General features: G+C 41.9%; 1 protein-coding gene and 1 long non-coding RNA gene across 2 annotated transcripts; one reads left to right on the forward strand and one right to left on the reverse strand.

Moving 5' to 3' along the window:
- Window positions 1–2,340: 2,340 nt before the first annotated feature.
- LOC121011825 (uncharacterized) lies at window positions 2,341–8,119 on the reverse strand. Its single transcript, XR_005781785.1, has 2 exons — window positions 7,898–8,119; window positions 2,341–2,627 (listed from the first exon to the last, which is right to left on the reverse strand). It is a non-coding gene; the product is annotated as an uncharacterized LOC121011825 (long non-coding RNA).
- A 2,201-nt stretch (window positions 8,120–10,320) lies between these two features.
- Window positions 10,321–57,193, forward strand: LAMC1 (laminin subunit gamma 1). Its single transcript, XM_040446546.1, has 27 exons — window positions 10,321–10,671; window positions 15,233–15,363; window positions 17,452–17,618; window positions 20,637–20,825; window positions 21,594–21,711; window positions 23,359–23,457; window positions 23,548–23,684; window positions 24,297–24,419; window positions 24,511–24,700; window positions 25,011–25,123; window positions 27,283–27,504; window positions 27,624–27,812; window positions 33,227–33,472; window positions 33,950–34,103; window positions 34,708–34,850; window positions 35,806–35,984; window positions 37,033–37,189; window positions 41,465–41,670; window positions 42,100–42,179; window positions 43,747–43,884; window positions 44,855–44,999; window positions 46,755–46,904; window positions 47,162–47,276; window positions 48,505–48,704; window positions 50,063–50,221; window positions 52,453–52,552; window positions 54,144–57,193. Exons 1-27 carry the CDS (start codon window positions 10,336–10,338, stop codon window positions 54,398–54,400), a joined length of 4,443 nt encoding a protein of 1,480 aa, XP_040302480.1. The 5' UTR covers window positions 10,321–10,335; the 3' UTR covers window positions 54,401–57,193.
- Window positions 57,194–71,797: the final 14,604 nt, after the last annotated feature.

A 71,797-nucleotide genomic window follows, 5' to 3' on the forward strand; every position in this document is an offset into this window, starting at 1 on the left:
ACTTTCATTTATCTACACCGGGAAAGAGCCTCACTGCTCAGTGTAAATTCAGCTGCTGCAATGAATCGTTTTTATTGACATAACACATACTGTCTCCCCACCTTCAAAAGCAATTTCCTCTTGAACCCTTCCTTCTCTCCTCCACCTACCACCTTATTTCTTTATAGCAATATTACTCAGAAAATTGTTTTTATTAGCTGTCTCCAATCCCTGCAGCCCCTCCCCACCGGAGACACACACAGATACACACACTCACACATGCGTGTGCACGCACACACACATTCTCTGGCTTTCATCCTGTCATTCTACCACACCAGTTGTTGTCAAGGGCAGCAGTAAATCTCGAGGTTGTCGAATCCAGTGACCAATGGCTCAGTCTTCATCTTTCTCATTCTTTTAGGAGTATTTGACTCTGTTGGCCATTCTCTTCTTAAAATGTGTTTTAAGAGTTGGCCTCTGACAAGGATGCAGGGAAAGAGGAACCCTTTTGCACTGCTGGTGGGAATGCAAACTGGTATAGCCACTCTAGAAAACAGTATGGAGGTTCTTCAGAAAATTAAAAATAGAATTACCCTACAACCCAGCAATTACACTACTAGGTATTTATCCAAAGGATGCAAAAGTGCTGATTCGAAAGGACACATGTGGAACTTAAGGGGAGAAAAAACATGAAATAGAGGAAGGTAAGCAAAAATAAGATAAAAACAGAGACAGAGACAAACCATAAGAGCCTCTTAAATATAGAGAACAAACTGAGGGTTGCTGGTGGAGTGTTCAGGGGGATGGGCTAAATGGGTGATGGGTATTAAGGAGGGCACTTGTTGGGATGAGCACTGGGTGTTATATGTAAGTGAGGAATCACTAAATGCTATTCCTGAAATTATTATTACACTATATGTGAATAAACTTGGATTGAAATTTTTTAAAAAGCTGAAAAAAAACCTTGGTCACTGAAATTCTTTTGATTTTTTTTTTTTCTGCTTCAGTGGCTGTTCCTTTTTGAGTCTCCTTTGTTGGGTCCTTTTTTTCTTCCCCCACTTCTAAATGTTGGTATGTCCCAAGACCCTGTTCTGTACCTCTCGTTTATCTATATCCATTCTCTAGGTGTTTTTTTTTTTATCTAACCCCATGGCTTTTAACATTATCTGTATGGTGGTGACTTCCAGATTTCTCTCTCTTGCTTGGAGCTCTTCTGAACCCCAGACTTGTATACATTAATTGTCAACTTGATACCTCCACTTAGAAGTTTTATAAGTATCTCAAAATATCCAGAGCTTAACTCCTAATTTTCTTGCTCTCCATCCCTCACCTGTTCCTGTCATATTCTTCACTAAATAAATGGCACCTTCATCTTTCTAGTTGCTCCCACCACAGCTTACACCTCACATGCACTCAGTATAACTGGCTCCCTCTAGCCTCAAAATGTGGCCAGAATGTGATCACCGCTCACTGATCCCAGCCTGGACCAACCTACCATTATCTTGTGCCTTGTGCAGAAAGCCCCTCATTAGCCTGCTTGTCTCTCTGTGGTCCCCTTTATAGTTTTTTTTGTCAGTAAAGCAACCAGAATGATCCTTCTAAAATACCAGTCAGGTCATGTAACTCCCTTGGACAAGATCCTCCAGAGGGTTTTCGTATCATTCAAAGTAGAAGCCCAAGTCTTACAGTGGCCTACAAGGCGTACATGATTGGCAATCCCTCCTTCCCGTCAGTTTCTCTGACCTCATCCCCCACACTTTCCTTCTTTTCCACTCTTACTTCAGTCCCACTGGCCTCCTCACCATTCCCCAGAACTTGCCAGGATTCTCCTGCCTCAGGGGTATTCGCATTTGGTTTTCCTAGAATGCTGTCTCCCAGAGGTCTGTTTCACTTCTTCGTTCTCCTCAAATGTCACCTTATCCAGGTCAGTGAGGCCATCTCTGGTGACAGTGTATTAAATGGCACTTCTCCTCCATGATTTCCACCTTGTTCTTCACTGTGTCATTTATCATGTAATGCATTACGTTTTTGTTTTGATTTGTGATTGTTATCTATCCCTTACCTACTTCACTCCCTACTGTGCTGTCAGCCCTACAAGTTTGGGACCTTGTCTGTCTTACTTTCTGCTCTAGTCCTATACTTAGAACAGTGCCACAATATGTGCCTAGTAAATATTTGTTGAATGAATGGAAGAATTTGGACTTGGAATTATCAAGAGCAGTTTGGCTCTGATCCTTGACCTAATGGGTGGCTGTGGCAAGAAATTAAGCAATTGTGAAAACTGAGAAAGATATTTTGGAATTTAACATATTTTGCAGTATTTGTAGTTGTTTCTTCTTTTGAGGACAGATACAAATAGTATGTAGGGAAAGACAGGGCCAGGTTTATTATGAATTAAACTAGAAAGTAAAAGGCATTGTAGCAAAATGAAGGATTGAGTATTCTAAATAGCTTGATGGACTTTCACTTAAACTCACCTAGCAAATAGTTGTTAAATAAATAAAAGTACACGGTCAACTTTCTGTGACTTTGGGGAGTGGAGGGTTTATCAGAGTCGATCTTAGTCTGTTATTGCATCATCGTAATTGTATATGAGAATCTTTTCCCCCTTAGATTTTCTCACTATTCTTTTACCATTCTTTATTCTTCTGTTGATAAAAGACAAAAATTAGTCAATTCTTAATAGTGCATGGATGTCAAAGAACAAGAAATAGCCTCCCATAAAACTATGGTGTCCTTTTTCTTTTTCATATCTTAATAATTAGACTTTTTTAACTTCAGGCTGCTTATATTTCATTGCCTCTTTATTTCTGTTTCCTTAGTGTTATAATTAACTTCTTTATTTTCTTTATGTAACTACATTAAATTCCACATGTCAGTCATTTCCTAATAGTTAGAACTCTATTGTTCAGCTGAGTGGATTTTTTGCCTCAGCTTGGCTGAGTGGGAGTAAATGCTGGCTTCATTCCTTTAGCTTGGCTCAAGGATTTCAGGCATGCTTGTGACCCACTAGCCTGAATTAGAGTCGGTACTGAGTCTTATAAACATGAGGTTTGGGTTAATAAAGCATATGCCCAGTTCTTGGAGTGCAATTTTACTTGGCAGTTTTGTTTCTTTTGGTGAAGGTTTAAACTAAAATGATAAGGATATATAAGTGAGGATAAATTTGTTGTACGTCTAGATGATAGAAAATATCTGTGACCTCCAATAATAATTTGCACCTATTTGAAAGTACCGTCCAAGACTATTTGATATTCTAGTGTTAAGAGTCCTCTCTGTTCACACATTGGCTGTCTGATGATCTCATATTTAATTAGTGTGTTAAGCCAAATCACTTTTGACCCTTTAATTTGCTAAAACGTATATGGCATTTTTCGGGTATTGCAGTTGGGTAATACAAGCAGCAAGATTTTACTTTTTGAGGACTGCTGTACTAGGTTGGTGCCTCGGTCTTATTCAGCAATAGCACCAAGTTACCAGTAGTTTGTGGGGGGAGTGGTAGGGAGAGAGTGGAACTGTCTTCTTTGGCTTAAACTTTAAATTGGTACTTTATGGAAACATCTAGTTTCCCTAAGAGATTATGGGTTTGTCTTCCCCAGATCATGCCAATCAGCTTCAAAACTTCTGTTTTCCCCTTAGCTCCATTGTTATAGCCACAGCATTACTTTTAGAAATAGCCTTTGGTACAGAGTTTTAGCTTTTAAAAGAATTCTAAAATGATTATCTTCTCTGCTCCTTTATCTGCCTGCTTTGTATATTTGGGATTGAAACTCTTCATGGCCCAGCACCACTAATCTGAGCATGCCTCTGTCGGGACAGTGGCACATGTGTGATAGGAAGTGCTCATTGCGTGTATTCAGGAAGTTTGCACTGTTGAAGCCTTTTGTTTATTCATTTAATAGGGATGCTTTCCTCAAATTGTAAATTCCATTGCATTCGCTTCAATAAATTCAATTTAAAATGACTGTTTGTCAAAGCTATGAAGGTTACTCTTCCTCGACTGTAAGTTGTGCTGATTTAGATATGCCTCGCACAGAGTTGTCCCTTGCACTGTTGGCATTTAGCTGATTTACAAGAGAGGGGGATGAAAAAGGAGCACCAAAATTTAAGGGAAAGAAGTGGGCTAATAAGTTTTTAAAAATCACCTATTTTGAGGATGAGTTTCAGGCCATAGAAACTAGCCTTTCAACGGGTGGTTCAGCCTGAGTTTTCTAGTGGTTGGCATGAACTCCGTGCACCATCTCACCTCCACACATTCTGTGTGTGATTGTTCCCCTTTATGCTTTCTGATCACCCATCTGTGTCCACTTGAGGATCCCACATTCAGCATTCACTTGGCCCTGGGTCATCTTGACGGGCCAGGCCGTATTTGCACAATCTGTCTGCCGAGGTGGAACAATAACAGCTGGTCCGCAGCTGTACACGTTGTCCTGGGAACTCTTATTTCAGCCAGCAGTTATACTAACAGAAATGAAAACGTTTTCAAATAGTTGCCTTCTGTGACCTCCTGTTTGTGTTAACTGTTTGGAGAATCCCATTTAGTAGCCTGAGCGTCTGCCATCTCTAATTGCCTTTATGCACCACAACCTTACTGAAGTTGTGTACTCCAAACGTCCAGTTTGACTTCAAGGAGAACAGTCACTTTCTGACTCTAAGCGGTTAGCACGTAAGAACAATAGTGAATCAGTGACTCCTGATTTGATACTTTAGAATGAACCGGTTCTCTTCGTTGAATTCAGGCCGTGGAAGGGCATTTTCAAGTTCTGGAAAATTCTGTATAGCCATTGTCGTTCATTACCTCACTGTAAAGGGGGCTGTTTCACAAGATCCTCATGGAATTCTTCTGAGCTGCACATAACAGAGAGGCATTTATGTTCCCCAGCAGTCAGTACTTGAATCCAATTCTAAGACAGGAAGGGTTTCTCCCCTACTCAGAAAGATTAGAAATACTTAACCACGTAGGAGGCCTAAGCAGAATTCCTTGGCTTGGCCCTGCGTGAACAAAGGCTGAATTCTCATTGTTCAGACACTGCCCCCCCCCCCCCCCCGCCTCCCCTTCTCTCGTTCCCTCAGCCAGCGTGAACTGTAGGAATCAGAGCAGGAAGTAATAGTTAATTTTGTGTGCCTCATTCTAAACATCTGTACTTGAGTCTTTTTGTTTATGGAAGGAATGTGTAAGGGGGAGGGGGGAACGCAGTAGAACATTCAGAAGCTAAATATTTTCTTGAGGGTGTGTATATCTATGGTTAGTCTTCATGTGCATGAACGTGAGGTGAGTTGAGGGGAGGAGGGGGGATGTTCTAGTTGTATAGTTGCTGGAATACTTTCCAGACGTCTACTTACTGATTTTCTTAATTGTTTGGCTTGGCCTCTTTACCTTAAAGTCATACTGCCTACTTTTATATGCTCCCACAGTGTAAAAATAGTAGAGAAGCTATCATTGGACTAGAAATCAGGAGACCTGGTCCTGTGTCCTATTTATCTACCATTTAACTAGATCTTTTCATTTTGTCCACTGTGAAACGAGTAGGATGGATAGATAAAGAGTAGGGAGGTATGATGAGGAAGAAAGAGAGAAGGAGAGCGACTGTCCATGACAGGTCTTGACTGCAGCTGTTTAATGGAATAAAAGCCAGCTCCTTAGTTTCCCAGTTTTTGATTATCCATGACTACAGGTAATTGTGGATAGATAACTCAGGCCTTGACTCTTCTCCCTTTTCTGTATTTGCTTCCCTATTTATTCAGATTAGATTCCAAATCCTTGATGTAATTTCAGTCCCCTTTTCTTATCCATAAAAGGGGTATGAAGTGGCTGTAGAAAACTGCACCCACACAGAGATATCTGTGCAAAGTCTGTACCCTGTTCTTGGCAGCCCTGTTTCTGCCCAGCAAGGATTCTTTTCCTCTAGTCCACTTTCTCTGTGGTCTCTACAGTGGCTCTTATGAAGTCTCTACCCTCTCTTCAGATATTCCCACTGGCTTTGCTCTCAACCCCTTAAGAAGTACCTGTGATTTTCACTGCACAGAAAAAATAAAGTCATCAGAACTCTTTCAACTTGCATTCCTTAAAACCTCCTCAGTCATTTGCATTTGCTCCCACATAGAAAGTAAGGGTACGGGTTTTCTCCTGTATGGAGCCAGTTCTCTCATTAGCACAGAATCCCATTCTTATTTCCCAGCCTTGTTTCCACATTCAGTCTTTCCCTGTCAGCTGACTCGACCACAATAGCATATAATACAACCTCATATCTCCTATCTAAAAAAACAAAAAGGAAAGAAAAATCTTCCTTGACCCTACATTCCATCCCCTTCTCCTCATTCTCTGCCCCCCACCTTGCCAAATGTTATAGCAGGTGACTACACTCGTTGTATCTTCCATCCTACCTTTTATCTGCCATTCATCTTCAATCCCACCCACCCTGCCCACAGGACTGCTCTAAGTACAGCAGTGACCTGTTTGTAGCTTGAAGCCAATGGACATCTCAGTCATTGTCTTACATGACTCTCTTAGCATATTTTAATACCAGTGATTATTCTTCCTCAAACCTTCTTGGCTTCCATGATATTGATGCTCTTACTTGTCTCCCTCTCTGGCCTCACAGCCTCCTCTGTAGTCCTACCATCTGCTTTCTGTGCTTTAAATGTTGATGCTCCTGAGAGTGATCTCAAAAGTCAACTCTCTTCTCACTCAGCACACTTGCTTCATTGGTCTCAACCATACCCAACCTTCACCATCCATCTACATGCTAATCTATATATCTGACTCAGACATCTCTCTTGGGCTTTCAGACCACTCACATCCAACTTCGTACTAGACATTTCCTCTTGTTTAGATGACCCACAGACACCTCAAAACTAGTGCATCCAGAATTGAACTCATGTCCCCATCCTGCCCTCTACCGCTGCCTCCAGTCCTGCTTAACCTCCCCTGTCCTCTATTTCAGTGGGTGGCTCTGTAATCCTTCTACCTTATTTCTGGAAAAGAAGCTTTGACAGTGAAACAACATGTCAACAGAGTAAAAGAAGAGGAGGCTTTCAGAGGTGGCTCCTGCTCCCTCTTACTCTCCATTGGTCACCAAGTTACTACTGCGGTCTGCTTCCTCCATCTCACCCAAATCCACTCATTTCTTTCCATTCCGGCTGCCCCTATTTTTAGTTCAGCCACCGTCATCTCTCCAGGATTATTGCCACATCTTCTTAACTATTCTCCCTACTTTTAATCCTGTCCCTTCCAACCTAATCTCTACCCAGTGGCCAGAGTGATCTTTATAAAAGTCAAATCTGATCATGTATTTCCTGGTGCAAATCCTTCAGCAGCTCACCATTGCCCTTAGGTTGAAGTTGCTCTTTAACATGGCCTCAGGCCTGGCCTGCTGTCCTTCCTGGTGAGTCCATCTCTAGCCACTCTCTCCAGTTCTCGCTGTGTTACACAACTCTGATTCTCAGTGATCACTCCTCTGTGTTCTCTGGGCTTTCTTACATGCTGTTTCATTTGCCTCGACCACTGATCCCTGTTTGCTTGGGTAATTCCTCTACATTCCTCAGGTCCTGGATGTTGATGTTACTTCCTCTAGAAAATGTTTTTTGACCCTGCAAGTCCAGGTTAGGTGACTTTCCTCCATGCTCCCAGAACTTTGTGCACTTGTCCTGTCAAAGCACTCATCACAGGGGAATTGCAGTGGTCTGCCTCCACCACCGGACTGACTCTAATTCGGAGGGCAGTGTACGTGGCCGTCTTGTCATGTGGCATGTGTGAGCCTCCTTTACCGGTTGCCGCAGAGCCCTTTTTCTCTTCCAGCTGTGGCCGTGGGTCAGAAGGAAAAAGGCAGCTCCGAAAACAAGGCTCAGTGAGTGCGGCCGGCACCAGTGAACTAGTTTGCTTCAAAGTTTAATGCTAGTAGCATTGTTGCTTACTCACCTTCTGCCGCCCAGTGCTATGTCTGTGGCAGCAGTGAGAGGGACCACAGAAGCCCATTTCTTTCAGAGTGTGGCTCTGTGATGCAGATTTTAGTCTGGAACACAACATACCCAGCTCCATTTTATCTTCTCTCCTTTGATCCAGTCTCCTGCAGGTTGGGTTGTTAAAGAACAATGAGATGTCAGAAATGGAGACAGAGAGAGTAGAAACAGCAAGGGTAATCTGTAATCCACAGGTTAGTGAGTAAGCCTTTGAGCATCCCAGACCACCTGTCCTGAAGAGAACTCAATTGTTTTACCATTCCAGAATGTCTTAGATCATCTCTGGCATGCCATAGATACTATATTAAAAATCCACGCCCTCATTCAAAGGGAACACACCATAACAGTTTTGATACAGCAGAGATAGAGGTTAAATTTTCATTCTTTTAACAAGACAGTTGCAAACTGAATTTTCATAACCTGTGTCCAGCAAAATGTAGTACTGCATCTTAGGGAGAAGATGCAGATTTGTGTCCTACTCTTTAGCAACTATACGAGGTAGTCCCTGGCCCAGTCAGACCTTTACATGTGAACATATTCAGGATCCTAATTCAGGATTTTTTTTTTTCTAAACTCCATTATAATAATGCCTTATATTTGTATAGAGTTTTACAGTTAACCAAGTATACGTAAGATCTTAGTTTGTCCTTTCAACAACACTTTGAGGTAAATGGCTCAGGAGTCATCACCTTCATTTTTGCACAGGAGAAAATGGTGGAACAGAAATCACACAGCTAGTCATTGAAGGAGCCAGGACCTGAGCTCAGGTCTCATAATGCCCAGTCCTGCGTTCTCTCCATCATGCCACACACCTTTGTGTTCAAAATTGTATGTGCGTTTCGTGTATATGGGGGACAGTTAATTAAACTTCTCTTTTAAGATCTAGACTGCCTAAGAAATAGTTAGATATGGCTCATCATATTAGTTTATTGTAGATAATACTGGACTAAAGAATACAGCCTGGACACATGACTTACATGGGCTTTCTGCTCTCCCCCCCCCCCGTCCCCTCCTCTCCAGCCCACTTGAACTCACCCACTTAGTCCCGCATCTAGTAGTAGGACAACAGCAGGCCTCCCTGGCACAGAGGCAGACACACTGCCTTGCATTGAGGAGTCCAGGAGAGGACCTTAGGCAGGCAGCTGGAGAGTGAGCTGAGGAGATTCCAGGCCACACGTGACCATCACTCGTCCCCTGAGGATGAGCAGGTACATGGAAGTAAGAGGATGGCAGAAGTCTCTCCTCAATACTTCTGAGAGTGTGCAGGAGTTCCTCCTCTGTGAGCTTTGTAGGAGAGGACCGAGCTGGTTCTTCCTGTGGAGTTAATCCACTTGGGGAGGAAAGACTGTAAGGTCTTTGAGTGCAAGGACCTTTTATGTCTAACACATTCTGTGCCCCAAAGTGTATAGTGTAGGACTGAACATGTAGTTGTGCCCAATAAATACTTGTTGGCCAGTCTGTAATCTTCACTATAGCATGGAAGTTGCAGAGGATAAACATTGTCAGAGAAAGACCCAATTTGTGAATGAAAGGCGATTAAAAACAGTTGCACATTGTCTTTTTGAACCACCTGAAGGCACACTGGCTGGCAACCAAGGTGTCCCAGCCATCAGACCACACCCTGGCTGCCACAGGGAGCTGTCTGACCGGTGGCTCTTCCTCCAGAGAGACAGCAGCCCAGTTCCTCCCTTTTGCCGACTTTCCCTGCTCAGATCTTGCATATTCTCCTTTGAACATATTCAAACAAGTTCTTTAAACTCCCATTCTCCTTTTCTCTCTCTCCCTTTTTTTCTCTTTGTTCAGCTGCTAGAGGAATTTTTTTTTCTTCCTTTTCTACTCCCTGCCCCATCTCTTAATCACTGTCCTTTTCTCTTTCTCAAATCCCTGTCTTAACTTGGTAGATAAGTGGAAGAATAGTGCTGAAGATAGTCCTCCTGCATCAAGAAGTAACATTATAATTAATAGAGTGAGTTTTTAAATACCTTGAAAGTTTCCAGAATACTGATCTAGAAAGTCAGCAAAAATTTTCTTTTCTGTTTTTTTTTAATTAAATTGTTTATGGTGAAGCACCAGCATTAAGAATAAATGTACTTTTTAATTCAATTTTGCTTTTGTTTGATAGAAGTACAGTGCTACCATTTTTCATGGCAAACAAAATTTCAACAATGCATGTCCTAAACAAGCTTTTATGAGCCAACTTATGAACCCAACTATAACTTGTCATTTCTCAGGGAAAACGCCCACTATTTCCAGGTTTCCAATTGCCTAATGGACACAGCCAATGTGTCGTGTGTTCTGGAACCATCTTGGTCCAGGGTGCACAGGGCAGTTTGTGTTCTCTCTTCGTCAAGTTCCAAAGCAAACTGGGAAGAGAGGGAATTTCTTTGCTTCCTATGTATGACTTTTGAACGTCTTGTTTGTCTCACAGGAAAAGCTTTTGACATCACATACGTGCGCCTCAAGTTCCACACCAGCCGCCCGGAGAGCTTCGCCATTTATAAGCGCACACGGGAAGATGGGCCCTGGATTCCTTACCAGTATTACAGCGGCTCCTGCGAGAACACCTACTCGAAGGCAAACCGCGGCTTCATCAGGACAGGAGGAGATGAGCAGCAGGCCTTGTGCACAGATGAATTCAGTGATATTTCCCCTCTGACTGGAGGCAATGTGGCCTTTTCAACCCTAGAAGGAAGGCCGAGTGCCTACAACTTCGACAATAGTCCGGTGCTGCAGGTAATGCATCCAGAAGTTAGCTTTGCCTCCGGTTAGTTGTTCCATGTACCTTCGGGATGCAGGAAGATGGATTGTATGGGGGCCTTTGGTCCCACTAAAGAGGGAGGGGGTGGGTGTGGAATCTACCCCAGCAGGACGGACAGGTGGATTTTATCCTGCTCTCCTGTAGATGCTCAGTATGGGAAGAATCGTTTTGTTCCTGCTTCCCAAATGATGTTCTTCTATCTCTGTGCACGCACCAGTGATTTCTGGGCTACAGCTTCTAGAAATCTTGAAAGCCGAACAGTTTTAACTTGGCTCTTTACTCACAGTGCAAACATTTTGCTTCTGACCTTTTGAAGAGAGTATTTGAATCTACCCATTATTTTTGCATCCTTTCTTATCTCTTCTCTGATTTGACAAAAGGAAAAGTATTTTTTAGTGTTTGCAAGGGGGAACAATTGGAGCAATATCTGAGAACGCCGTCCTTCTTTGTAACCGTGCAGGGAAATTTGGACTGGGTCTGTCTGGCTCTGTTGTCAGTCATAAAAACTTCTAAAGGTACTGGTGTTTGTGACAAGATATAAATTTAGGTACACATGGTATAGTGCCTGAACATCAAGATAGAAACTTTTCCCCATTTAAGCACAGAAAGAATTAAAGCTGTCCTTTTTCTCGGAAATTCTGTGCACATATTCCTCATATGCCATAATTTGGAATCTTTCTGTAACACAGAATTGGAGATGCTTCTGTCATGTGGCCGAAGTTAACATCTAAATGGGGACAGTCTGTATTAATTGACTGAGACAAAGACTGGATGTGGGTTTGCAAATGCTGTGTTCATTTTATGAAAAGCTGTTGGGATTTCTAAGTAGGGAGTCCGCTCATTCTTCTGGGCTTCATGCTTTTGTGTCTTCTCACGCTTTCTCTTTGAAATTTATTATATTCAGAGACTTTCTAAATTGGTTGTATGGTTTTGCATGGTGTCAAAAGATGAGAATCTATTTTTTTCTCTGTGGGTCCAATTCTTCCCTTCCATTATATTTCTGTAGTTTGCTGGGAGATTGTACATCTTGATCATGGTAAAGTCTGAGGTTATGGTGAGCAGTGAGTATGTCTGCAAAGGCCTTTGAGTAATGTGTTTCTTGCAATGGTGATAAGATGTATTCAAAATAAGTAGGAAGAATTAACTGCTTTTGATAGATGAAAACACAGAAGACTGAATGTCTAGGGCAGATGTGATCTACAATTGTCTTAAGCTGATCAACTAGCAAACATTTGCTAGCTTAGTTTCTTACTATCCAGATTATTCTATTTTACTGTCCTGCAGAGACAATGGTATAGTCAGCGGGAAAAAGCAGTGACATAATGTGACTGTGATTTTATGGCACCTTTGCTAACTGTATGCCTTGTCAGCCTATCTTGAAGCGGTTCCCCCAGCTGTAGGGATTCTGTTTGCTTCTCTCTCTCTCTCTCTCTCTCTCTCTCTCTCTCTCTCTCTTTTTTAAAGTACTACTCCCAGTGTGGGGCTCGAACTCATGACCCTGAGATCAAGAGTTACATGCTCTACCAACTGATCCAGTCAGGCACCCCTGATGTTTGCTACTCTTTATGCCATAGGAACTCATGAGACTGAATGTGGTGAAAATGCTATGGGCATCTGTAATCGATTTGGTCAGTTGCTGTCATTATGCAAAAACATTAATTATGTGTCTCTGAATGTAAGAGGTCTGGATTTCATACCCAGTTGCCAAGGAGGGTTAGCTGATTTGACTTTAGCTGATAATGACCCTTTTTCCTCATTGCTTCCTGTGCCTCTCCACAGAAGCTGTGATCTACCAGATGGGAGAGGAGACCCTTCCTGGTTTCATTGTATATGAATATTATTAAGCATATACTGATTTATAATAATAGTCAACTTTTATTACAACACTTGCTGTAATGTGCCAAGCAGTGTCCTGAGCCCTTGAGATATATTAGCTATATGTACTCATTTAACCCTCACAATAACTCTACATGTAGACACTTTTAAAATTCTATTTAATTTTTATTATTTTTTGAAAGAGAGTATGCACGAGCAGGGGAGGGGCAGAGGGAGAAGGGGGAGACACACACACACACACACACACACACACACACACACACACACAGAGAGAGAGAGAGAGACAGACAGACAGACAGACAATATCTCAAAGCAGGCTCCATGCTTAGCACAGAGCCTGACATGGGGCTTGAACTCCTGAAACTGCAAGATCATGACTTGAGCCAGAATCAAGAGTTTGGCACTCAACCAAGTGAGCCATGCAGGTGCCCCTCCCTTCTTGGGGCGGGGGGCAGGTAGACAGTTTTATTATCTTCATTTTACAGATGAGGCATGGGCATTATTTATCAGGAGAGGTAAAGTAACTGATCCCAAATTGCAGTTTTAAGTAGCAGAAATGGGATCCAAAACCTAGAAAGGCTAGCTCCAGAGCCTGGTCTTTTTAAGATGCCCATTGTGAAAAAAATTACTTAAACCTAACTCTTGAGAAGCTTTTATTCAAGGGAAGCTGTTATAAAGATGAAGCTCAAAGGAGAGATAATAAGCATTAAACACAGAGATATGTTTAGCTATTTACATTACAGACGACTAAAAGATTCCTAGCATTGTGGCCATGAGTGGGAGTTGTTATTGGAGCTCCACGTTTGCATGCGGTGGAATCATCATCTCTTCTCCTTTCTAATTATACTTGGAGGCTTCACGGGGATTAGCTTTTATGAGGCCTCGATGTTGCTCTGTATGCCAGGTGTTTGGCATGGTTTAAGCTGTGCTCCTTAATCAGGGGTGTGCCTCCCAGTCTCATGGGGAGCCTCCTGGAAACACAGACGCCTGCTGCTCTGCACTTGCTTGTTGCGTCTCCACTGTTGATGCCCACGTGTGGTCCCACGATAGGACTTTCCGTGGAAGTGGCATCTTTGGGCGGTCATGTATAATATGCTACTCCAAAACTTAACAATTCTAAATGACCATGACTTATTATTTCTCCTGATTCCGTATTGACCTGAGCTCCCTCAATGGCAGGTCACCTGGGAACTGAGTTTGTCTCTCCCTGTGGCCTTAAAGCTTCAAGGTGACTAGACTAGGCTTCCTCGCATGATGGCAGAAGTGTTCCAAGAGAGTAAGTCCCAGTGCACAAGTGCTTATCAGACTTCTGTTTGTCACATTTGCTCATGTCCCCTAGGCAAAAGCAAGTCACATGCCCCAGCCTAGAATCAGGGTGGAAAGGGACTGCGCAGGGTGTGGGCACTGGCAGAATGATTCATTGGAATCATCATTATAACAGTCTACCATAGAGGTAAACATCTGACTAAAATTAGCTCAATGAAAGGGCATTTATTATAAGGGCTTAGAGCTCATAAAACCTAGGGAAAAACTTTAACTTTCATTCTTGTCCTCTGTTATTATGGTACACCTACCAATTTGATCAGTTGTGGTTTCTTCAGATTTGTTCATTTGCTCAGCCTATGTATTTGAGCACCCACTGTATGCTAAGCACCAGGGAGACTGCAGTAAACAAAGCAGTAAGTCCTTCTCTTGTGGGGCTTAGAATCTTGGTGGTGATTAGAATGGTGGGCTTAGAATGATGGTGGCAGTGGCAGTGGCGGGGTGGGGGGAAGGTGATGGAAAGAGACAATATAAATAAAACAGGGGGCACCTGGGTAGCGTCTGACTCTTGATGTTGGCTCAGGTCATGATCTCACGGTTTGTGAGTTCGAGCCCTGCGGGGGGGGGGGGGGGAGGGCTCTGTGCTGGGAGTGCAGAGCCTGCTTGGGATTCTTTCTCTTCCTCTCTCTCTGTGCTTCCTCTGCCTGCTCACTCGCTCTCTCTCTCTCTCTCTCTCTCTCTCTCAAACAACTTAAAAAAAATTAAGACAGGAGAATGAAATAGGGAGTTGGGGTGGGCAGCAATGTTTGGTTGGGTGGCCAGGGAAGGCCTCACAGAGAAGTGACATTATGGGAAGGGTCAGGACAAAACTGCATCTGATTGGCCCCAGCCAGCATAATGATTTATTATTTTGTACTTGGATGTCTCTCCCAGATCTATCAGTAGTGGACTAGGGATGGAGGGAGAGGTAGATGATGGTACAAAATGGGCAGGAGGAGACAGTGACCAGCATATCTAACACCACTGTGGTGCCCCATGAGCTCTGTGCTGGCTTCTCTGCTGGATTTGGGGCGCGGATACAGGGTGGAGAGAAGGGGCGTGAGTACGGAGTCCCTCCTGTATGCTAAGCCTTTAAAAGTATATTTCCTCTAAGCCTCTCAACAGCCTTGTGAAGAAACAATTATTATTCCTGCTTTTTGGGACTCTGAGTGATAACAACAACTTAGATCAAAAGAAGGGAAGATTCCAGAAGGAGAAAAATACTAGGAAATTAAGGGAGTCCTCGAATAATATATCCGATTTAATGCTAGAAGAGGACATAAGTCACATGATATATTAACTGTTGGAAAAGTTTAGAAAATTTTGTTGCGTATATGTCCCTTATCTTCAGTTCCTTTACCTCTTTCCATTTTTTTTATTAATTTTTTTCCCTCACAGGAATGGGTAACTGCCACTGACATCAGAGTCACACTCAATCGCCTGAACACCTTTGGAGATGAAGTGTTTAACGACCCCAAAGTTCTCAAGTCCTACTATTATGCAATCTCTGATTTTGCTGTGGGTGGTAGGTAAGTAAATCATTAAATAACTTTGAAAATGACTGGAGCTTTGGTTTAGAAGTGAGTGTAGCAACTTTCTTACAACCATATTAATTAATAATTTTGTTATTTCTATAACCTTGTCAAATCAGCGCCCTTGCTGAATTCTTGCTGGGCACCTCAGCACAAAGCGATGCAACAGGCACTCTGAAGCCTCCATGGAAGCATAGGACATTCACCTGCTGAAAAGGACTTGACCTTCGAGGATTGTACAAATGAATGGGGCAGGCAGTGTATGAACGTGTGAAAAATTAAACACGTGTTTTAGATAAAAAGAGGCCCTATGTCAGAGAATGAGACAGAACTCTCAGGCTAGAGAAGCAGATGGGAACCAAGCTGGGCCTTGAAGAATGGGTAGAATTTGGATAAGGAAGCAGGATAGGTGGGTGGGATTCAGGAGGGTGGGTGTGTCATGAGCAGAACTATAGGGTTGAGGAGGTACCTGGGTAGCTCAGTCGGTTAAGCGTCTGACCGGCTCAGGTCATTATCTCATGTTCGTGAGTTTGAGCCCCACATTGGGCTCTGTGCTAACAGCCCAGAGCCTGGAGCCTGCTTCGGATTCTGTGTCTCCCTCTCTGCCCATCGCCCATTCGCACTCTGTCTCTGTCTCTCTCTCTCAAAAATGAATAAACATTAACAACAACAACAAAAACAAAAAAAAAGAAGTGTAGGGTTGGGAGATTATAGGCTTACTAGGCTTAAGAAAAACCTCCTTGGTGAGTATTTGGAGTAAATGGAGTGAAAGCTGATGGAGGCTGTAATCAATGAGAAATCGTGTACTTTTTTGAAGACTATGATATCTAAACAGTGGTTAAGATTAGTTGCAGGCGAGGTGAAAGAGTGCCATCAAGAGAATTTATATTCTTGTTATGATGCTGTGATGTAGGTGTTAGATGACAAATATCTGGCATTAGGGTGGTGACAGTAGATTGGAAAGGAACAATTTAGGTGGATTTCATTGTGAAGCAAGAATTATCAGGCCTTTAGGCAAAGATGATTTTAAGGTTTAATGATTAGGAGAGTGATGGCACTATTAATGAAATGAGTGAAGAAGAGGAGTTAATTTAAGGAGATGATGAGTTGCAGACATCTAAAATTTTAGGTTATGGGGGATATCTAAATTTGTGCATTAGTGAAGGATAGGAGTCAGGAGAAAGATGAGAGCTAGGGATATAAGTTTAGGATATATCTGGCACACTGTAGATGTTCAGGAAAGGTCTGAGTGTATTAGGACATAGTAGTGGAAGCTGTGGAACTGATTCTGTCTGTAAAGAAGCCAGTGAGGGAAACATCAGGACACCAGAACGCATGTTAATACTCATGGACATTTCCATGAGTCCTTAATTTATGACTGTGCCTGCATCCGAGGGATCCTTCAGGGATTCTTGCCCCAAACAACCTGAGGGAATATCAAGCTACCAGAGTTCCATATGGTAGTTGAATGTCTCTTACTACCTTCAGATCAGGAAAATCATTATGACAGATCATAGCTGACATAATTATTGACTTATAGTATGCCTGCACAATCCTAGGCACATAAATAAAGCAGCTTCTTGACCCTCTCAGTAACCCTGTGAAATTCACATTCTCATCATCCCTATTTAATAGCTAAGGCACAGAGGTTAAGTTACATTGGTAAGTCACAGGGCAGGGTTTCAAACATGTATCCTGGCTTCAGAGTCCATGCTCTGCTTAACCTCTGCACTTGGCCGCTCCTTGACACATGCAGTTGACTTCCGGAAGTGATCCTCCAGATGGCCTCAGAAATTGTTAGAGACTTTCTTCTTATGTCTGGTCAATGCCCCATCCCTGGTTAAATACAGATGGGGTGGTGGTGTTTTTTTGTTTTTTGGGGGTTTTTGCCTGTTTAATTTTAATTCCTACCTAAAAACTCAATCATTACTTAATTTTGCTTAGTTCCTCAGTTTACAGTTTTGAGTGGTAAAACTAAAAAATGTTCTGAGGTTGCTTTTAGTTCTCTCTGTACATCATTTTTTTGTATCCATTTCTGGGACTTTGTGGCTGTTTCGTATTTCTGAGTGCCTGTTCTCTTCCTAGGTGTAAATGTAACGGACATGCAAGCGAGTGTGTAAAGAACGAATTCAACAAGCTGGTGTGTAATTGTAAACATAACACTTACGGAGTGGACTGTGAAAAGTGTCTGCCTTTCTTCAATGACCGGCCGTGGAGGAGGGCGACCGCCGAGAGTGCCAGCGAATGCCTGCGTGAGTGCCCCTTGGCCTCCAGCTGTTAGATTATCTTGAGGGTTTCCAGAGTGGGGAGCAGGAATGGGTGACTTCCTTCTGTTCCCCCTTGCAAGGAAAACTCTGAAAGGCAGTGCTTCCTCCATCATTTGAGAGCATGGAACGGTAAACTTACACGCACGTCAGAGGAAAATCCTAGATGAAGGCAATTGGCTATGGATATAAAGTATGCTCATTTTGTGTTTCCTTCATGAACACACATACCAGGGTGGGGGCAGCATCTCCAAGGTTTGGAACTTTGCATAGATCCAAATACTGGGCAAGTGTAGCCTCCTGTAAAAATTTGGTTTCTCTAGTCTTTTCTTTGCTGCACATGTAGAATATTTTCCTGCCAATGGTCATTTACTCAAGCAGTCAGGATCATTGATTAATATGTGTCGGATATGTTGATTTCTAGACTAAGACTGCCGTTCGAAAGATGATTTTCCCAAATTATTTTTCCTTTATTTCACAAAAGAGCCCAATAGGGAGAATCTTCCTTCTCCTCCCGTGCAGATGTGGGTGGCTTTGGGAAGGAGAGTAGATTCTAGTATTTCTAGAAAAATGTAAAATGAAAAAGATTATACACTGTTTATCCCTTCGTAATGGCTTGGTTTATTTTGAACAGATAGAGAAAGATGTCTCAGGAGAAAGGAACCATGAAACTATGTGATCGTGATTTGCCAAGGACTTAAAAATAAGAAACTTTTTTTTTTTTAATTTTTTTTTTCAACGTTTATTTATTTTGGGGACAGAGAGAGACAGAGCATGAACGGGGGAGGGGCAGAGAGAGAGGGAGACACAGAATCGGAAACAGGCTCCGGGCTCTGAGCCATCAGCCCAGAGCCCGATGCGGGGCTCGAACTCACGGAGCGCGAGATCGTGACCTGGCTGAAGTCGGACGCTTAACCGACTGCGCCACCCAGGCGCCCCAATAAGAAACTTTTAAAGCAGATATAATTTTTTATGACCTTATAAATATTTATCATCTCCTCTTGATAAAGGAATAAGAAAGAAGACAGTCCACACTCACTGGAATGGTTGGCAGAAACCTTGAGAAACAACCAATATTTTGTCTCATGACTATTTCTATTAGTTGCCTAGAGCAGATTTTCTTTTTATTTATTTTTTAATGTTTATTTCTGAGAGAGAGGGAGAGATGGAGAGAGAGAGAGGGAAGGAGGGAAGGAAAGAGTAGGGGCAGAGAGAGAGAGGGAGACACAGAATCTGAAGCAGGCTCCAGGCTGAACTGTCAGTACAGAGCCTGATGTAGGGCTCAGACTCATAAACCATGAGATCATGACCTGAGCCGAAGTTGGGTGGTTAACTGACTGAGCCACCCAAGGGCCCCTAGAGCAGATTTTCTTATCTTCCCTTTTCCTCAGCAATTCCCAGATTTGAAGATAAATTGTGCAGCTTCCTCTAGAATTCCTACGTACTTGCTTGACCTTCTCTTCTTTTACTCAACTGTAATATCTAGTGTTAGAAGCTACAGGATTAAGGTCTTAACAAAAAGAATGACATGCCCCTAAGATGTGACATTTAAATAAATGTACACATGTGTTTGACAAGTATTCTGATCAATGATAGGGTCACATTCAGAGTCTCTCCAGGACCATTATGAGAAGAATAAACAGCAGATTGCCAATTTACCACTAGCAGACAGGTGGTTTGCCTTCTCACCAGCCGATGATAAAGGAGACACAGCACCTGCTTTACCTGGGGGTTAGGACAGTGTAGACAAGGGAACTGTTATGCTCCACATCCCAGACCACCAGACCTTTTAGCTGGGAACGGACCGAGTTTGGCTGGGGATGGGATGTGCAGAATAATCTAGAGAGAGGCTTGAGAGAAGAGAAATAGCAAACGAAGAAGAGAATGGGAGTTCTGCAAGTTACTTAACACAACTCTGATTTTTGCTACCAGTGATTCAAGTTTCTAAAAAGTATTCAAGTATAATTCTATTTAAAAAACTGATTATAAAGAAGGGGAGGTGAAAAAAAAATCTATATACTCAAACATTTTTTTAAAACAACTTTATCTGAAATCAAATAAAACTTTAGTGCTTAAGATACTGCCTGTACTTTGTGTGGAATCTATAATTCTAAGGAAAAAAAACTTAATAGAAATGTAATGAAGAATTTCTGTGACTACATGTACGTGTTCTTAAAATGTAGTTGCGTTGTGTAGGGAATATAGTTGGCATTGTGGCTCCCCAGTGGATGACTGTGTCTAGTGACACTGAACGTCCCTTCAGTCCTGCCTCCATCTGCAGGGGCACCAATCTTACCTCATGTGTCTCTGGTTCCCCCAGTCTGGCTATGCAAGTAGTCTGGCACTTTGAAAGTTAGTGTCTTAATGTATTTGAATCGTCTAAGGGCTGAAAAGTGAGGTAGATGAAAGCCCGCATATAAATTGGCACCTTGTTTTTGAAGCTGGTATTGAATGAAGGATAAGGATTTAGAAAAATTAGAATTCAACTTGGTACTTGCATTTAAACAATTGCCCAGAGATTCTAAGTACTGGAATTTCTTGTATTTTATGGTGGCCCCGGGGGGTTTTGTTTTAAGAAATTTTATTTTATTTTATTTTATTGAGAGAGAGTGAGAGCATGAGCGGTAGAGGGAGAGAGAGAATCTTAAGCAGGCTCCACACTCAGCGTGGAGCCTGACAGGGAGCTTGATCTCACGACCCTAGGATCATGACCTGAGCCAAAATCAAGAGTCAGGAGCTTAACCAGCAGAGCCACTCAGGCACCCCAATGGCATTGTTTTTGATAAGACCGTTTCTTGGTAAACTGATAATGTGGCCATCTAAACCCTTTACTGACATACTCCTTTTTGTTTTTAAATGAACAATGCATCAATTAGGCGGTCTTATCCTACCACCCTTTGGGCCACAGGGATATGGGAAATTATGGTTTGGTTTTCTTGGAGTCTTGAAAATGCTGTTTGGCTAAGGAACATGGATCTGACTTAACTCGTATGTTTTGGCCAACAGCCTGTGACTGCAATGGCCGATCACAAGAATGCTACTTTGACCCTGAACTATACCGGTCCACCGGCCATGGTGGCCATTGCACCAACTGCCAGGGCAACACAGATGGTGCCAAATGTGAGAGGTGCCGGGAGAATTTCTTCCGCCTTGGGAACAACGAAGCCTGCTCTCCGTGTCACTGTAGTCCTGTGGGTAAGTGACAGGCAGAGTCAGCTTCGGCCTGATGGATTGAAACACAAAATAAGGGCTCCCCGTCTCCCCAGAAAATCTTTGTTTCCTAAGCATCTGCACAGGTTAGGTATGGAAGTGTGTACATTATTGTACCCCCCACCTCCACTCTGTTTAACCAAGTTAAGCTTTCAAATGATTTTCTGGTGTGTATAAAAGTGTGGGGTTGGCCTGAGTAATGGTTTTGTAAATAATTAGTAACACGATCCCAGAAACCAGTTTGAACTTTGACTGTAAAAGGTTAGCTGTTTCGTGAGTTCTTCCTTGTTAATGACTGTTTAGTTTACAGTCCTTATAGGGCTGAACTTTCTCAGTATGTTGGTGTGTCTTCAGAAACATAGAGTGCTCTTAGTCTGTTCTACTCTTTCAAGAGTTTGACCTTTATTTTGTTGTGCCTGTATATACTTAAGTTCTAGACGTGGGCCTTAAGGATCCTGTGCTTGCCCACAGAGAAGGGACTGGTTTTGAGTACAGTTTATCGCTGGGTGCAGAGTGCCTTGTTTTTCAACATTGATGAGCAGGGTGTGTGTCTGGAAAGTTAAAATGTTATGGCTTAAAAGGATATTATTTTGAGACAATGAGGATTTAAAATTTCATCTTTATTCCCTCTGTAACCATCTAGAGATTACGTATTAGGTTTCAGGCAGTGTTTTTAGTTACCATTTTTTTTTTTGATTTGACATATTAATTTTACTTTCTTACATGGTTGTTGATAAGCTCTTTAAATTTTAGGTTCTCTCAGCACACAGTGTGATAGCTATGGCAGGTGTAGCTGTAAGCCAGGAGTGATGGGTGATAAGTGTGACCGCTGCCAGCCTGGATACCATTCTCTCACTGAGGCAGGATGCAGGTAAGACTTTTCAAAACCAGGAAAAGGGGGCAGAATCTAAATGTAGTCGATTCAAAACAAGAGATCTTGTGGTTTGTATAAACATTTTTCCTTATAATAATTGTCAATAGGATTCAAAACTTCTAGCTCTAATGATGATCCAGGATTGGTTTGTAACAGAGATTAGGCAGAGTTTTTATTTTTTTATTTAAAAATTTTTTAAATTTATTTTGAGAGACAGAGGGAGAGCACAGGCGAGCAGGAGAGGGGCAGAGAGAGAGGGAGAGAGAATCCCAAGCAGGCTTCACACTGTCAGCACAGAGCCCAGCTTGGGGCTTGAACTCACAAACCATGAGATCATGCCTTGAGCCGAGATCAAGAGTTGGATGCATAACCAACTGAGCTACCCAGGTGCCCGTAAACAGTTTTTTTTTTTTTTTTAAGATATTTAAAATAAATTGAACATTCCTTCCATGTTCTTCTGGATGGCTTACCACCATAAATTATACCTTTTGCACTATGCCCTTTGTTTCCCCCAACTGTTTCTATATGGTGCAATAATTACATGCTCTGTTGAATTCAGAAGTGTTGTTGAAAGGTTAGGTGAACAGAGGAAATATACGGAAATGGAAAGGAAAGCTGCAATTTGGTCTCTATTGGTACATAAGTAAAGATTTGTAAACAGGAGTTTCTTGGAAAGGAAGAATGACGCCATGATTCTGTTCAGATTACATTTTACACTAAACTCTATGTTAGAAGACATGCATCTAAGCCACCTTAAAAGCAATGTAATTTTTTTTGTATCTCTTTTTCCTTGCCTAAGCAATAGAGAATCACAAAATGATATTGCAGAGTGTGCTTGAATACCATTCTATTAGCATATAAGAACAAATGGATGATTTACACTATAAAAACTAAAGATAAAGAGAACTGGATGGTCTGTCTTTGTAGACCCCCGAGCAATTTTTTTTTTTTAATTTGAACCCAAGTTAGTTAACATATAGTGTAATGATGATTTCAGGAATAGAATTTAGCGATTCATCACTTACATATAACACCCAGTGCTCATCCCAACAAGTGCCCTCCTTGATGTCCCTCACTCATTTAGCCTATCCCTCCCACCCACCACCCTGCCAGCAATTCTCAGTTTACTCTCTGTATTGAAGAGTCTCTTACAGTTTGTCTCCCTCTCTGTTTTTATATTATTTTTTAAGCAGAGTTTTTAGTATAGAAATGTGATAGGTATTCTCAGTTGAAACCAAATTCATATATAAAACTGATTTTAAGACTTCTTTCACTTTTTTATGTATTCCTTTTTTTATTTTATTTTATTTTATTTTATTTTTTTTCAACGTTTATTTATTTTTGGGACAGAGAGAGACAGAGCATGAACGGGGGAGGGGCAGAGAGAGAGGGAGACACAGAATCGGAAACAGGCTCCAGGCTCTGAGCCATCAGCCCAGAGCCTGACGCGGGGCTCGAACTCACGGACCGTGAGATCGTGACCTGGCTGAAGTCGGACGCTTAACCGACTGCGCCACCCAGGCGCCCCTGTATTCCTTTTTTTAAAAAATAAAATGTATTAACATGTAAAACCCAAAGTTGGCTTTGAGTGTGGGATTTCTTTCTCATTTCTCTCCTGGTTTTACTCCTTTTCCCATCCAATAGGCCATGCTCTTGTAATCCTTCTGGCAGCATAGATGAATGTAATGTTGAAACAGGAAGATGTGTTTGCAAAGACAACGTTGAAGGCTTCAACTGTGAGAGGTAGCTCATTCTTTCTCTAGCTGTATTTTTTTTTTCTGATACCATATTTCAAGCACAACAAATTCCTGGTTATATCTTTATGTTTTTCAGGTGCAAACCTGGATTTTTTAATCTGGAATCATCTAATCCCAGAGGTTGCACACCCTGCTTCTGCTTTGGGCATTCTTCTGTCTGTACAAATGCTGTCGGCTACAGTGTTTATTCTATAACCTCTACCTTTCAGATCGGTAATTTGGACCTTCCCTTCTGTCTCCCAGAATTGTGAGACTAGACTTACAGCAGTTTAAAAAAAACTTTTTTTAATGTTTGTTTATTTTTGAGAGAGGGAGAGAGAGCGTGAGCAGGGGAGGGGCAGAGAGCAATGGAGACACAGAATCCGAAGCAGGCTCCAGGCTCCAGGCTCCGAGCTGTCAGCACAGAGCCCAACGCAGGGCTTGAACCCAAGAGCCATGAGATCATGACCTGAGCCAAAGTCAGACGCTTACCACCTGAGCCACCCAAGCGCCCCAAGACTTACAGTAGTTTTAAAAAATTAATAATTTTGAGGATTTTTTGATAGTGGTAACATTTTGTTTTTCACTGTACATAATGTTTTGTTTGGCTCTTTGTTTGGCTTTTTAATTGAATGAAAACATATGGCTTTAGAATGTACTGTAGTATAAATTTACATAAAAATCAAAATATAGCTTGAGGGGTATAGCATATACAGGTACTGCTATAGGAGCCGTGTATTCAAACTGTTTATTGCTGACTTTCTATATATTTTGTGGTCTATAGAGGACCTGAGTTCAGGATGTTTACGAGGTGATGGCACTTGTGTTCTCATCCTGTGCTTGCAGATGAGGATGGGTGGCGTGTAGAACAAAGGGATGGCTCTGAAGCATCACTCGAGTGGTCCTCAGAGAGGCAGGATGTCGCTGTCATCTCAGATAGCTACTTTCCTAGATACTTCATTGCTCCTGGTAAGTAAGACTGGGAAGCAGTCTGGCGCCACGTGTGTCCCTGTTTACTCTCATTGTTACGTTCTCACACACCACTGTGTCTGCTTTCCAGCGAAGTTCCTGGGCAAGCAGTTGTTGAGTTATGGCCAGAACCTCACCTTCTCCTTTCGAGTGGACAGGCGAGACACTCGCCTGTCTGCAGAAGACCTGGTGCTTGAAGGAGCTGGCCTGAGAGTGTCTGTGCCCTTGATCGCTCAGGGCAATTCCTATCCAAGTGAGACCACTGTGAAATACGTCTTCAGGTAAGACCGTCTTCTTTGGAAAATCTGACTTGACCAGAATTCTAAAAGTAGTTTCTTTACCAGTCTTACTGGGCCTTAAGGTGTATGTTGAAGAAAAACGTCTGGGTTATAAGGGTGATTTTGGAAAAGGAAGCCTTCCCTTTATTTACCTGTATCTTTGCAGTTGTATTATCAAACCAACAGATCCATTTCTGACTTGGTTAGATTGTCAGAGCCTTGCATTGTTGGTGGCTTAAATGAATAAGAAATGCTTTCTCAGTACCCAGAATTTTCCTTATAGAGGTTAATATAGATCTTTCTTTCCCTCTAGGCTCCATGAAGCAACAGATTATCCCTGGAGGCCTCCTCTTACACCTTTTGAATTTCAGAAGCTCCTAAACAATTTGACCTCCATCAAGATCCGTGGGACATACAGTGAGAGAAGTAAGTTATGATATGATTTAAGAGAATTAAGAAGACGATTGGGTAAAAAGATCCACAATAATGTAAAAGTTGATCTCTAAAGTCCCAATACTATAAAACTTGATCCTAAAGAAGTGGTATAAACTACCTTGTTGTACATGTAAAAATAATGCATTTGTTTAACCACATTCAAGGACCTGGAGAAAATTTGCTAAAATTAATAAGTGGCATTGTTTCATAATGAATAAGCCTAATGAGGTTACTTTATATCTACATGTATTCCAAGAATCCTTTTTTTTAAATGTTTATTTATTTTTGAGAGACAGAGAGCATGAGCAGGGGAAGGGCAGAGAGAGAGAGGGAGACACAGAATCCAAAGCAGGCTCCAGGCTTTGAGCTGTCCACACAGAGCCTGACACAGGGCTTGAACCCACGAACTGTGAGATCATGACCTGAGCTGAAGTTGGATGCTTAACTGACTGAGCCACCCAGGCCCCCCTATATTCTAAGAATCTTGAGTGTAATTCTACTGACTCACGTTGCTTCCTCTTTATTTCTTAATGTGCCTTTAAAATTTTTTTCCTATAGTTTTTTTTTTGTTTTGTTTTTGTTTTTTGTTTTTTTAATGAGGACCTTTTTCTGTAGAAAGCTAAAGCTGTTTGGGTGGAGTCAGAGTGGTGGTGTGGCATAGTGAGTGACATCAGCAGCTTGGGTATATTGGTTTTTGAGATGCCTACATGAACATCCAGATGAAGATGTCTTATAAATTGTTGGAAATATGGGTCTGGGCTTAGGAATAAGTTAGGGCGAGAGATCTGGAATTGAAAGGTTGACTACATATGGGCAGTAATTTTTAATTGAAAATGAGAGCAAAAATAGAGAAAAAGTGCAACCCAGAAACATAGTTATCTAAGGACTATGCCCTGAGACTCAAGGGAGAAAAAAGAATTTTGAGGAGGAGAAACGATTAATGGGTTTATAAAGATGGCTCTGTTGGATTTTGGATTGGGTGACTAAGGAATCATTGGCAATTTTTTGTTTAAAGAGGGTTGAAACTGAAGTTATATTGCAGTGCTTTGATAAGTAACTAGAAGGTGAAGCAGTAGAATAAAGCCAAAGAAGTTTGGCTGTAAGGGAAGGAAAAGAGGTGGATTATAGTTCAAGGGAAGTGACAAGATTAGAGGAAGAGTACTTTTTAGGATGGGAGACTTCAGAATGGTTACAATTGGAAGCACCTTAACCAGTGGTTGTTTCTCATGATCTAACTGCTAACAAAGCCCCATAAATATATCAAAGCAGTAATAGAAGAGATGTTCTTTAGCCTCAGGTTGTCAGGTTCTAAGAATTCTATAAACAGCAAGTGATATTTCATAACATAGGGAAATAAACTTGAAACGTTCTGGAGCAGAATGGAAATTAAAAGGAAATATGATGAAATAAAGGACTGCCACGTCATAGGATGTTCCTGCTGAGGCCATCCCATGCTCTGTTGAGTTGGATGAACCATTGGTCTAAGCCAGTATAAGGCTTCCTCTCTTTTTTTTTTTCTTCTGGAAATGGGGAAGCATTGTGATATATGGCATATTTGCTTGGGAATAATTGCATATTTGCCAAAGTAGCCCTGAGTATTAAAACTTGTATAGCAAATTTTCCTGTTTTATGCAGGGCACAAAACATATTGAGTGGCACTTGTCAGCACGTGCTCTTTGCTCTTTTATTCCTGAGCTGTGCTGTCAGCGCCTGCTTCTGTGGCAGGAGAACTAAAACACTGCTTAATGGCTATGGACTTAAACTCTTCTTATCCCCTGCATTCTTGCTCCAATCTTTTCTTGCCCCAGAATATTTCCCAGTGCTTTTCCTTTGTCACATTGGTGATTGAGAGAACTGAAGAATCCAACAAATCCAGTTGTTGTTGTTGTTGTGTGTGTGTGTGTGTGTGTGTGTGTGTGTGTGTGTGTTTAAAAATGTTTGCTATACTGCCCTTCCAAATACTTAATGCTAGGTACCCCACAAATGTTGTGAATGCTATTTTCTAGTTATCTCCTCCAAAAGATGACTTAACTAATAGTTGATTTTCTCTGGAATTTTGTATCTGATAACTCTTTAGCTTTATTAACTTTCTGTAAGCTTTTGAAAAACAGAAGCCAGTTCAGTGATTCTCCTGCCCACGTCATACACAGGTGCTGGCTATTTGGATGATGTCACCCTGACAAGCGCTCGTCCCGGGCCTGGGGTGCCTGCAACGTGGGTGGAGTCCTGTACCTGTCCTGTGGGATACGGAGGGCAGTTTTGTGAGATGTGCCTCTCAGGTTACAGAAGAGAAACTCCGAGTCTCGGGCCGTACAGCCCGTGTGTGCTCTGTACCTGCAATGGACACAGTGAGACCTGTGACCCTGAGACAGGTGAGCAGATGGTCTTTGGTGGCTGCTAGACCTCCGTCGTCTAGCAGATGGATGGGAAGTGCTCACGGTCTCATGTGCTTGCACGCTGGCCTGTTCTCTCATCCCCGCTCTCCACATAGGTGTTTGCGACTGCAGAGACAATACAGCTGGACCCCACTGTGAGAAGTGCGGTGACGGGTACTATGGAGATTCGACCGCGGGCACCTCTTCCGATTGCCAGCTCTGTCCGTGTCCTGGGGGCTCGAGTTGTGCCGTTGTCCCTAAGACTCAGGAGGTGGTGTGCACCAACTGTCCCACTGGCACCACTGGTGAGTCCACTCTTCCGTAGGCTCTCAGTGTTCCATCCCAAAAATCACTCGGGAAGAGGAGCTCTGGGGGCTTGCGGACTTTTGTCTGTTGCTTTGATTCAGTGATTATGGTGTTCTGGGTAGGCAAAAGTTTGGTTAGGAAAGAGATGTATTATCCATTTATAGAATGCGTATCAGATACAAATAATAGCCAACATATTTATGGCCACGTACTTCTCGGAGCACTTTACACATTCTGCCTCATTAATCCTCACAACCCCATGAGGTGGCTTTTGCCATGACCCCCCTGTCACAGCCAAGAAAACTGAGGTGCAGAGATATTAAGTTACATGTCCCAGCTGCACAGCTAGTCACTGGAAGAGCTCATGACCACTACAGTGTACTCTCCCCGACATGAGAACCAAAACTGGATTTTTAGTTTGTGGGGCTGTCCTGGGATTCTTGATATAAATTGGCATTTTTTTAATTCTTTAAATTCTTTCTGTCTTTAAATAGTCCTTTTGGTGCATCATTGCCCATCACATTTAGTTGGGAAAAAAAATTTGTATAGCTTTGGATAGACCTCTGTTCCTATTCTCAGAGTTTCTTTCTTTTTGATAAGAACATAAAACTAGATCTTTCTTAGCTACTCAAGGAACTGTCGTGCTAAGGACTCCAAATCTCACTGATGACCATTCATTCCTCTTTTTCCATTGACTTTAGCCGCCATGTGATAGGTTCTGGCTAGGCTTCAGATACGATTAAAAACTTTTTGTTCAAAAGATATTGCTGCAGAGCAGGGAAACAAGTAAAAAATAAAAAACACTGACCTAATAATTTGTATCTCTTGTATGTCATCAAAACATTGTTTATTCGTTGGGAAACATCAAAACACTTCATCTTCCTTTCACTACTCCACCGAGCCCACACTAAGCACAAGCACATTGTAACACAAAGAGATTCAATCATTTGCTTGAGGTAGTTGAGAAAAGGAGTAGAAACTAGTGTTGACTTTCAGGTTTTTTACTCTTTTCTGTGTGTATGTGTGTTCTAAAACAGTGGCCCAGCAGAGGCTCACAGATGGCATTTCTCTGACCTGATCTCGTTTCCCACCACCCACTGTTGCCTTCGCTGCTCCTGCTCCAGCCATCCTGGGCTTCTTGTAATCCATCAGATGAGCCAGACTCTATGGCCTGCCATATATGATGTTCTTTTTTGAGAATACTTTACTCTACTTTCTTCCACTCAAACCTCACTTTTCTTGTCCAGCTCCAATCTTTTCCATGGAGTTGGGTTGAAACATCACTTCCCTAGGAAGGCTTTCCTCAGTGAACCCTCCCCGCACTACCACCTCAGGTTTTTAAGACCCTTTACTCTGCTGCCACAGCATAGCTCAAGATCCCACTTGCTTAGAATCTATACTTAGATGTACCTGATAAAATGTTTTGATGAGAGATCCCTTTGCTCATTCTGTTGTTCCATTGGGTAGTCTGCAAGCATAAAACCAAGCTAAGCATTTGGGGGTATTCATTCATGGCAGTGCTGAATAATACAAATGGTGCACTGAGACGACTTGGGATACGTAATGGAGAGATGGAGCGTAATATAGGAGATCTTGCAAAATGTTGTAAACCCGTTAGTCTATAACTAGATGCCTCTCACACAAGACTTGTGAAATACATTCGTCTTCTTTGTCTTCTTAGTTATCACCTGGCTTGAAGGAGATGAGCAATAGCACTTCTTGAGGATGTTAATTGAGGTAGAGGTCCACCTGAAAAACAGCCTAGACCCTGTGAAAAATAATGCCATCGCTCGTTAGTCCTATTTCCTGCTTTACTTTTTTCATAGTGCTTTTTAACCACTTGATATTTTTCTGTTTATTCATTTGTTTGTTGTCGGTCTTTCCTCTCCTTCACCCCAGTTTAAGCTCCACGAGAGCAGGGACTTCTGTCTGTCTTATTCATTTTTGTATCCCTGACGCCCCGAATAGCACTTGACATGTATACTTGTTGAATGAATGCAAATATTTTTTGGATGATGAATAGAGATTGCAGATGCAGGGTAAGGTGTTCCTCATTTAGAAGGCTACTGAAGAATAGAAATAACTACTGATAGTCCCTGAGATCTTCACAGATGAGATCTTCTTCACAACATCTTTAAAATGATCTTTTGGGGTCAATTAATAATAATATTCTTTTTTCAACACATTTATTTGAGTCCCTGGCTTTGGGAATGAAACTGCAGAGATGAATTAGGGATGGTCCCTGCTCTTCAGGGGCTAAAAGTGTGGAGGCAAACACAGATAATTTTTAGACAGTGTGGTTAGTTCAGACAAAGGAACTCACGTAAGAGGGCCAGAGGTGAAGGAGCAACACCTCCCTGAGGGTGGGGACAGAATGATAAGGAAAAACTAAGGCCCAAAAAAGTACATTACTTGCCCAGAGTTATGTAGGCAATCCATCCAGGACTTGAACCTACATCCTGGACTCTGCGACAAAAGGGGATGAGTTAGCTGTCATGTTGCTGGGAGATATTTTGGAGTGAAAGCTTCCCCTGGGCTACCATGCACCTCTGTTTTAGGTCATTTTTTTAATTGTTGTATTCAAAACCAGTTTCAAGGCATTTTAAATATACATCATATCTAGAATAGCCAAATTACCTGATAAAAAGCAAAACTGAAATGCTGTTCTGATCCTAGTCTGGAGAAGGCTCTTGGGTGAGGGTCTGGTAACTGTGTATATCACAGACCAGAAGCTTCCTTTCCTCTCTTAGTGTTTCATTCCTTCCCCTCCTGCCCCACCCCCAGCTAGAGTTTCTGTTCACCTCATCAGTGGTCTCCATTTGCCAAGTGCAGGGGTCAGTTTTCAGTCCTCATCTGACCCCGTCTCCCAGCAACACTGGACTCAGTTGACTGCTCGCTCTGCCCCAGACATTTCCCCTCTCGCCTTCGGTGACACTGCCCCCTCTTGGGTTCCGTTCTTTCCCTCTCCTCTCGAGTCTCTGTTGATCACTTCTGGTTCTCAGCCTAAGGCTTCCATGTCAACTCATCTATATTCTCCCCTCAGGTGAACGAGTCTTGTCCTTCAGGCTTCAAAAGCCTTTCTGTGCTTACTAAAAAAATCTGCGTCTTCAGCCCCGACTGTGCTCTCCCCTGAGTGGCAGCTACTTACTTGCCGTGTCCACTTGGCGGGTGGGCTGGAAGCCTTCCATTTGCCCCTTCAAATCCGTTCTTTATTCTTCTCCACCCCGACAAGGCCTGTGTGCACCACATCAGATGGACCCTCCATTTGTGTCCAGGCAGCAGGAAGTATATACAGGAGGTCGGGGATGGGGGTGGGGGCAGAGTATTTATTCCAAGGCCTCCTCTCCATAGGGTCCTTGAGGCTGGTGACCTTAATCAAGGTTCTCAGTTATAGCCAGCCTTTTCCAGACAACCCTTTCTAATGTGAGACTCTGGTTAGCTGCTCCCTCCATCCACCCACTGAGGCCCAGGTCATGGAGCCCGACAGTCACTACCACAGGTGCTACACTCTCTTCAGGGATTCCTTACACCCATACTTGTGTAGAGAATATGTTTATTAAACTGTCTTTAGGTCTTGCTAATTTGAATGTCTTTCATTTTCTGCTGTCCTCTTGAGTCACAGGGCTAAAGGCATTTTTAAGCATATCCAAGCTACATCTTTGATTTCTTCTCTTTTTTTCTAACCCAACCCTGTCCTTTCCCACTCTTGTTCAACTGCATGAAAATACTCACATCCACCTAGTTGCCCAAGCTAAAATCCTAGGCTTATCTTTAATTCTTTCTTTCATTTCCCGGAAGCAGTCAGCCAGCACGTGTGATTGAGTCTGTCTCACATCTGACCACTTTTCACTGCCTCCACTGCCACCACCCTGGTCTACACCACTGCCCTCTCTCACCTGGAATGGACTAATTGGTCTCCTAATGAGCCTCTCTCACTCTGCAGCCCTGTAGTCCACTCTCACATGGCAGCTGGGATAATCCTTTTTAAATGTATTTCAGGTCACATCACTTCAAAAACCCTCTAATATCACTTTAAACCAGACTTTTTACTGTGACCTACATGATTGGCTCTTACTACTTCTATAAGCTCATCTTGTTTTTCTGGCACATTCTTCCCTTGGATATTATCATGGCTGTTTTCTTCTTGTCTTTACGTTATCATCCCACATATCTCCTCTTTACAGAGCTTTCTCTAACCACCCAATCTGAAGTAGCCATTGCCCTGTCACTCTGCCATATTGCTCAAAATGTTTTAATTTTCTTATGCTTATCCCTATCTGAACTAATCATTTTTATTTATATGTCTGTGGATTGGTCTCCCCCAGCTGCAGCATAAGCTTTGTGAGAGTGGAGATCTTGTCCGCCTTGTTCACCACATCATCCTGACAACCTAGAACAGTGCCTGTGTAATAAATGCTCGGCAGGTGCTTGTTAAATGAATAAATGAACAAACCTTTGTTTCTCCAAACAATTTAGGCTCATTCAGGCCCTGTTAGCTACAAATATATCAAGAACCCAACTTGAGCTAATGATAATGGAGAAGTGGAAAAGAAAAGAGGAGGAGCAGTGAGTTTAGTATGGTGGAAAGAGTCCTGGATTCTGTTTGGTTGTGGGCAAGTTACTTAACCTCTCTGTTCCCTTAGCTATAATAGAAGCTGGTGGCAAATGACGATCTCTTTAAGTTATCTTCTAAATACTCTGATTCTGTACCAGTTGACACTGCTCAAACAAGGATTAGCACAAACCTTTTACTTTTTTAAGAAAATTGTCCTGCTTACTCTGTTGTATGGGAAACTGAAGATATCGAGTGGCCCTTCATCTGTTTTAATATCATGAACAAAACAAACATGAATGTGCCATCCCTTGGGACTGGAGAGGTTAATAAACCCTGAGCCTGACTCATTTGCAAAGTACTTTTTTAAATGTTTGTTTGTGTATCTTTTTGAGAGAAAGGGGGAGGGGGGAGGAGCAGAGAGAGATGGGGACAGAGGATCTGAAGCAGGCTCTGTGCCGACAGTACAGAACCTGATGCGGGACTCAAACTCACAAACTGAGATTATGGCCAAAGTTGGATGCTTAACCAACTGAGCCACCCAGACGCCCCACAAAGCACTTTTAATGCATGATTTCGGTTAGTCCCCAGGACAGCTGATGTGGAGTGGGCAGAGCGGGTCCTGTCTTTCTAATAACAAAATGGAGATGTGCCTGGAGTCATTCAGCCGATACTGGCACAGGGCCAGGACTGCAGCCCAGGTCTAGAAGCTTCTCCTGGGCTGGTGCCCTGTCAGCTGCAGCATGCCGCCTCACATCTGATGGTTAAACTAGATTCTTTGTGACCAGACTGTTTGTATCCAGTGGCACCAGAAATGTCTAAGGCCCTTCTCTCGTAACATCAGATTTGTCTCATGTCCAGGTAAAAGATGTGAGCTCTGTGACGATGGCTACTTTGGAGACCCTCTGGGGAGAAACGGCCCCGTGAGGCTTTGCCGCCTCTGCCAGTGCAATGACAACATCGATCCCAATGCCGTTGGAAATTGCAATCGCTTGACAGGAGAATGCCTAAAATGCATCTATAACACTGCTGGCTTCTATTGTGACCGATGCAAAGATGGATTTTTTGGAAACGCCCTGGCCCCCAATCCAGCAGACAAATGCAAAGGTGATCTAGCCATCTGTCACGGTTGTACTCATGTATTCTGAGGATTCATGTGTGGTCTCTTTAAATACTTCCAGTTGTTTGGTCTAACAAGGCACTGTTCAATAGAAATTGTGAACCTTTCGTAGTTTAAATTTCTCATAGACACGTTGAAATAAAGAGAAACAGGTGAAATTGATTTTAATGATACATTTTATTTCACCTAACACATCTACTATACTATCGTTTCAGTGACTAATGAATTAAAAATGATCAAGATGTATGTTCTTTTTGCCCCACGCTAAGTCTTTAAAATGTGGGATGTATATCACATTCACAGCACATCTCAAGACCAGCCCCATTTCAGGTGCTCAACAGCCACCGGTGATTAGTGGCTACTGTATTGGTTCAACTGAAGTGTAAAGGGTTTGTTTGTATTGTTTACATTTTAGTCCTTCTCCCGGGTGATTTGCATCTTTTGCTCTCTGCATCCCCCCTTAGCCTGTGACTGCCATCCCTATGGAACCGTGAAGCAGCAGAGAGGCTGTAACCCTGTGACCGGGCAGTGCGAATGTCTGCCCCACGTGACTGGCCGGGACTGCGGGGCCTGTGACCCCGGCTTCTACAACCTGCAGAGTGGGCAAGGCTGCGAGAGGTGAGATGCCAGGTGCCTTTGCTGAAAGTGATCTTTGCTTTTTTAATCGGGAGAGGTGAATTTTTCTGAGCTGTATGTAACGGTAGCCTTGATCTTGTTCAGGAGTTGAGTGCCCAGTTGAGGCAGAGTATCCTTAGAGGCAATCCTGGACAGTTGTAATTAAGCTAATGGGAGAAAAGAGTGGAATGAAGCTTCCCCAGTTGTGTCAGAATCACCTGAGCAACAGTTAGAAGACAACAAATCACGTGGTGCTCTCTGACGCACTGAGAATCAGGTCCTCTGGGGCTTGCAGCCTGGGAATTGCTCTTTTCCAAGCTCTTGGTCAGTACATATGCGGTGCCGGGTTAGAGAGCCACTTTGTAGTGGTTTTAGCAGTGAAATAACTGTATTTGTGGGTTAGGTTAGAAAAGGAGGTTCTCAGTAGAACCCCTGAAAATTACTTGAACCTCAGGCGCTTAATAGCCCATAACATTTTGTCTTAATAGCCCTTTACATTCTGTTTTCTAATACAGATTACATCAGTTCTATGCTGAACAGAGGTGGGGGGAAGGTTTGCTGAGAGTCCACTTTTCTTACCTGAGAAATGTTGTGTGTTCATTTTCAGGTGTGACTGCCATGCTTTGGGTTCCACCAATGGACAGTGTGACATCCGCAGTGGCCAGTGTGAGTGCCAGCCTGGCATCACCGGTCAGCACTGTGAGCGCTGTGAGGTCAACCACTTCGGGTTTGGACCCGAAGGCTGCAAACGTAAGAACTTTTGGGGGCATAGAACTCAAAGTCTTTCCTAATGCCAGTTAGAACTGCAGACTTTGACAGCCTCCGTCTGGCCCCATGGCTTGCAGTCAGGGCAGTACCTAAGCCATCATCAATGAATATTAGCCTTGTCTCATACTCCGGGGATTGGGAGCTTCTCGGGTTCCTTTGCGGCCACCTTATTTACATCTTCTTTTATATCATTTCTGATTCTTTCTCCAGTCTTTTGTCTTTCTGAGGGGAGTCTCCCTTTGATTACTGGACTTTCCCACTGTGCTTAATGAAAAATTTTTATTGATCGCATTCTGAGAGCAGATAATGAAATGGTGAGAGACTTTACTCACAACTTGTTGGTCGACTTACCGGCTGCAGTTCCTTCCCACCCTTGGGGCCCTTTTGGTTCAGTTACATCTAAACATCTGCTTCTCCTTGGCATAAACACTTGCCTGGAATTAGGCCTCAGAACAGTTTGGTGCTTTGCTTTTTGAATTCCTTCATTTCTCCTGTGGAATGTAGCATAAATCATTGACCCAGTTCAGAGAACAAAGCAAGTAAACAAACTATAAAATAATGCAAAATAAGTATTAGCATTTGGGTTTTCTAGTTCCTTAGTGAGAGAAGCATTAAACAGCAGAGAGATGAAGGTAGAGAAGAATTCTTGAAGTGCAAAAAAGGGCACTGACTAGTTCAGTAGACTAATTTCTATAATTATTAAGTAACATAAAATGTGCCCCCTCCAAGGGATGTACCTTTTACTTTGAAACTCACTTTTGCTTTAAAAATTTCTGTTTTCTCTGCTAAGTAGAATTAACTGTTCAAATTCTCATAATTTGGCCTGGTTTTAAAAAAATGTCTACTTATAATGCCTTATTGATATCAATCTGAGTAAAAGAAAAACTCACTCTTCCTTCTTTTCCCTGTCACGTACTCTTTTCCCTTTATTCTGCAGCGTGTGACTGTCATCCCGAGGGATCTCTTTCACTCCAGTGCAAAGACGATGGTCGCTGTGAATGCAGAGAAGGTTTTGTGGGAAATCGCTGTGACCAGTGTGAAGAGAACTATTTCTACAATCGGTCTCGGCCTGGCTGCCAGGAATGTCCAGCATGTTACCGGCTGGTGAAGGATAAGGTAAGCTGTCCACCATGCATTCACTCGTTCACTCATTCACTCACTCAGCAGACATTGAAGGGGTGCTTCCTGTGCACTTAGCTTTGGAGAACAGATGGTAAACAAGGTAGACATGGTCCCTGTCCTCCAAGACTTATGTTCCAGTTGGGAGACAAATAATAAAAATTAAAGAAAAAAAAGTACTGAGATAAGCACAAGAAAGGGTATAGACAGTAACTGGAAGAACTACTGTCTATAAGGCCTCTCTGAGGAAATTTATTTAAGGTGAGATCTGAAGAATAAGAGGGAATAAGTTGAATGAGAAGTGACAGGTAGGCTGTTCCAGGCAGAGGGAATATGGGATACACAGGCCTCAAACATGGAGGTTGTCTGGGGCTCCTGAACGAGGAGGGCTGGTTTGTGAGAAGACGGGAGAGGTTGGTGGACATAGCTCATGTTGCACCATGTCAACCTTAGATTTTACTCCAGATCCAGGGAGAATGCACCGAAGGGTTTTAAGCTAGGAAATCCAATTCATATTTTAAGAAGAACACGCTGACTGTTATGTGAAGAATGATGGTCAGGAGTGGGGTAGAAAGGGAAGCCTGGATTGAATTGGATAAGTATGTGTGTTTGGGGGAGAGGACAGGGAAAGAGAAGAATCAAGGAAGCATGTTGGGTTTTTTGCGTAAGGTAGCTGGAGGCATTGGTTATTGAGATGGAGATGACTCAGGGAGAGCAGATTTAAGAGAAGAAAATCAAGAGTATAGTTTTGGATGTTGAATTGAGAGATACCTATCAGAGCCAAGTGGAGGTATCAGGAAAGTAATCTAAAACCTAAGAGAGAGGTCAGAACTGGAGAATCATCCACATGTAGTGTTTAATGTCAAAGGAATAGACTTGATAGTTTCTCTCTGGAAGCCAGAACAATAAAGAAAAACCACCTGTGTTACCTGTTCAAAAGTGGACATAGGTGGAGTGTGTAGACTTGCATATGTATAGAGTGCCCCTTGATGATTATTCCTGCAGGAACTCCAGCTGGGTTCTCTATGTTCTTCATCATGTGCAGGTTGCTGATCATCGAATGAAACTCCAGGAATTAGAGAATCTCATAGCAAACCTTGGAACTGGGGAAGAGGTGGTGACAGATCAAGCCTTTGAGGACAGGCTAAAGGAAGCAGAAAGAGAAGTTATGGACCTCCTTCGAGAGGCCCAGGATGTCAAAGGTATACATGTTTAAACAGTGGGTAACTTCTGCCAGATGGCCCAATCTTTAGACGTGGCTCCTAGCTCAAGGTTAGTTAGTACAGCTTTACAAAATTCTCGATTTCTTAAACTATTTGTAGAATATGAATTTTTTCAAACAATCTGTGAAAATACAAGAACTTGTCAACTTAATGTTTTTGGATACAGCAAGTGAAAAGAGTTCTGCCAGCACATCAGAAACTATTAGATGTTAAAATTCTAAGTGTTTTATAAATCTATTCTATTACAAAGTGTTTTAAAACAGTTTTTAAAAATCATGAAAGGTATGCATTTTGGGTGTACATTATTTTAAATAGAAAATTTGAACTTGGATTTTTTCTGTTATTCTAGTGAGTCAGAATTTATTTTATGTGCTGCTTTATTTCCTTAGGACCCTCATAAGGAAAAAGTGTAGTCTTCAAGTATTGACTGTTCTGTTTAATAAGTGAACAAATGTTCTAATAACATCATGTAAAGTACATTTTATACTGTGGTGTATTTAATGTCCTTTGCAATTATGTCACTTCTCTGTACATTATCTGTACCATATTATGATGAGATAAGCTGATTATGTCAGCTTATCTGATCACAAGCAGAGAAGGAGTTGGTTTAAGATTTAGAAAACTATTTCAAAATACTTTATTGACTTTAAAGGAACTTGACTTTTTAAAACTTTGAAAGTAAGAAAAAGTTATTTTAAAATATTTACTTTTAAAATCACTTTAGGGGCACCTGGGTGGCTCAGTGGATTAAGCATCTGACTTCAGCTCAGGTCATGATCTCACAGTCTGTGAGTTTTTGCCCCGCGTCAGGCTCTGTGCTGACAGCTCAGAGCCTGGAGCCTGCTTCGGACTCTGTGTCTCCCTCTCTCTGTGCCCCTCCCCTGTTCATGCTCTGTCTCTCTCTGTCTCAAAAATAATAAATAAAAACATTTTTAAAAAATCACTTTAATGTTTAAAAAAAATTTTTTTTTAAACGTTTATTTATTTTGGGGACAGAGAGAGACAGAGCATGAACGGGGGAGGGGCAGAGAGAGAGGGAGACACAGAATCGGAAACAGGCTCCAGGCTCTGAGCCATCAGCCCAGAGCCCGACGCGGGGCTCGAACTCACGGACTGCGAGATCGTGACCTGGCTGAAGTCGGACGCTTAACTGACTGCGCCACCCAGGCGCCCCCCCCAAAAAATCACTTTAATGTTTTTAAAAAATTTTTTAATGTTAATTTTTGAGAGAGGGAGACAGAGCACAAGCTGGGGAGGGACAGACGGAGGGGGGACACAGAATCCAAAGCAGTCTCCAGGCTCTGAGCTGTCAGCACAGAGCCCAATGGAGGGCTCGAACCCAGAATCGCGAGATCATGACCTGAGCTGCAGTTGGATGCTCAACTGACTGAGCCACCCAGGCACCCTCGTTTTATTTTTATTTCTTACTCTGAATTAAGCTTTTTTTTCTAAATTTGGACAAATCCTTTTCTACATTTACTGAGTGCCTATAGTATACCACGCATTGTGCTAAACACCAGTTAATGAAAACATGAACAAGATACTGCTCCTTCTATCAAAGTGTTCCCCATCTGGCTAAGGTCACTTTTGTCTAGAGCATCCCATCGTTGAGGTACAGGTGTTCACAGATACTCATAGTAAATGTGCATTAACATTAGTACATTTGGAACCACAGTGATTGACCTCTTCATTGAGTTTATGAATCTACCCATTTGGAGTTAGAGAATCTTCCTATCAGAGTACAGGTCAACAGAAACTAAATATAGTCCTTATTTCTTATTGTAGATATCCCTAATGTATATAATTTTGATTTTATAAAATTAATGAGGAAGGAAGTAATTTGGATGCATCTGGTTTGGGCCAGTTTGTTGAATTTTTATATGAGAGTCCAGAAATCGTTCTATAAGGTAAATTTTTAGAAATTAAAAATAAGAAGTTGAGGCGTCTAGGTGGCTCAGTCCATTAAGCATCCAACTCTTGGTTTCAGCTCGGGTCAAGACTTTGCAGTTCATGAGTTCAGGCCCCGTGTTGGGCTCTGTACTGGCAGTGTGGAGCCTGCTTGGGATTCTCTCCCTCTCTCTCTCTCTCTCTCTCACTCTCTCTCAAAATAATAAATAAAAAAAAGAGGTCAATAGTTTATGTTAACTTTAGTTGTGTTTTGTGGTGTTGGTACATTTTAAGTGTTAAACATAGAATAAGAAGAACTTAAATGTTTCCTGTTGTGTTTATTCCTGTTCTTTGCGTTTTTAGTATGTTCATTTGTTGGCAAAACCTTTTGGCACACGTTTTTCCTGTAATGTATTCTCTTGAAACAACAAATTCCCATTGAAGAATACTGCCATACTCATTGAAGAATTGAATGCAGAGTTATAATTAACTGTTGATCAGTCCATTGGAGAGCTGGGGTGCCAACACCAGGAGCACATGGGAGCAGTCAAGAGGCAAGAAAGGGGGGTCAGCCAGCATTGATCGCATCTTAGTGCAGCCCCAGCTAGGTCTAGCTTCCTCTGGCCTTGACTGCCTCCTTTCCTCTATTAGAGCAGACAATCCCATTGGACAGAAGCTTTGACAGAAGTCGTGGCCGTCATGCCTCCCCTTGAACCACTTGCAAGGCAGGAACATAATGGGCTGCTGCTTCCCGGGGCTTGGGTAGCACCATAGACGGGCTAGGGTTAAAGTCTGCTCCCACTAAGGCTTGGTTTCATGGAGTTCCTGGCTGACCTTTCTTACTTGGGTTCAAACTAGCCGAGAATAAGAATATCTTCACAATGATTTATCCTTTCAGACCATCCCTGAGTGTTTATTTGTAGTTTAAACTTGTGTTTATTCTGCAGCTTTATATGGTGCAACTAGGTTTTGCAATTTGAAGGCATTTCAAGTGATCCTACCAGTTGCATTATCTATTCCCTTTTCAGTTACTGTTGTTTCTCTCGAGCTGGCCAGAGAGATTGGTATCTGTTACATTCCTGAATGTCTAAAGGGAAGGGGCTTTTATAACTTCATTGGCTGCTTGTGCTTCCTAAGTCTAAATGATTTTCTATGATTTCGACACTTTGTCTTTTGTTGTTTTCTTAAAAATCTTCAGATTATTAAAGAAGTGGTTGATCATTCAAGCAGGGTCACTGTCTATAGTTAGGCAAGAGTTTTGCACCACACCAACTGTGCACGAGTATTTGGTGACCCTGCCTACGTGGTTGCTGTTTTCCAAACCTGTATTCATCTTTATTGATCTTAACCGTGACCTCTCTCTTTTTCACATTCCTTGGAAAATTTAGATGCCAACTCTGAACATCATGTTGAAATAAGAACTGGTCAATTTTGCATAGGACTTATGTATACTAATATGTGTGTTAATATAATGTGTATTAATATAATCTTAGGACACGTGCGAGTTTTGACAATGCCAACCATATTTGCATGAGCTTATATTTATCTTTTATTAGGACATAGGTATGAGATTTAGGCTGAATGGGCACAGTTAAAAAACAATTTGAAGAACTCTTCAAAAGCAGAAATCAGTATGAAAGAAATGACATGGGTATTCCAGGGGGTGGGAGGTGGCAGCAAGTCTGTATTTAGTTTAAAATACAAAATGAACCTATTTTTTAATTTTTTTAATGTTTATTTATTTATTTTGAGAAAAAGCGAGTTGGGGTAGAGGCAGAGAGAGAAGGTCCAAAGTAGGCTCTTCACGGTCAGCATAGAGCCCGACACGGGGCTTCAACTCACAAACCATGAGATCATGACTTGAGCCGAAATCAAGAGTTGGATGCTTAACCAACTGAGCTACCTGGGCGCCCCTAAAATACAAAATGAATTTAATCGGCCACACTTCAACATCTGTTTTGAACCTGATTTTTTCCTAGTTTAGAAAAATGTGTAGCACTCAGAGCTGGTAGTGCTTTTTTTATTTTTATGATTAAATCTGGCATGTGCTGGAATATCAAACTTTCCTTTGTCAGACATTTCTTGGGTGTCTCCTTTTTGCTAATCATTGTGTAAGACTGGGAATAAGAAAGAGAAGCTCATAGTCAAGTGGGACCGACAGACACACAGTTGGAGACAGTGTTATAAATGCAACAGTGGAGGTACAACTGGGCACACAGTAAAGACTGACCAGTCCTGCCGATGGGCTTAGGAAAAGCTTATCGGAAAGATCTGTGTTTGGAAGAATAAGGTTTTGCCTCAGCTTTCATGTAAGATATGTCCCTGCTTCAGATAATTTATGGACTTTCTTCTGCAATGCCATTGCAGATATAGACCAGAATTTGATAGATCGCCTCCAGAGATTGAATAATACCTTATCCAGCCAAATTAGCCGTTTACAGAATATACGGAATACCATTGAAGAGACTGGAAACTTGGCTGAGCAAGCACGTGCCAGGGTAGAAAGCACCGAGCAGTTGATTGAAATTGCATCCCGAGAACTTGAGAAAGCAAAGATTGCTGTTGCCAATGTGGTGAGTGATTGGGAAGGTCTGAGGTTGGGTTGTAGGAGTCCCCTGGTAATTTGTAGCAAGTCTGTTACTGTCCGTTGAATGCTTCAGTTAAATTGACTTACGTCTTTTTGTCATGGACCAAGAAAGCCACATTGCTCATAGTTGTCATTAAATAGTTATCACGAACTGGATAAAAACCAAAGGACATCTGGGTCATTTCTCTAGCTTTGTTCCTTCTATAGCACTAGGCAATTTAGACTTCCCTTATCCTTTGATGAAAACAAATAGTAATCTGTAACCAAGGAGCCTAATAATAAGTAAAGATCTTTTAATTAATGAGACATTCTTTCTGCTAAATAATACTGATACAAATTTGGTTTTGACACTTGCTTTATTAAATTTAAATAATTCAGTCCTTTGAGATTAGTGATTTATTTATTTCCTTTTCAGTCAATCACTCAACCAGAGTCCACCGGGGACCCAAACAACATGACTCTTTTGGCAGAAGAGGCACGAAAGCTTGCTGAACGGTAACCTCCAGATCCCTGTGTTTTCATGGTTAAGCTAGAACTTTCCTTACAGTGTGTACTTATTGTCACTCCTTTACCCACACACACTTTTCACATATCCCACTTTGGCAAAGTTTGCTCTCTTTTCTGAAATGTCATCGGCTATGTGTACTCTTTCCTTTGAAATTAGAATATTTACTTTGAATATTTGAATATGATGCTTTGGAGGGAAATTGTATTTGCACTTCTCAAAGAAAACCATAAAATTTTTAGATGTTTAATTTCAGAACCTTTAAGTTGATAATAAGCTCAGTTGAATTTGTTTTTTTTTTTAATTTTTAAGGTTAATTTTTAACAAAAATGCTTAACTCTCATATTTTAAGAGACAACATTTACTAACACATAGTACATTTGAAAATCAGCCCAAGAAAACAGACTGTTTCATTCCTGATTTTTTTTAAGGTTTTTTTGTTTAATTATTATGAAGTGTAAGGTAGTTTCGTAGGAAAACTTTAAGTCATAGGAGAGTATTAAATTGAATTAAAAAAAAGCTGTTAAACAAGTTGCTAGAATGTAGGCTTATTCACTGAAGTTCCAGTGCCTAACACAATGTCTGGGATACACTAAGTGCTCAATAAATGTTGAATGCATTGCACACCAGCTCGCAGACCTCATGGTGCTTAAGCAAGCCCAGCGTTAGAATTTTAACCTCATTGTTCAAAGTGATTACTTCAGCTTCTTGCTTTAACATGTGCTCTTTCTATTCTTTGTAAATGTAAATGTGTGAGCTGCGTAATTTAGTTCATGGAACATTCATGGTTTCATAGCTAGATTTTGTGATTAAAAGATGACAGCTGAAAACATATGGAAAACTCCTAAGATAATTAGGTCTTGAAGATAAAATAATTTGGTGTATTTCATACAGGAATTTTGAAAGAAAGCTTATCATACCAAAAAAAAGAATGACCACATATGGCAGTATGACACTGTAATAGAAATTTTAGAGCTGACAAAATCTTAATGACTTACCCAGCTAAAATTCGCATTATTTGGCTGGATTCCCTGGTGACATGTTTCTTTCCATTGAGTGTTGGGTGGCTTTTCCTGGTCAGTGATTAGGTTGCCTGTGCAAAATCTGAATAGTCGAAGCTGTTTCAGGACTATGTAGTAACTGAACCAGAGTAAGGATTAAACATTAGATCTGAGTGAGGTTTGTGCTTATGACTAGATGAATGAGTCCTTGCTAGGATATATGGTTTTATAGATAAATTATTCTTAAATAATTATACTTAGAAGTCATTTTTTGAAGAAATATAAACATTTGCCTCTATAAACTTTATAGGAAAATATTGCTTGGAAAATAACCTCTGGGAAAATGCCATTTTCTCAGATTGTTGAATGTTATTGTAAACTTAGCCCCATTGAAATGATTGCAAAATTCCAAATTTAGAAGATTTTTCCAGTATTTATAGAGCTCTGCCCACGTTGGCATTTGTATATATAGTAAGGTAAGCGTTACCTAAAGTCTGCTTCTTTCTCGATTAAATAGTTCTGTTTCATGGTTCCTTTTTTCTTTTATGTTATCCAGCCATAAACAAGAAGCTGATGATATTGTAAGAGTGGCAAAGACAGCTAATGAGACATCAACTGAGGCATATGATCTGCTTCTGAGAACACTGGCAGGAGAGAATCAAACAACACTGGAGATTGAGGAGCTTAATAGAAAGTGAGTGTCATTTAAAAGTGGCTTCCAGGGGCGCCTGGGTGGCGCAGTCGGTTAAGCGTCCGACTTCAGCCAGGTCACGATCTTGCGGTCCGTGAGTTCGAGCCCCGCGTCGGGCTCTGGGCTGATGGTTCAGAGCCTGGAGCCTGTTTCCGATTCTGTGTCTCCCTCTCTCTCTGCCCCTCCCCCGTTCATGCTCTGTCTCTCTCTGTCCCAAAAATAAATAAACGTTGAAAAAAAAAATTTAAAAAAAAATAAATAAATAATAAAAGTGGCTTCTGGCCTTTCAGTTGTTGCAAGCAGCACCATTTCCATGAAAAATGAAATGCTGATGCATTCGGGGCATGCATTCAGGCAGTAAGATTCCTTTTGTTAATCATGCTTTTGAAATGGTGCAGTAATTAGAGCAGGGATATAGAGCAACAGAGATTTTATTTGATCTAATTCCTGTAACTACAGAGAAAGGTAACAAGATTAGCCATGATACTTAAAATTCTGCAAAAGTGAAAAAAGAAAGAGGAACTATCATAGAGAAAATACACTTGAGCTACAAATGTTTAAAAGGTATCCGAAATAAGAAACTATGTGGTAAACCATATGGTATAAATAGAAGTGATGAGATGAAATATAAATTTAAGCTATGTTGGTTTTAAATAATAGCATTTGCTTGTGGCGCCTGGGTGGCTCAGTCAGTTAAGCATCCGACTCTTGATTTCAGCTCAGGTCATGATCTCAGAGTTTGTGAGAGTGCACTGAGAGGGCAGAACCTGCTTGGGATTCTCTCTCCCTCTCTCTGTGCCCCTTCCCTGCACACACACACTCAAAATAAATAAATGAACTTAAAAATAAAATAGCATTTTCTTTAAAGTTGTAGAAATTCTGTTGCAGTGATTTGAACTGGAATGAATGCAGTTAACATTAAGATGCCAGAAGCAACTCAGTTTTTCACTCAGTCACATCTTTTGTTCCTTAGGTATGAACAAGCAAAGAACATCTCACAGGATCTGGAGAAGCAAGCCGCCCGAGTGCATGAAGAGGCCAAAAGGGCTGGAGATAAAGCGGTGGAGATCTATGCCAGCGTTGCCCAGCTGACGCCTGTGGACTCAGAAGCACTGGAGGTACGGGGTGGACAACCTGTATGCACAGGGATTTGGTTGTCACCGCCATCACCCTCCACAGCACGCACCCTTGCCTCCCAGACACATGCACACCGCACGCACCCCTCACAGTCTCGGTGAAGGCTATTCTGACTGCTCTGTGATTTTCATGGGTACCTTCCTCCTCCGTCCTCCAACTAACTCAGTGGCAATATCGGGTTCTGTTTTAGATATGTTAACAGAACTTACCGAGATAAAGAATCCCGTGATTGAGGTGCCTGGGTGGCTCAGTCAGCTGAGATTCTGACTCTTGGTTGCAGCTCAGGTCATGATCTCAGGGTCGTGGGATGGAGCCCTCTGTCGGGCTCTGTGCAAAGCATAGAGCCTGCTTAAGTTTCCCCCCGCCCCCCCCCCCCCCCCCGCCGCTCTCCTCTGCTTGCACTCTTGCTTGCTCACTGTCTCTAAAAAACAAAACAAAAACAAAAAAACCTGTGATTATAAAGATTAAACATCAAAGACTCTTTAGTGATATTAATCACTCCTAAATCTTTAATATAAATCCATCTTATTATATATTTGTATTTATTAGAGCCAGTACACCAGGAGTGTTACTCCCAGGTACTGTCTGCTTGAGAACAAGAGAGAAATTGAAGAAAATGGTTTAAATGAAAGAACTCTTACCAGGATGCTGTTGGGCAGGTGAAATATTTGGAGATTGGTAGTATTTTATTGCATCTGTACTCCAGTCATGAATCCTGTTCCCAGGTTCTGTATAAATTATATATATCTATGTTATATACACTTGAAATTTATTAAGTTTCACTTCTTACATCTGAGGTGTTGTTGATTTTTTACCATAAAGGTTTAGCTAGGTCTCTTCAGACATGTATATACTGTATGATCTCACATATTTGAAATTTGAGAATAGGCAAAACTAATCTATGATAAAAACCAGACCAGTGGCAGCTGCATTGTTGAAAAGGGAGGTATGGAAATTAACTTGAAAGAGATATAAGGGAGTTTCCTGGTGTGGAAATATTCTATATCTTGATTGGGGAGTTGGTTACACAGGGAAATATATTTGTCAAAGCTCATTGCAGTAAGTGTTGTGCCTTTCACTGTGTCTAAAGTATACCTCTGTTTTTGGAAAAAAGGTCCAAAAAATCTTGAACTATGCTGCTCTTTTAAAAATATCTGTTGAGTCTCTCTGCCCCTCCCCTGCTCACACTCTGTCTCTCTCTCTCTCAAAAATAAACAAACATTAAAAAAATTTTAAAGGGTGCCTGGGTGGCTCAGTCGGTTGAGGGTCCAACTTCGACTCAGGTCATGATCTCACGGTTCGTGGGTTCAAGCCCCGCATTGGGCTCTGTGCTCAGAGCCTGGAGCCTGCTGAGGATTTTGTGTGTGTGTGTGTGTCTCAAAAATAAATACACATGAAAAAAAAAATTGGGGGCGCCTGGGTGGCTCAGTCGGTTGAGCATCTGACTCCAGCTCAGGTCATGATCTCACGGTTTGTGAGTTTGAGCCCCACATCGGGCTGTGTGCTGACAGCTCAGAGCCTAGAGCCTGCTTCAGATTCTGCATCCCCCCACCCCACCCCACCCCATCCCCGTATCTCTCCACCCCACCTTTGCTTGTGCTCTCACGCTTTCAAAAATAAACATTAAAAAAAATTTTTTTTAAATATCTATTAAGTGTTACAGAGTTACTAAGGCTAGCTTTTCATCAGTTTCATTGTTTTGTCTAAAATGTCACAATCTTACTTGCTTTTCACAGAATGAGGCAAATAAAATAAAGAAGGAAGCTGAGGATCTGGACCATCTGATTGACCAGAAGTTAAAAGATTATGAGGACCTCAGAGAGGACATGAGAGGGAAGGAACTGGAAGTCAAGAAGCTTCTGGAGAAGGGAAAGATCGAACAGCAGGTTGGTTTGATTTGCAGGTTGCTTCCTGTCTTGAGGCAAAATTTGAAACCGTGCACGCAGAAGCTGTGTCTGCGATGTTACCTCAGGGCCCAGGGCAGCGAGCCCGAGGGTGTTCGGAGGAAAGTCTGTGGGGCACCCAGGGCTAGCTGCTGTAGGCGGGCAGGTGTCGGGGTGGTAGCTTGGAGGTGCCTGGTCATTAGGAGAAAAAAGGGCTTTACCTTGGAGGGTTCGTCCCCTGATCTGCCATGTGTTTGTAGACTGCTGACCAGCTCCTAGCCCGAGCAGATGCCGCCAAGGCTGTTGCCGAAGAAGCTGCTAAAAAGGGACGAAATACCTTACAAGAAGCCAACGACATCCTCAGCAACCTGAGAGGTAGGAGCAGGTCACATAATTGGGTAAATGTCTATGCTTTCTTCACTTGGGCGATTTCTGTTTTGTTTTTGGTTTTTTTTACCATGAGATTCTTGGAACATCTATAATATGAAAGATAATAGTATAATAAACCCCATAAATCCTTCATCTAGATTCAACAGTTATGATTTTAACTATACCTACCTCATCCCCCAGCATCCACCCTAGTTTTTTTATGCTGAAGTATTTCAAAGAAAAATCTCAGAGCTCATGTCATTTTACCCCTTTATACCCCAGTGTGGGGGAGAAAAAAAAAGGAAATTTTCTGATGTTAGAATAATTCATGTTATCAAGATATGCCTATTTAGCTGGCTCATGTTGGTAAATAGAGATGATTTTTAATTTTCTCTGCCAAGTGCATCTCAGTGTTTTTATCTTCTTTCCTCACCCAAGATAAAAAACACATGTGCTCAGTTCACAGTATAGTGCTGGACTTGCCTCTGATAAACTAGCCCGTAGGTTCTATAAATATGGAAGCTTTACCAGATAATGGTTGAGGGCGCCTGGTGGCTCAGGTGGTTAAGGGTCCGACTTCGGCTCAGGTCATGATCTCATGCTTTGTGAGTTTGAGCCCTGCATTGGGCTCTGTGCTGACAGCTCAGGGCCTGGAGCCTGCTTCAGATTCTGTGATTCCCTCTCTCCCTGTGCGTCCCCTGATTGTTTATTTTTGACAGAGAGTGAGCATGCATGCAAACATTAAAAAAAAAATAAACAAAAAACCAAGATAATGGTGGAGTATATTGGCTCTGGTGTCAGTGGGATTGAGTTAGAATCCCTGATCCCCCTCTTATTTCTGTGAACCCTCGGGGGAAATTATCTACCTCTTTAATCCTCAGTTCTCACTTACAAAAATGACACAGTGCCTGCATCACAGGCACACCAAAAAGCTCTTAACTCCATAGCTAAGACATAGGAAACACTAAATAAACTACAGCCTTTAACATTGGTTGCAGTGGTCGTAATGGCATACTCAGTGCTTTGCATGAAAATAAACTTTCCAGAAACATGTTCATTCACAAGAATCTGAAGCCTTGTGCTCTGTTCTTCTCAAGGCTGCCCATGCTGGTTTTCATTTTTCTCTCCTGGCTTTCATTGTTCATAAAACAAATTCCAGTTGCAGCTTCCTGAAAGGTTCCCTTTTGGCTTGTTGAGAGTTCAGTTCAAATGTGTTCCTTGAACTTGATTTTAGATTTTGACAGGCGTGTGAACGATAACAAGACAGCTGCAGAGGAGGCTCTAAGGAGAATTCCTGCCATCAACCAGACCATAATTGAAGCCAATGAAAAGACGAGGGAGGCACAGCTGGCCCTGGGCAATGCCGCTGCGGATGCCACCGAAGCCAAGAGCAAGGCCCACGAGGCCGAGAGGATCGCCAGTGCTGTCCAAAGGGTGCGTGCTTCCCCCTTCTCCCAGACACTCTTTGCTCATGTACTTCTCTAGTCATCTTCCAGGTTCTGTCCAGACCCCTAGAAGCCTAGCAGGCTTCTTCCTCGAATTCAGTAAAATCACCTTAAACTATCCTTATTCATTTTTTACTAGGCAGTAGAATAGGTACATACATTGACTGAAGAGGGAGAGTCAGAATCATTGAAATCATCGAAAGAGCCCTTTAACATTTCTTCTGTTGTCTCAGTGGCAGGGTCTGTATTGTGAGTGGGGGATGGCTCCTGGACCCACAGAGCCCCTTCCACACAAACGTCAGACTCTTCTCAAACACAGTTCTTTGACATGGACAGCTGAAATTTTTTTCAGCCTTATGTAGAGTGCCAAGTCCGTCCAACTCTGAGGCCCCTCTTCCAGACGGATGTTGTATCTGAGCCCCTCCTATTAGCTTCCACTGCCAGGATTCCTTCTACTCATTGTAAAGAATAATCTCTTTAAGCTGCCTCTTTCCTACTTAACGGTTAATCTGTTTGTTTTATTTAAAAGAGAGACTGGAACAGATTCTAAAATTATGTGTTTGAGAATCATACACGTTTTTTTAGTTTGCTTAGAATAGTTGGTTTAGGGATTAATTACATTTTATAAAATATTCCTATTTCGGGATCATGGTCTTTTTGTACATTGTGATGAATTGCCAAGTAGAACAAGGCTACATTTGCATTAAAAATGCATAATTTGAGGGGCGCCTGGGTGGCGCAGTCGGTTAAGCGTCCGACTTCAGCCAGGTCACGATCTCGTGGTCCGTGAGTTCGAGCCCCACGTCAGGCTCGCGTCAGGCTCTGGGCTGATGGCTCAGAGCCTGGAGCCTGTTTCCGATTCTGTGTCTCCCTCTCTCTCTGCCCCTCCCCTGTTCATGCTCTGTCTCTCTCTGTCCCAAAAATAAATAAACGTTGAAAAAAAAAATTTAAAAAAAAACATAATTTGAAAGTGTCTAATCCATGTGATGTGGAGGAGAATGTACACCGTGTAAATGTTTTATCATTTGCTAGCCACACGACCTCAACTAACAATGGAAATAACAGAACAGGAAGTATTAAGGATAAATGAGAGGGTGCAAACAGAAGTATTTTATAAATTGTAAAATGCTATTATGTTAGGTGGTAAGGCTGGCTTTTCTTTCATTCCTGTTATTTGGAACCCAAATAAATGATAGCGTAACTCAACATATGGTATAATTTACTGCTCCGTTCTTTCTGGATTGTATTTTTGATCCATTTTACAGATTATAAAAGGTGTGGGAGCATACTTTAGAAAAAGGAAAGCTTTTTTTTTTTTTCATTAATAGTTATTTATTTTATGCCTAGAATGCTACCAGCACCAAGGCAGAAGCTGAAAAGACATTTGCAGAAGTTACAGACCTGGATAACGAGGTGAACGATATGTTGAAACAACTACAGGAAGCAGAAAAGGAGCTGAAGAGAAAACAAGATGATGCTGACCAGGATATGATGATGGCAGGGATGGTAAGCAGTTTGTTTTGGCCTATTTGCTTCTGGAAGGAAGTGAAGGGTGATCAATAAATAAGATCCCCATCTTGTTAAGAAATGTCTCTTTCGTATTGACTTTTGTTTCTCATTGCATTTTGGGGCCATGAATTGGCCTAGTAGCTGACATAGAAGACAAAGAATTTGGACCCCCTGCCAGGTTGTTGCACAATTGTCCTGTCCCCAAGCTTCTCTCAACTAAAAGCAAAACATTCTTTTACACATTTGAAGCTTTAGGACATTAAAAAGTACATATTTATATTTTTGGAGGGATGCTTCATTGATGGTATAAAATCAAAAGGAGTACAACGAAAAGTTGATGTCCTTCCTACTCTTGTTACCCCAGCAACTTGCTTTCTAGGGGCAAAGACCAGTTTCTCATGTGTCATTTTTAAAGATGACAAAACATACCAAACTTACTTCCAGTTTAATTTTTTTTTTCTTTTGTGATGTTGTTGGTAACAAAATTAACTCATTGAATGCATGGCCTAATGAAGAACGAGAGTCCGTTTTTCTATTTTATGCTATATGTTGCTTTCAAAAGACTTTGATGGAGTCACAATAGAAAGAACTTTTCAGTTCAGTCGGATTACAATCACAGGAATGATACACATGAACGTGTTTAATTGTGCACTTTCAGTGCAAGCAAGGGACCTTTCTCCCACTTTTGAAAACCAGACTTTCTAGTCTGGCTCATTTTCACCTTGGGACAGAAAGGAGAACTATGATCCTGTTTATCTAGGCAAAGAAGACTCTAGGGAAGTGATATCAGGAAGCATCCCTTTGCAAATACCTAATTTTATTGTGCTTTTTGGGTTTTGTTTTGGACTGCCTTAATTTTCTGTAGCAAAGTTTATGGCTGAAGTGGAAATTACTATATAGTAAAAAAAAATATCTGTTTCTCAGATGTGCTGAGCATCTCTAGATTTCATTTTTAATGTGGTTGTAGAACATTAGATTCAGAGACTGTTGAAAGAAGGAAAAGGATATATTCTTAATGAGCTTCAAAGGAAGGGTATGGATTCAATTCAAAGGGTGGAAGTGGATCCATCTTTTGTTTCTTTTGGTAAATAGCTTCCAAGGAACACAAAGCACCCTCACATACACTGTCCCACTTACATTTACGTCAGTCCTGAAAGACACCGCGTCAAGCCACTTTTGTTTAAATATTTTTCTTAACCAGAAGAGCAAAGCTTACAGTTGTCCTGGAACAGGAGGCTGGAGATCACAGGTTAAATGCAGTAGTGTCGCTGTCCACAGGCCATAGCAGTCATTTACCCCTCTCCTGGTATACACACAGAAAAGCCTATCGAGACTAAGAATGACTGTGATTTCAACAGAGATTAATCATTTATCTGTGAAGGTTTTTTCCTCTTTCTCTTTTTAAAAATCCTACATTGTTTCTATCCAAAAACGTTGCATTATCTTGAGCCAAAAACTAGGAAAAACAATCATGTGGTAGGGAACTCAAAGCCACTCATTTATATCCTGGCTAGATTTATTTGTGAGAGCATCTGTTTTCTGATATTTAGACACTTCCGCTTCCATTGCCATTTCCCATGACTCATGCACAGTGTATTTGTTCAGGTTTCGTGGAACTTTCCCAAATATATTTACCTTTGGTTGATTTTAAAAATGTAAATTGTATTGCCCCAGTTTGTGTGGGTACGTGCACACCCGTGTGTGCGCACAGGCACGTGTGGTTGCAGGGGGCGAGGGTGTTCTAGAGAGTGTCACTTGCTTATGAAAATTTTTTGAGAATACAACATTTCTAATCAAGTTTCTAAGATAGTCAAGTCTCTAAGAGTGTCCTGAAGGACATATTTCCGTTCTAAAATGTAGTTTTTATACTCATCCTTAAAAATAACTTGTTTCTGCTTGATGAATTATATTATGAATATACTGTGTATTCTTGAGTGAGAAAGTGGGGAAAGGAAATAATATTGGTCTTTTTGAAATACAAATACACTCAGTGTAGGCATGCGGACTGCCTACTCATGACAGTCATATGAATTAAAAATAATAACATTTCACCATGAAGATAGGATAAAAAAAAAACAACCCTACAGTGAGAGATTATAGTTTCATGAGTTAGGAAAAAAGCATCTGAAAATTGGACTGTTGGCTGATTAGGGGCTGATTCTTCACTTCAAGAAGATGAAGACACACTATTGGGACTGTTGTTTCCATCTGTCCTTCTCTCTGTACAGGCTTCACAGGCTGCTCAGGAAGCTGAGATCAATGCCAGAAAAGCCAAAAACTCCGTCACCAGCCTCCTCAACCTGATTAATGACCTCTTGGAGCAGCTGGGTAAGTAGCTGGAGAGCCATTTTAGGCAGGATCTCAATTTTGTGCATTGTTTGTTCTTGGGGTCTGGTATAGTTGTCACAAAAGCAGATATTACAGCATGAGTATTGTGTGAACCGAAACGTGACTTTCGGTTGTATTAATTCAACAAATACTTCTTCCGTGGCATATGATCTAAGTACTGGACTCTGACCAGGACTTCTAAAATTAGGAAGATAGGTTGCCAGAGTGGCTCATTTATGGTCGATGTTTATGATACATTGAATAGCTCATTCTGCCGGCAGAGTGTCTTTAAAAGATTTAGAGTGAAGGATTTCAGTGGCAGAATAAAAGAACCCTTTAAACTGGTGATGACTTCATTGCCTGGAATTCTCTTCATTTGCTAATTAAAAGGATAATCTGACAGTTTTTTAAAGAGTCAGATTATTTGATTATTCTCTTACTGATAGAATAAGGAAATATGAGCATGTTGAAATGCTCTTTTAATCTAGTTTAATAGGGAGCAGACTTCATTATAGGACAGATGTACTTCTGTCACAAGCCTTCATTATAAAGTGGTAACAATCCAGCCAATACAGCTTTGTAGCAAGGCATTCTGTTTTAATTCGCCAGCCTTTAAGGTTTGGTCACTTTTTCTTTTGGGGCAGGGGGAGGTGGCGGGGGGAGGTATATTTTTTATCTGTCTCAAATACCAAAAATAATAAATAATGTGCTAACAGATGGGTTTTAAAATGACAGGAAGCTAGAGGAGGTAGCTTTTTGTGGGAAGAGCTAGATTTTAAAGTTAGTCAGACTTGGGTAGGAATCTTTGTTTTGTTGCCTTGTAAACTGCAAACTTGGGCAAATGAGTTAACATCTGAGAATCACTGGCATGAGATGGTCTCGTGAGAATTTAATCAAGTACAGTATGCGTAACGTGCTGATCACCGTGTGGCTGTCTGCTCTCATTAATTATGGAAGCAATTCCTTCCAAAAGAACCTCTTTTTCTTGCTAATTTTAAAGTGAAGCTTTTGCTGAAATTATTTCAGCATTTCATCCCTGGCCATTTTCCATAGGAGGACTCCAAGTAGTGTCTAACTCCTAAAGGCAGGACATGACTCCCAAAACCAATGCAGCTTCCCTGGAATCTAAGAGCTAAGGGCTTAGAGTTCAGCTTAAAGATTCTTATGTTCGTCAGATGGCATTAAAATGGCATACAGATAACAGTTATTGCCATTTTTATGTTTATATATGTAATCAGATGACCTTCAAAACCACAAGTGAGACTTAAGGTCTTGAACACGGCACCTGTGTATTTAGAAAGCATTTCACAAAAACTGTTTTCTCAGAGAAAAAAACTATCCAGCCCAGTATCCGTTATATATAGGCTCTGACCTGTCCTAACTTAGCAAGGTCAGCATTTGTCGTTGGTCTGCATTGACCACACCCTTGCGCAACACGAACAGTCTACACATCACACGTGCAGGCCGACTCTGCTTGGGGGTGGCTGGGGGTCTGTGTTTATAGAAGAGGTGAGTGGAGTTACTTGTGGAGTAATGTGATAACTCTTACTGAATGCATCTATTTCCTTCTGTGTCCTTTCCGACTCTACAGGGCAGCTGGACACAGTGGACCTGAACAAGCTGAATGAGATTGAAGGTACCCTGAACAAAGCCAAAGATGAGATGAAAGTCAGCGATCTAGACAGGAAAGTATCTGACCTGGAGAATGAAGCGAGGAAGCAGGAGGCTGCCATCATGGACTATAACAGAGATATCGAGGAGATCATGAAGGACATTCGCAACCTGGAAGACATCAAGAAGACCCTACCGTCTGGCTGCTTCAACACCCCGTCCATTGAAAAGCCCTAGCATCATCGCGTAGGGCCGGAAGGCAGCACCCCCCGACCAGGGAGCCGTTGTGAGGCCATAGAGTGCCTTAACACAAAGATGACATTTCTCAGACCCCCACTTCTCTGCTGCTCTCCACCACTGTCCTTTCGAACCAGGAAAATTCACAAAGCTTAAAAAGAAACAAGTCAGATATCATGAATCGGGAACAAAGGGTTTTATCTGATAGTCTCTCTTCCACGGAAGGCACTCCCTTACCCACACTTTCCCTTCCGAGTTGCGTGAGGACGTGGCACCTTACGGTATCGTACGGTGGCGTAAACGCTTCGTGGGAACCATTGTCCGCCAGGGCTGAGCAAGTAGCCCTCCCCTTCTCACTGATACCAACAGAACTCCTCAGTCTCAGTACTCGTTTCTATGAAGGAAAAGTTTGGCTACCACTAGTAGCATTGTGATGGCCAGTATATCCAGTCTATCGATAAAGAAAATGCACCTCCATCTACTACCCCTCCTTTTAAGCAAAAGGAAATAAACATCCTGTGCCAAAGGTATTGGTCATTTAGAATGTCAAGAGCCATCATCAGTTGTTTTAGCTATTTTGAGTATAGGACACTGAGCCATCCACGGGTAAGGATGCAATTATTTATGACAGTCTCCAGGAGAATGAGGCTGCAGAAGTAGGCTGAACATTTTCTTGTATGTTAATAATTTGACTAGGAAGATAAACGTTTTTCAGATCTTTGGGCAGCTGATAAATCTGGATGGGCAGCTTGCACTCCCCATAGACATCTTCTGATATTCCTATAAATGGAATTTATACAGAAGTAATAGGGATATGATAACCACTAAAGTCTTTTTCAAAATCAAACCAATTCTTAGAGCTTTTTTTAGTACATTAGTCTTGGAACTAGTGCTGTTAATCCGGTAGAGAGAAGTTGGCCCCTGAGATCTTGACAGACACACACAGAACAAGCCTCCTCATCCTAGTCTTTCCTAGCAAAGGGATGAAACTTAGATGCAGCCTGTATTGTCAGGATCCCACATACCCGTTTTTCTTCCACTGGGGAGAGATGACACCTTTGACCCTTATCCTCAATTAGCTTCTGACGTTCCCAACTTCTAGAATCTCTGTAAACAGTTTGCCAAATCCTGGTGGCAAATACTTGCACTCAGTATTTCACACAGCTGCCAACACCGTCTAGCTCCTGCACTTTGTGATTTAAACCCACTCTAAACCTTCCCTCCAAGTGTGGAGGGGAGACCCATCGGTGGAGTTGCCTTGTTGGCTTCTCAACTTTTGATCCTCAGCTCTGTGGTTTTCTTGCAAGATCACAGTGTGACGATTCCCTGCCACACAACCCCTCCCTCCTACCAGCCCACCTTTGAGATTCATATATAGCCTTTAACACTATGCAACTTTGTACTTTGCGTAGCGGGGGGAAAGAAACTATTATCTGACACACTGGTGCTATTAATTATTTCAAATTTATATTTTTGTGTGAATGTGTTTTTTTTTTTTTGTTTATCATGATTATAGAGTAAGGAATTTATGTAAATATACTTGGTCCTATTCCTAGAATGGCACTGTCTGTTCACTTCTTCCCTCCATTTTTCCTCCTCACTGGCACAACGTGTCTGGATACCTCCTGCCCTGCCGCCTGCAATTCTTTGCGTTGCATTTGTTCCCCGTGGCTCTGCTCGCCTTGTGTTTGCAGCATCTTAATTTCCTAATGTCGATATTGACCTGCTTTCCTGCCACACGCAGCCGCTCAAAAGAGGTACCTCACACCCTCTTCCACTGCAATCCTGTGACCTTAAACTGCGGCATGCTGTCGTTCCTAATGCCCGCTCCAGGGCAGGTATGTCAGGTTGACAGAACATGGTGGGATTAGGACATTTTGCCCATTGGTATCTTCAACATCGATGTGGGTCAAGCCAGGAACGAGCTAGGAATGCCCTGACACTTTGAACCAGATGGGTCATTTTGATAAGGGAGTGCACGATCACTGAGTGCTCGTAGGGCATCAGGGACAGTGTGCACAGACAGGTAGGATGGGAGCAGTCATGCCAGTCCGTTCTCCCCTTTCCGCCTCCGTGCATACCGGAGTTGACTACAAGCATTTCGACTTGGCATACCCCTCGCTTTCCCTCTGCTGCTTCTCCCCGGCCTCTCCTACTGTGGCCCAAGGCGCGGGTCTTTCTTGCCAAGTTTTCACATCAGTGTTCCCTAGCCAGCTCCTCTTATTAAGTGGCCACATCCTAACAGAGACATTTTGTTCAAGGTTACAGGACAATGACTGTAGATAGACTGCCGAGATAGTTCCCTCTGGCCCATGGGTCAGCCTCACACACCAGTAAGTCTTAGGCCACAGTGAAAATTGGGTTTTTGTTTTTTTTCTTCATTTTGTTTTGTTGCTTTCCTCCTCCATCTGTGTAGTATATTTTTAAACAGAATTTTATTTTTAAAATAAAAGCTCTTTATAAGGCGATACCTTCATTACACTCCTGCGGTATACATGATTTTATTGTATAGTTCCAGTTATCTGTATTTTACATCATAAAATCGACAGGGTGGCTGCTGCGGAATGCTGGGTGTCACAGGGGACACAGACAGCTGTTCCCTGGAATTGTTCCTTCTAATTCCAACTGTGGCCCTTTTATATGTGCCTTCACTTTAGCTGTTTGCCTTAATCTCTACAGTCTTGCTCTCCAGGGTGGTAAATAAAATGCAACACTTGGCATTTTTTTATGTTAAAAAAAAAAAACAAACCAGTATTTTATTTATAATAAAATCTGAATATTTGTAACCCATTATATTTGGTGTGGCCTGAGTGTGATACTGGGGACACAGGATGTTTTAAAAGGTTGAAGAGAAAGCTGCTCATAATATCTTATTGGGGGGACTTATTTTCTTGAGAACAATCCAATATGTGTGTATATATGTGTGTGTATGTATCCGTATAATGTATCTATGTGTGCGTATGTGTATCTGTATAATGTGCGTATGTACGTGTGCGTATCTGTATAATGTAGCTGTGTACATATCTGTATAATGTATGTACATGTGTATAGATGTATCTGTATAATGTGTGTGATATATGTGTGGGTGTATATGTATCTGTGCATATGTTCTGTGTACAGATAACATATGTAAGTACATATACACATACACATATATATTTATATTTACCCTTCTCAGATAGGGATACTTTGGTGTGGTCCAGAAGTAGGCAAACTTTTTCTCTAAAGAGCTAAACTGTAAATACTATAGGCTTTGTGAGCCATACAGTGTCTATTACAACTACCGTGCTATCGTAGCAGGAAAGTGGCCCTGAACAGTGTGTAAATGAGTATGGCTGGAGTCCAAAAACAGTCATGGGCCTGTGGGCTGCCATTTACCAGACCCCCCCGCCCCAAGACTCTTAAAATTATTTGGGTGTCTTAAGTTAGCAGCTGTATGTAACAAGTTGTCTTTCTCCCTTTAAATATGCATATAACTTCAGCTAAAGGGGGTTCTTCAGATGATGGAAAACACTCTCAAACATAATGAAGAGAAAAAGGAAGTAATGTGCTGAACTGGCAGGCCAGAAGTAGCTCCTTGTACCTCACTCTTTCTGGGGGGTTGACCAACGGAGTAACCCAAGGCCGGGTGAAGAGTTGGAGAACTAGGGACAAAGCAGGAAGGCTTCAGTTTGCTCTTCTGTGCTCGTTTGTGGCCCTGAGTCCTTGTGGACAACATGGCACCTTCCCAGTCATACATCCTTGTAACTGTGATACCTGTGAAGAACCTGAACTCTGTTCTCAGTTGGACTTGCTCAGAGAGAGCTTTAGAGGGCACTCGTTACTAGGTTTCTCACATCCCCTGCTCTTAACCCCTGATTGTAGGGGCCGATTCAAATGCAAATACATCTTTGTAGCTACTGTGTCAGAGTGATGAATGGGATTTAAAAATTCTTCTCATTCCTTTTGTTAGTTCAGGGCCAGGGGTTTCTCCAAAGTTGGTATCCACATAATCTGATTCAAAATATCCCCAAAGGTGTACTCCTTAAATAAGCATTCTTGAACCCTGATAAATCTGAATTCCCCAGCTCACTTCAGTAAGCTCCACATGGAGAGTCTCAAGAATACCTCTGGCACCCAGGAAAGCCATGAAGTAGAAAGGCAGATGGTACCGGCTTCGTAGGGCGAGGGAGGGCCCATCCCAAGGAAAGATCAAATATCTCCAGGTCCATAGTTCATGGAATAGAAATAAGACAATTGGACATAGCAGGTAATTTTGCCTGTTCACACTAAGAAGGTTTTAATGAAGTATTAATCACTGGAGTGAAAAATAAACTTCCTGGTAAATCTATCAGAGGCTCCAGCGGTTCAGAAGTCAACAACTAGCGTGCCTGCCTTATATTTGTACCGAGTCCCCTGAATGATTCTATCTGTTCTACACAAATGATATTCTAAATAGAAATTAATTATATGCTTAAGAAAGGGAAATATTTAGCAGAAGTCAAATAAAAAGCTAAGAAGTTCCTGGTTGGGAATTCAAATAAGAGAAACCTCATCATTTCAGGTGTTCTTCTAACACCTCCATGTCATTTCTTTAACTCTCCTCCCACCCATGTTCTTTCTTTCCCCGCTCCATCCCAGGAAAGCCTGAGAGGCCAAGGGGTCACCTCCTCTGTTGAAATTGGCCAGTCCTTCCCTGTGTCCACCATCCCTCCCAGCCTAGCCTTGTACTGACTTCTAACACGGCCCTTGGACACCTGTTTGTTGGGCAGGTGCCTCTCCCCCACCTTTTCCCCCAACTTCCCTCGTACTCCCCCAAATCTGGATCTGTGTGTTCATGTCCACATCCCCAGGGCCAGGAGGCATCCAGCAGTAGTCGTCACTGGGTTGTCCAAAATGGTCTAAAAGTAAAATCAGCCTCTCTCATTTGCCTATTCTCCCATTTCTGTTACTTGAGCGGAGAGGGAGGTTTATGGGTACTACTTGTTAGTGCCCTCTGTGCCCTCCTGCCAGCGTCATTCTGCTCCCTTGATACCCCCATCTAGGGAGGGATTTGCAGGAATAGAAGCAAAACCGCTCTCTTTCACCAAGCGGCCGAATGCCCGGTACACACAGCTGGTGTGGCTCAGTCTACAAGGCCCGTTGCTCTGCATCCCAGCCTCACTCCAGCCATTCCCAACACTGTGAGTGTGCGTCTGCCAGTTTACCCACAGCCCCTTTTGTACATATCTCTGGCTTCTGGTCCACGTTGTAACATGAATTCCTTTTCTTCTTGAACTCCTGGGAATGGGCCTGGTAAACTTCAACAGCTTGGTTGGTGTTTCATCCTGTTTGCATATGTACCTTCGAAAGACTGGTGATCTAGGCCATGCAGATACTGCTTATGATTAATTCAGTGTAGTATTTATTTCTATAAAAAGGTGAGCATCAGGCCCTCGATCAAGAATGTAACCCTCTGATACAGCATTGTTCCCATGAGTATGTCCAAGTCAAGTTAAGTGATTCTCCAGGAAACGTGGCTGGTCATACCTTCGAGGACACCTCTCCATCCTCCCGTAGTTTTTTCACCATGGCTAGTAACAGAAAACTCTACTTGAACTTCAGACTGATGCTTTTGAGCCCATGGTGTCCGCCCTTGTACTGAGATCCTTTGTTCTTTCAGTAACCAAACGCATCATCAAATTGTGCCATAGAAACCAGTGTTAAGAATTTCTAACGCAACTCCTTTTTGAATATTCTGTGTTGGCCTTCTAGGATGTAGAATCCAATTTTCCTACTCTTCTCTGTCAGTTGATCCCAGCCGTTCCTTGCATGGGCATTTCTTTCTTCCTGAGCATGGCTTCTAAGTTGAGGTTAGTGCAGAGTAAGCTGAAGTCATGAGCCGAAATGTCTGGGGAAGATGTGCTGTCCTAGTGCGGATTACACGTTCCTGGGTTGCTGAGCCAGCGTCCGAGATAAAGGCTCGGGAGGAACGGCTATGATTTCAGGGATTACATGATTTCAGTGATTACATGTTTAGTGCGGTCAGAGACATTTGTGTTACAACTTGCTCACCACTCTTGGCTCAGACAGTCTGCTATCTGTGCTGTCTCGGTCGGGCTGATACAGAGGCTCAGACCTGGTCAGAGAGATGAGTTTTGCCACATAGATTTCAGACAGGCTCCCCCCTCCGCTTACATTTCTGAAAGACTGGGGAAGGACTAACACTCTCAAGATATCTTGCATTATATATTGATCTTTTAAAAGGTACTTTCATAATGTTTTCTTTGATTTGCCCCTGATTTGATGAGGGTCTTCATTTGACCAATGAGGAAACGCAACCGTGGTTTGCTGCTCCATCACCTTAAGCACTATTTTAGCATGTTGCTTTATTCTCTCGTGATTTTGATGTGTTTTCCTTTTAAGAAGAGTCAGGGATAGGAACATAAAGCTGGCTCACCAACATTACCTTCACCTAGCTTCCTCTAATGTTAACATCTGATAAAGCCATGGTACATTTCTCAAAACTAAGAAATTAATATTGGTGGAAGACTTAACTATAGTCTTTTGCCTGCCTTTAAATACCTTCTTTTTCAAGACCCCATTTTTAAAGAAATACTGGGGTCTCCTGGGTGGCTTATTCGGTTAAGCATCTGACCTCAGCTCAGGTCATGATCTCATGGTTCCTGAGTTTGAGCCCCACGTCGGGGTCTGTGCTGACAGCTCAGAGCCTGGAGCCTGCTTCAGATTCTGTCTCCCTCACTCACTCTCTGTCTCAAAAATAAACATTAAAAATTTTTTTTAATTCCGAATTTTAAAACAAAATGAGAATACTCAGCTTTGATACCCAAGCTATGGGGCAATAGGAGTGTGGATAGTTGATTTTATTTTCATAATACAATCAAGACTGCCCAGTGTATAACGTATTCATAATTAACTGCAAGCAATGTCATTAAACAACTTGTTAAAATGTCCTGAAAGCTTCAAGAGATTTTTAAAGATCCTTCAGAATGAACATTCTTTCATAACAATATGCCACAAAGTATATTAGAAATAGAAGATTTATAAAGATCACATTTAAAATTTTTTGTTATGCCATTTCAGACTTACAGAAAAATTGCAAGAATAGCCAAAAAGTTCTTCGATAGTCTTTACTCAGATTTCTCAAATGTTAATATTTTACTACATTTGCCTTTTCTCTGCTCTCACTCTTGCTCTCTGTGTAGAAAGAGACAACTATTTTAAGTTGCAGACATGATGCCTTTTTACCCGTAAATACTTCAACGTATATTTCCTAAAGGGAAATTTCTTACATAACTACAGCACAATTGTCAAATTCAGGAAATTACCATCGACACAACATTGTTATCTTATTTACAGCCATTATTCAGATTGCACCATTTGCAGTGGGCAGATAAACGGCCCCCAAAGATGTCCACATCCTAATCCCTAGAGCCTGTGAATGTGTGAGGTTGCACCACAGAGGGAATTAAGGTTTCTGATGTCATTAAGGTCATGAATCAGCCAATCTTGGAATAGATTATCCTGGGTTATCTGGGCAGGGCAATATAATCATAAGGATTCTTATAATTGGAGGAGGGAGGCAGAAAAGGAGGTCAGAATGATGCAAAGGGATAAGGACTCAACCTATCATTTCAGGCTTAAGATGGAGGCAGGGGCAGGAGCTAAGGAATGTGGGCAGCCTCTAAACGCTGGAAAAGGCAAGGAATAGACTCTCCCCTAGGGCCTCCAGAAGGGAGCACAGCCCTGCCGACACTTTGAGTTTAACCCAGGAAGATTCCTGTCAGACTTCTAACCTACAGAAATAGAAGGTAATAAGTTGTGCTGTTTTCAGCCACTAAATTTGAGATAATTTGTTGTGCAGCCATAGGAAACTAATACACCATTTGTCCCAAGAACACCTTTTATGAAAAAAGAAAATCTGGGGCTCCTGGGTGGGTCAGTCGGTTAAGTGTCCGACTTTGGTTCTCAGGTCATGATCTTGCAGTTTGTGCGTTTGAGACAGCTCACAGCCTGGAGCCTGCTTTGGATTCTGTTTCTCCCTCTCTTTGGCCCTTCCCCACTCATGCTCTGTCTCTGTCTCAAAAATAAACAAACATTTAAAAAATATTTTTAAAGAAAAATCTGAAAGCATGTGTTCACTTGTCATGTCTCTTCTATTTCCTTTACTTTGGAGCAGTTCCTGAATTTCCTTTGTATTTTCTGATGTTGACACTAAAAAAAAAAAAAAAATCCAGATAGTTCTTTTGTAGCATGCTCTTCAATTTGGTTTGTTTGATGTTTTCTCTTGATTGGATTCAGGTTATGCACTTTGACAGGGAGATCATAGAAATGATGTTGAATTCTCTTCAATACATTGTCAAAGTCATTACTGGCAATGTTAACTTTGACAGTTGATTGGGGTGATTCCTCCCAGATCTCTACATTGTAAAGTTATTCTGTTACCCCTTGTCATTAATAAGTATGAGGACATACTTCGTGACTATAAATACCCTATTACTCCGTAACACTTTTACAAACTAGTTTTAGTATCCATTGATGATGGCTGCCAAATGGAGACTTTCATTATACTAAGAGGTAGAGATTTTTCTCCTCCTCCACTTTTTATATGTATTTATATCATTCATGTTAGAGTCATGGATTCCCCTTTTATTTAATGAGTTCAATATGCTGTTCTTGGTATTTATTTTGATCCTTAAATGTCCTTTATTTGGCCAACGGGAGCACCCTAAAGCTGACCCCTGTGACCCTTTGATAATTTCCCTCATTCTTTGAGCATTGTCTTATTTTTGGCACGTGAAGACATTTCAGGCTCATCCCGTACTTTCTCTGCCATAATCCTGGAGCCAGCCACTTCTCTAAGGAGCAAAGTTAGGTTTCATTAATTCTCCACATGCCAATAGCCAAAGACAACAATAAGCACAACAACAAAAATGGGTCGTATTGATGCAAACACTCTCAAAAGTGTCATTGAATTTCAAGCAAATTGTTTTTTAGGCTACTTGGCTTTAGGGCGCATGGCCTGTTCTCTCCACACAGATGAGGGCCTGTGTTATGCATCATCGACAAATATTTTTGGAGTACTCATTGCTCTTGCAGCCGCCCTGGTACTGGTACCCATGAGTTTTACACTGTGACAAAGGCAATTACTCCTACTTTGAGAAATGTAAGTAGGGGAGGCAGCAAAAAACAAAATAGTACAAAAATAAAGGAAGACATAGCTCTATAAATAGGAATATGTAAGCATGTTGGTCAACAGATACATAGGAACATTATATATTAATAATATATTGATTTTTTCATTAAAAGAATTGAATGCTCAGGACTGTTCTTTTTGGTAAGTCTGGGAAGGACAAATTATATTTGTATGAAAAGGTATAACTTTTAGCTATGTTGAGGAGAATATGGTATGGGAAATAGGCTTGGGGACACTGACCCAGATATAAAAATGCATGGACAGAGAATTCAATGATGTGCAATTGAGTGGTTGAGTTTCTCTCCCATCCATTGCTCCCTGTGTGAAGACATTCCAGAACCCCAGCACTGTAGTCTTTAATCACAGGGAAGACTCCTATGCTCTATGTGCTCAGTTTCCATATTTCAGTTTTTGGTTGATTATTATTGTCTGTCAAAGGACCAATAACATGGCAAATTATTTCATTATTTCAAACTCCGTTTATTGAGGCTGTATAAAAGTTCTTAGCCATTAATCAGAGCCCAAACTAGAAAGATCTGGCCATGTTGAGACCAAAAGGGGTAACTACCAAAGTACTGGTAGTCTATTGGTGTATTAGACTCTGAGGAAGAGCTGGCAAAAACTACTATAGGCTTTATTGTGCTTTTGTGCTGAGTTTTATGAGGGTTGAATATGTATTAAGATGAAGTTCATATTCACCTAGGTTTGTGGACTCAGAACGGCTCCTAGAGCTCCTAGAATGGTTCTCAAAGTGAGGTTCTGGGGTCAACAATGGCTGCCTCACCTGGTAACTTCTTAGAAATGCACATTCTCAGACCCCACCCAGACTTACTGAATCCACAATTTCAGGGGCAGAAGTGTGAGAGGGTAATCTGGGCTTTAACAAGCTCCCTCCGAGGGATTCTGATGCTGGCTAGAGAGTCACAGAGTGCTGTGTATTGGTTTTCAATGATTATATCTTTTAAGTCTGGGTGTTGGACTCAACCAGGCATCATTTTTACTTTCAGCTACGCTTGCTAGGTTGGCTCTTTGAATTGGGAAGAAAGAAGTTCAGAATGTGTCTGTGCTAATTACAGTGTTAGAGACAATCAATATTGACTCTTCTCCATGCTTAAAACTTATACTAAGAAACTCTATTATGTAAATGTCAAATTGGTTAATTAATCAAAACATTCCTCTTCTGGAATGCAAAAGCCTTCCTAAAAAGTAGGTGAAGGGGCCCCTGGGTGGTTCAGTCGGTTAAGCGTCCAACTTCAGTTCAGGTCATTATCTCACAGGGCGTGAATTTGAGCTCTGCATCAGGCTCTCCACTGGCAGTGTGGAGCCTGCTTGGGACTCTCTCTCTCCCTCTCTCTCTCAAAATAGATAAATTAAAAAATTTTTTTAAGTTTACTTAAATCTATTTAAAATTTATTTTTTTTTATTATTTTTAAATTTTTTATTTATTTATTTATTTTTTTTTTTGAGAGACAGAGCATGAGCAGGAGAGGGGCAGAGAGAGAGGGGGACCCAGAATCCGAAGCAGGCTCCAGGCTCTGAGCCGTCAGCACAGTGCCTGACACGGGGTCAAACCCATGAACTGTGAGACCATGACCTGGGTCACCAGATGCTTAACCGACTGAGTCACTTAGGTGCCCCTATTTACAATTTTTTTAACTATTTTCATTTCCAAAATGATTTATCCACTTTTCACAAGATCTTCTAAATATTTTTATCCATACTCCTGAAATCATTGTTGCACTATATGCTAACTTAGATGTAAATTAAAAAAATAAAACATAAAAAAATAAAATAAAAAATATATATTTTTATCCACTAGGTGTAAACAGGCCAAAATATCATGGGATATACTAGATTTTTAGTGATTCACAATCATCATCTAATGCTATGAATTTGGCAAGCTTGTTCTGAATGGCTCCACAAGTAGGAAATAAAAGAGAGTCAAGTTCATTTAATATGGGAGACACATTTGAAATTAGGATAAGCAACAAATATGTGTCAAAACATCAGAAGCTCAAGTTAAGGCTCAGGCCCTACTGAGCGGCCACAATTCATGGGCAAGTTAGCTGTGTGCCCTTAGCTAAGTCTCTCAACCTTGCCTATTTTTCCCATAAATGAGGCTGTCAAAACCTTACAGAAGTGCTCAAGTCAGTGGATCCATATGTAAAAGAATACAGAATTTAGCATAATCAGGTAAACTAAGTTTTTGTAGGGTTGGAAGCTTGTACAGTTTGGGGGCTTCTTTTAAAAAAACATATAAGATAGGGGCACCCGGGTGGCTCAGTCAGTTGGGCACCCAACTTTGGCTCAGGTCATGATCTCATGGTCTGTGGGTTCGAGCCGGGTGTCAGGCTCTGTGCTGACAGCTCAGAGCCTGGAGCCTGCTTTGGATTCTGTGTCTCCCTCTCTCTCTGCCCCTCCCCTGCTGAAGCTCTCTCTCAAAAATAAACATTAAAAAAAATTAAAAAAAAAACAAGATCACAGATGCAAAGTAAGCATGGGGCCGGAAAGGGACCCGTGAGCGCCATTACTTCCGCATGGCAAAGCCACCTCTGAGTTGGGACTATCTTTATTTTAGGCCAGGAGAAGGCCGAGCAGTTGCTTCCTTTATGTCACTGTGTCATTGGGTGTGTGCATGACTGGATTTCCCTTCCCCTGCAGACACCTCAGCCGCCGTCTGGCCAGGAGAACCCGTTTGGTGTGCTCACTGCATGACGGCAGCGGGTGCGGCTCTGAGGGGAGTGCCAGGTTCTACAGAACGTGCCCAGAGGCTGCAGAATCGGACTCTTGCCAGAGGAAGAGAGAGTGCCCCAAGGCACGCATTCCCTGGACAAACAGCGAACAGTGAAATCAGCTAGCCAGGTGCCCCAAAGATCTGAACTCTTAAGTTTACCATTCTGAGCCTATACTTCTGGGGCCTGTGAGATGGTGCAGAATAATAATAGTGTCCTTTATTTAAGGGGTCCATTTCACCGGGGACTCCAGAGCAACCCATGGATTTGTGCTCTCTTAAGTGGCACATTGAAGACTGGTCTGATCTGAAAACACGGAGTGATGCTTCAATTTAGGGCTGTAACACCTCAATTAGTTACTTTTATCAAAGGAAAGTGATTTCTGATCATTGTTGATTTAGCACTAAAATGCCCACCCAGCACACCGAGGGTCTGTTCTGTGACTTTCTTGGGCAATCTAGGAGAGAGGCTCACCACCTGTGACTGATTCACACAGATTATCTAGGCCCACATCACCGTCTGCGATAGAGGAACGCTGATTTTTATTCATATGGGCATGATCATATTAAACACATTTTAAACAAGTTTTGGTTACTGACTCTTGAGTGTCTAAGAAACTTTAGTGACCTGTCATTCTACAACTGTATACAGAAAACCAGCTCCGTGTGAGGCCCTGCCCAAGGTGGTGGGGACAGAGCAGTATACAAAACAGACAAAAACCCCTGCTCGTGTGAGACCTATGCTCTAGTTCGGGAGACCAAATAAACAAAAGATGAATGAAATTGTAAACATTATTTAATTGGGTAGCACTTAATATACTTCAGATGTGGTTCTAAGAACTTCATAAATATTATGCCTACCTGATGAGGTGGGTGCTATTATTATTCTCATTTTACAGATGAGAAAACTGAAGAATACAGAGATTCTATCTTGGCGACCTGCTAATGTCACAAGCAACTGAAGCCAGGTCTTGAACTAAGTCCTACCTGCATCTCAACCACCACATTATATTACCTCTAAGTTTTACCAATGTCTAGTAGGGCAGAAAGTTCTATGGAGAAAAACAAACCAGGGAAGGGGGAAAGAAAGGGCTTGAGAAGTCGGGTGGAGCTTGCAATTTTATACAAGCTGGTCGAGAAAGCTCCACAAAGAAGATAGCATCCTAGTAAATCCCTAACCACGCCGGTATCTGAAGAAAGCACATCCCAGGTAGAGACACCAGAGGCTGCAAAAGCCCCCAGTGGAAGCAGCCATGTGGCTGAGGGTGAGCGAGGAGGAGGACAGTCAGGTAACAGGGGTTGGAGGTAGAGCGGGACACAGATGCGGGACCTTGACGCCATTACGAGGACTTTGGCTTCGACTCAGAAGGAGGTGGAGTGCCTGGGAGCTTTTGTAATAAGGCATGGTGAGATCTGAATCGTACTGTAGTAGGTGTAGTCTGGCAGTTGTGTTTAAACTAAAGGCGGGCAAAGGCAAGAGGAGGGAGAGGAGGTAGGCGATCAGTAATCTATGCAAATGATAAGTGGCTTTGGATTAAGGTGGTTGCAGTGGAGGTGATGAGAAGTGGTCCAATGCCTAGTATGATCTGAAGATACAGTGAGCAGCAAGATATGCTGTGAGAAAAAGAGTTGGGAATGACTTTAAGGTGCTTGGACCGAACATCCCACCTGTTTTATTTATTTTTTTTATTTCTTACTCATTTTCAGACCTTTCTCTATGGGGAAGACTGAGGCAGAAGAGATATGGGGGGCAGAATATGAGGAGCTCGGCTTCGTGTTACATCTGGGATGTTAATTACCCATCCAAATGGAGATTTCAATTGGGCAACTGAACATGATGTTAAAGATTTCAGAGGAGCTGTGCAAGCAAGCTAAAAATAGAAATTTGAAATCATCGGCAGATGATGCTTGAAGGCACGAGGCTAGCTGAGAAAACCAGTGGAGTGACTATAGACAGAAAAGAGATGAGTTCCAAGGCCTGAGACTTGGGTGGCTTACCAGCCCCCCCCCCCACCCCATTAAGAGGGCACTTCTATGTTCCAAGGTAAGAGAGATGCACACAATATTCTGGAAACCAAGAAAGTATTTTTTTTTTAAGGACAGAGGCATGATCAGTTCTGATCAATGATGCTGATAGATCCTAGAGGATGAAGGCAGAGAACTGGCCATTTCATTTTACAACACAGAGGTCCTTGAAAGGCTTCCAGACGCAATTTCAGTACTGTGGTGGAGGCAAAGGCCTGATTGCAGTGGTGGGAGAGGAGTCGTGAGATCTAACTGCAGCAAAGAGGGACCAGGAGGTGAGAAACTGGGGAGGGCAAGTCAACTCTTGTCCACGAGGGAGACAACACTAAAAGGGAGCAGAAAAATGGGGGAGAAGCTAAAGTGTAATGTGGGTTCAAGGGGGGGGGGGGGTTGTGTTTTAAGAGGAGAAAAATCCAGAAAAGGCAGAAGAAACAGTGATGCAGGAGAGTGAAGAATCCGTCTCCAGAGGGTAGAGTGCTGTCCCTGAGTGGGGCCTAGAGGGCTGAGCCCTCCTGCTGTGGGGGGGAGGTGGAAAGGAGGGCAGTAAAGGTAGAGGTTCTCTTCCAGGTGCTTCTATTTTCTCAGAGTCTTAGGAAATAGATCATTGGCAGAGAGTGACATGAGGGAGGTGAGAGAGGATTGAAGAAAGGGGAAAGAATGAAATAGACTTCAAGGAGAATTAGGACAACAAATGGACTAGGGAAATGGAAGTCTGATTGCTCAGAACCCCTTTGAGGTTAAAGAGCATGAATTTGATCTATGTCAGCAAGTTAGGCCTGGGATTCTAATGGGACTCTGAGGGAGGGATTCTAATGACTGGCCATGGCATTTTATTTAGTTTATTATTTTTTAATTTGGCCACAGCATTTTTTTTATTTTTTCTCAATATATGAAATTTATTGCCAAATTGGTTTCCATACAACACCCAGTGCTCATCCCAAAAGGTGCCCTCCTCAATGCCCATCATCCACTTTCCCCTCTCCCCCACCTCCCATCAGCCCTCAGTTTGTTCTCAGTTTTTAAGAGTCTCTTATGCTTTGGCTCTCTCCCACTCTAACCTCTTTTTCTCTTTTTCCTTCCCCTCCCCCATGGGTTTCTGTTAAGTTTCTCAGGATCCACATAAGAGTGAAAACATATGGTATCTTTCTCCGTATGACTTATTTCACTTAGCATCACACTCTCCAGTTTCATCCACACGGCTACAAAAGGCCATATTTCATTCTTTCTCATTGCCACGTAGTATTCCATTGTGTATATAAACCACAACTTCTTTATCCATTCATAGTTGATGGACATTTAGGCTCTTTCTGTAACTTGGCTATTGTTGAAAGTGCTGCTATAAACATTGGGGTCCAAGTGCCCCTATGCATCAGTACTCCTGTATCCCTTGGATAAATTCCTAGCAGTGCTATTGCTGGGTCATAGGGTAGGTCTATTTTTAATTTTTTGAGGAACCTCCACACTGTTTTCCAGAGTGGCTGCACCAATTTGCATTCCCACCAACAGTGCAAGAGGGTTCCCGTTTCTCCACATCCTCTCCAGCATCTATAGTCTCCTGATTTGTTCATTTTGGCCACTCTGACTGGCGTGAGGTGATATCTGAGTGTGGTTTTGATATGTATTTCCCTCATGAGGAGCGATGTTGAGCATCTTTTCATGTGCCTGTTGGCCATTGGCCACAGCATTTTAAATGGGTGAGAAGTGCCGGGATGGCAAGAGGGAGTAGAAGTGCAGAGATGATAGGCTCGACAGATTGCAGGGGCTGGGGTGTAATTACAGTCGGGGCACTGGACACACTGAGCTTCCCGGATTGGAGGTGGTGATTCGAAACCGGGGGGATGCTTGAAACTGAAGTTCTGGGAGAGGCACAGTTACCTGGAATGGCAAGATCTAGATGTGGCCGCAGGAGTGAGTAGCTGAGTAGGGTGTGTTTTATCAAAGACTGTTTTTGGTTCAGTAGTCACACTTTTCTCACATTTTCAATCCTGTCCCAGTTGAAGCCACCTCAGTAAATTGTCCAAAATTTTATTTTATTCTCAAATGAAACTGAATGAAATCTTTGTTCACTGGCAGCCCCGAGGCCATGGATGACCCATTGTGACTCATAGATGCCCTGGCTCTCTGCATCCTGCACACAGACACATGACTAGGACATTTGATGAGACTCCCTGATAGGAAAGGAGGGGTTTGAATCCCAAGTGAACATGAGCATACATACTTGGGGTTGATGAAGTGTACTTGAGTAATTTCTGTAAAGCCAATGTTTTAAGAAGGGATATTTTATTTATTCTACGCAGATTACTGTATTTCCCTTTGTGGTTGTCCTGTGCATTCTACAAATGGGCCTTCTTTTAAGTACACCTCATGAAGTAAAGAAATTGAAAACCATGTAGCCAGAAAACCCAAATCAGAACCCTTAATTTCAATGATTTTTTTTCAACAATTGGGTTAACTGAAAAACAAAAACAAAAACAATTCCACAAGAATATAAGCTCATATCAATTATCTCACTGAAACAAAAATTTAAAAGACAAAGAACTATCCAAAATTTCCAAGTGAGGTCAAAGGATGAGTAAAAATTTGGCTTGCATTGTCTGTGTTAACTATAGTGTAGAGTAAAAATAATGGTTAAGAAAGAACAGGATTCTTCTTTAAGAAGGATTGTAATAATCGTGCTTTAGACAGCTTGTGTGCCAGAGAGGGCATCTAACTTGTTAAATGAAGGCATGAATGCCTTAGTCTGGAAAATGAAATGCCATACTTCAGGAAAATCTGTTAGCAGGGGTTTAGTTAGCCAGAAACCATATCCAACCCCAACATCTTCTTTCCTGAACTTTCTATCTAATTGAGGATTCTACATTTGCTGCCTTTATAAGAAGTGGGAAATTAAGAAGGCTTCTAACTGGCGAGAATAATTCATTTAAAAAATCTTCATGATGATATACAGGAGCTGTTCAAGGACGTTTTCCTTCTGCTCATTTTAATGGCCTGAGCTAATAGACCAACATGAAGGGCTGTCCTCTGGTGCCAGTGAAAGCACAGCAGAAGAGGATAAGGTAGGAACCAGGGCCTCTACCAATAGGAGATGAATGCCTCTGGACGCCATGGTGGGTTTGCAAAGGGATTTGTCAGGACGGTGGACGCTGTGACTAGGGCTGTGCCCGACCTCAGTGGGGTTGAGGAACCCTCTGAGTGCATTAGAGGTCTGTTTTGAGGTAAACTTTGAAGAAGTGAACAAACACTTGCCTATTTCTGTAAGCCTATGCTTTGGAAGCAAATTCTGAATTGCTTAAAAAAAAAAAATTCTCTTAAAAAAAAAAAAAAAAAAAAGATTGGTGGCTAAAGTTTGATCTGGCCAAAGAAATGTAGAGCCATTATAGGCTGACCCAACAATAATCTTCCCCCATTTTCTTTCAAATGAATGACTCCCAACAGCAACTTTGTTTTACAAGAAGTCTAAGGAAAA

Source organism: Herpailurus yagouaroundi, unplaced genomic scaffold, assembly GCF_014898765.1.
Source record: "Herpailurus yagouaroundi ecotype Mexico unplaced genomic scaffold, PumYag 195, whole genome shotgun sequence".
Lineage (NCBI taxonomy): Eukaryota > Metazoa > Chordata > Mammalia > Carnivora > Felidae > Herpailurus > Herpailurus yagouaroundi.

Coding starts and splice junctions, on each gene's coding strand:
- LAMC1 (XM_040446546.1), top strand. CDS start 10,336: ATGACTTTTGAACGTCTTGTTTGTCTCACAGGAAAAGCTTTTGACATC. Junction 24,420..24,510: donor TAGATACTTCATTGCTCCTG/GTAAGTAAGACT, acceptor TCTGCTTTCCAG/CGAAGTTCCTGGGCAAGCAG. Junction 25,124..27,282: donor TGGGACATACAGTGAGAGAA/GTAAGTTATGAT, acceptor CGTCATACACAG/GTGCTGGCTATTTGGATGAT.